This window comes from Sminthopsis crassicaudata, chromosome 5 (genome assembly GCF_048593235.1).
Source record: "Sminthopsis crassicaudata isolate SCR6 chromosome 5, ASM4859323v1, whole genome shotgun sequence".
In the NCBI taxonomy this organism is placed as follows: Eukaryota; Metazoa; Chordata; class Mammalia; order Dasyuromorphia; family Dasyuridae; genus Sminthopsis; species Sminthopsis crassicaudata.
Window position 1 is genome coordinate 298685125 of NC_133621.1, and position 71557 is coordinate 298756681.

The 71557-nt window shown below is 42.9% G+C and overlaps 2 protein-coding genes across 8 annotated transcripts in view; both read right to left on the reverse strand.

Moving 5' to 3' along the window:
• Nucleotides 1-7581: 7581 nt before the first annotated feature.
• On the reverse strand, nucleotides 7582-33533 carry MFNG (MFNG O-fucosylpeptide 3-beta-N-acetylglucosaminyltransferase). Of its 2 annotated transcripts, XM_074271621.1 has the most exons (9): nucleotides 33441-33533; nucleotides 32799-33166; nucleotides 25271-25319; nucleotides 23489-23591; nucleotides 17112-17265; nucleotides 13301-13386; nucleotides 12435-12600; nucleotides 10698-10783; nucleotides 7582-9792 (listed from the first exon to the last, which is right to left on the reverse strand). In XM_074271621.1, the coding sequence occupies exons 2-9, from the start codon at nucleotides 33051-33053 to the stop codon at nucleotides 9741-9743; spliced, it is 951 nt and encodes a 316-aa protein (XP_074127722.1). In that variant the 5' UTR covers nucleotides 33054-33166; nucleotides 33441-33533; the 3' UTR covers nucleotides 7582-9740. The 2 variants fall into 2 exon arrangements, with proteins under 2 accessions (XP_074127722.1, XP_074127723.1); XM_074271622.1 differs by having other exon boundaries at nucleotides 32799-33446.
• Nucleotides 33534-44461: 10928 nt separating this feature from the next.
• CARD10 (caspase recruitment domain family member 10) overlaps nucleotides 44462-71557 on the reverse strand; it is a 46763-nt gene continuing 19667 nt past the window's right edge. For all 6 annotated transcript variants that reach the window (XM_074271626.1, XM_074271627.1, XM_074271624.1 and 3 more), the window contains exons 8-21: nucleotides 68900-69091; nucleotides 66460-66594; nucleotides 65746-65861; nucleotides 65453-65481; nucleotides 64710-64824; nucleotides 57938-58094; nucleotides 56423-56522; nucleotides 50731-50980; nucleotides 50492-50561; nucleotides 49999-50098; nucleotides 49160-49318; nucleotides 48950-49065; nucleotides 47054-47169; nucleotides 44462-46210 (exon numbers count right to left, since the gene is read on the reverse strand). In XM_074271626.1, the coding sequence (XP_074127727.1) occupies nucleotides 46003-46210; nucleotides 47054-47169; nucleotides 48950-49065; nucleotides 49160-49318; nucleotides 49999-50098; nucleotides 50492-50561; nucleotides 50731-50980; nucleotides 56423-56522; nucleotides 57938-58094; nucleotides 64710-64824; nucleotides 65453-65481; nucleotides 65746-65861; nucleotides 66460-66594; nucleotides 68900-69091 (1863 nt within the window). In that variant the 3' untranslated portion in view covers nucleotides 44462-46002. The remainder of the gene's footprint in view (nucleotides 46211-47053; nucleotides 47170-48949; nucleotides 49066-49159; nucleotides 49319-49998; nucleotides 50099-50491; nucleotides 50562-50730; nucleotides 50981-56422; nucleotides 56523-57937; nucleotides 58095-64709; nucleotides 64825-65452; nucleotides 65482-65745; nucleotides 65862-66459; nucleotides 66595-68899; nucleotides 69092-71557) is intronic.

Below are 71557 nucleotides of genomic sequence, written 5' to 3' on the forward strand. Positions count from 1 at the left end.
TGTTCAATTGTTTCTTTGTGACCCCCAACTGGGATTTCCTTGGCAAAGACACTGGAGTAAATTTGCCATTTCCTTCTCCATTCTTTTTACAGATGAAGAAACTGAGACAAACTGTTTTAAGTGAGGCGCCCAGGGTCACATATATAATAGGTATTTGAGGCCAAATTTGAACTCAGGGAAAAGAATCTTCCTGACTCTGGACATGGCTTCTATCCATTTCACCACCTAACTTCCTTGTGATATATTCTATATTATGTATAATGTATGGAATCATCTACATTATACATGGTGTATATTATGGGATATTTATATATTATGTATAATATATGATAGTGTGTGATATTTATATATTATGTATATTCTAGATATATATTTCAACTTTCTCTTTTTATAGAAGAGGAAACTGAAGCTGAATGGGGTTAAGTGGCTTGCCCAATGCAGCATCAATTGAAAGAACTGGAGATTTGGACCCAGGTCCTTTGCCTTCAAACCCAATACACTCGCTTCATGGTACGGTGCAGTGGTTAGGTTCCTAGAGTCAGGAAAACCCAAGTTTAAATCCCATTTCAGCCATCTATTCATTTTATGACATTGACCAAGCTATTTAATATCTCTGATATTAAATAAAGATATTAATATCTTTAATAAAAAAGGTGTTAGATATAGATTAGGACTTAAAGATCTTTTGGGAGGCTAAAGGACTGAATCTCTAATGGTGAAATTTGGGGCCAACATGACACATAATGAGGGAAGATGTTGTTGCAGAGGGGAGGGAACTTTCTTGGCATCTAGTAAATCAGGACCCCTAGGCAGAGGCGCAATCTTCCTATTACAGCAGGCCCTGTGCCCAGGAACAATGCCTTCAAGGTCTCTCTGAGCTCTAAATTGACCCTGATAGGACATGATTCTACACACTGTTGTGTCTCCGGGCATCAATAGGAAGCATTTTTGTAGTTAGGAAGTGCTTTCTAGCACATTTCAAATTACATTCTGAAGGCAACCACTCAATCTGCTTATGGGTGAGTCCAGCCCTGCAGGATAATAACAATAATATCTCGACTTCCTGCGGTTCTTTAGTTTGTCACTCACTCCCCAAAGCAGAGTGGCACAGGATGGGGGGAGAAGGGAAGGCTAGGCTGCAGTATATGTGGCCGAAAGAGATCGCAGATCCCCTGGGATATTAGGAATCCCTTCTGGCAATCCTGGGAAGGAGCTCTGGCAAGTTTTATTACCCCCATGTTACAGGTAAGAAAACTGAGGCTTAGAAAATTAACCTTACTGACATGGCATGCCTGGGGTCATCTAAAATGCAAAGCCAGAATCCATATCTGGCTCTTCTGACTCCAAACTCAGAGCTGTCTCTTTCTGTTGGAGAAAGAAAGAACAGGATGGAAAACAAGAGGCGGGCAGGGAACAGAATCCAAGAGGTAACCAGGGGAGGATGGAGCACAGGGGAGCAGTGGCCAGTTCCAATCACAGCAACCTAATATGCCAAACATAGCCTAAATCAGAGCCAGGGATGGACAGCAGCTGAAGCTTACAGGCCTTCAGTAGGGCCAGCTTGTCCCCGGGCACAGGGCCTGCTGGCCTTAGTAATAAGCACTATGTGCAGCTGCCCAAGGGCCCTGACTTACTAGGTGCCAGGAAAGCCCCCCTCCTCTCTCCAAACATAGCTTCCCTCATTGTCTTGTCATGTTGGCCCCAAATTTCACCATTTGAAATTCATTCTTTGAACCCTACAAAAGACTTGTAAGTCCTAACTAATAATACATGAATACATTGTGTTACTTTGGGTAAGTCCTTCTTTTCTGAACCTGTGTCCTCTTCTATAAAATAAGGCAGCTGGACTAAAGTTCCTTCTAACTCTGAAGTTGACTCTAAGTCTTTACCTGCCTCCAGAGCTAGACAGTTTACAAAACACAACACTCACTTTCATTCTCTCATTTCATCCTCATAGCAGCCCTGAGAGAACAGGGATTATGATCCCAATTTTCCAGCTGAGAAAACAAACTCCGTCCTGAGACTCTCCAGTATTTATCAGGCTTCTTTATGCTCAAATTCCTCCAATCACAGCCCTGAGGTAGCCAAGGTCAAAAGTAGTTCTTGGCTCTGGCTTTTTCACACTGTAAAACATCTAGATATGTTTTCCCTTTCTTTCTCTTTTTTCTTTTCTCTCTTCTCTCTCCTTCTCCTTCTCCTTCTCCTTCTCCTTCTCCTTCTCCTTCTCCTTCTCTCTCTCTCTCTCTCTCTCTCTCTCTCTCTCTCTCTCTCTCTCTCTCTCTCTCTCTCTCTCTCTCTCTCTCTCTCTCACACACACACACACACACACACACACACACACACACACACACACGGAGCTGTAGTTTATACCTATTGGGGCTATGAATTAATTAAATTATGTACACTACCCCAGCCTCTTCTTTGTTTTGTGCTGAAGCAGGTTAGCTGCAGGTTAGAGAGAATGTGTGTATGCCATGTTTCTATCCTAGTACTAATACTCACAGTGGGAAGAGATGGAGAAGGTACCATACAAATAATATCCTGTCAGACACAGTAAATAAATTGGATTTCCATCTTGTTGTATTCTCTTAATTTTCTTAAATACTGAATAAGAAGATAGAGCAATAGGATTTAGAGTGAAGAATGACTTTAGAGATCAAAGATAGATCATATAATAGTAACAATTTATATTTATGTAGCACTTTAGCTATCCTTCAAAACCTTTATCATTCCCATTTTATAGATAAGTAAACTAAGACCCACAGAGATCATTTACTCAAGGTCACAAAGATTATAAATTGAATAAATTGAATTATAAAGGCTACAAAGGATTCAGATCTTGGTATCCTGACTTTAAATCCAGTGTTCGTTATTCCTAGATTTGGGGGTCCAGACCCAATTTCAGATATCCAATACAGATTAATTATTAAAGCCAATAAATCTTGATGGACTTGAATCATTAACCTGTATTCAAGATTTCAAAATTCATGGCTCATGACTGGTTAAACTCATTTTTTAAAAAGTTATAGAGAATATTAATCATACAGCTCCCTCTATGTAGAATCAATTACATGCTCCTCCAGGCTAAGCTCATCCTTCTAAATGCAGACCCCAAAGGCATTGTAGCCATGACATAAAAAGCACGAGGCACATAATCACAGAGTATTCCACCAGAAGGACCTCAGAGGCCATTTAGCCCAAGCCAGACCTGAACAGGTGTCTCCTTCCCACATCCCCAACAAGAGGTCATCCAATCTGAAGAGCTCAGGCAATGGGCAACGTTACCTTCAATCATTATATTTTGAGATGGCTCTCATTATCAAGGAAGGTTTTGATTCTGTTAAGCCAAAATCTGCCTCTCTGAAATTAGAACTCTTAAGTCTGCCCTGTGGGAGCCGACAAAACAAGTGCAATTTCACTTACACATGACAGCCCTTCATTTACTTGTAGACAGCTCTCTTGAATCCTTAAAGGCTTGCTTTCAAATATCCCAGGTCCTCCTGCCAACTGTCACATGCTAGGATTTCCTGCCCTCTAACCGGAGAAAAGGAACTTTGGACTTCAGTAGTATCACTTCTTAACTAGAGAATACAAGACCCCCAACTTACCTATGCAGATGAAGAAATGTCTTTGTCCATGGTGCTGAATATTCATTCACCTTCTGCCCTCAAGTGCTGAGTCTCTGAGCCATACCCTCTATCGTTCAATTTTTCCTAGTATGAGGAGTCATCTTATTATCCCCATTTGGTAGAGATGGAAAGTGAGGCTCCTCAGAAAGGTGATGTTATTTACCAAAGAGATCATACTTAAATATTCTCATTAGAGAACCAGGATGCTTTCCACTATCCCATGGAGAAATCTATGCTTCCAACTATGGAGAAAAGAAGGGGGTAGGGGTAGGGGCAGCTAGGTGGCACAATGGATAGAACAGCAGCTCAGAAGTCAGAGGACCTCAGTTCAAATTAAATCAGATACTTAATACTTTCTAGCTGTGTGATCCTGCCCAAGTCACTTAACCCCAATTGCCTCAGCAAAAAAAAAAAAAAAAAAAAAAGAAGAAGAAAAGAAGAAGAAGAAGAAGAAGAAGAAGAAGAAGAAGAAGAAGAAGAAGAAGAAGAAGAAGAAGAAGAAGAGGAAGAAGAAGAAGAAGAGGAAGAAGAAGAAGAGGAAGAAGAAAAGAAGAAGAAGAAGCAAGAAAATGACTTCCAACACCTGATAATCTCATGAGTGCTGAAGAAATTAATGAGAGAGATAAAGCAGGTGGCCTAAAAGTAGACTAATGTATTTTTTTTTCTTCTTTGCCCTTCCCCCTTCCATTCCACATTTGGGTGAAGAGGCAATCTATCTTTTTGTTGAGGAAGGAGACAGGCAAAGTGTGTTTACTAAATAACTTCTTGAGCCTGGGGATTTATTGGGAAAGGGGAGGGGAAAGGGACTCAGATGAATATGAGGGAGGATGGCTATGTAAATATTTCAAGGCAAATAGTAGTTCTGCACCCTTAATGATTCCTGGGTACTCTTGGGGAAATAATCCTTTCCTTTATTATCACAAAATGTCAAAGCTTAGAGGGAACTCACAAATCATCAAGTCCACCTGATTCAATTTACAGACAAAGAAATTAAGGAGCAGAGGAGGGATCTTGATTTCCCAAGGACACTTGTCAAATTAATAGTAAAGCCAGGCCTCTGATTTGTAAAGTAGATAGATAGATAGATAGATAGATAGATAGATAGATAGATAGATAGATAGATAGATAGATAAAGTGAATAATAGAAACCCACTCTCTCCCCAAGCCTTTCTCTATTGCCTCCTCCTCCTCTTCTTCTTTCTCTTTTTCCTCCTCCCTTTTCCATCCCCTTGCTTTGTCTTCTCTGTCTCCCTTTCCCCCTCTACAATTTCTGGACAATGGAGCCAGATGGCAGGACTCTCAATTTTTCCATCCCCCTGAATACTCAGCAACCCACCATCAGAAGCTACCAAATCTGCCTATGTTTCTAAAAACAGACAAGAGAGTGGCATCTACAGAATCCTAAAATCTCAGCATTCATAGTGTTTTTGAGGTTGGAAGACTCAGGAGCTGGAAGGAGGCTAAAAGATTATCTCATTCAAGCCATGCCTGAATCGGGATCTCCTGCACAGCAGCTCCAACAAGGGATTTTCTAGTCTCCTCCAGAAGACTTTCAGTGGGGGAACCTACAACCTCCTGGGGTAACTTATTCCCTTTTCAGATAACTCTCATTTTCTCACATCAAACCTAAATCTCTCTTTTAGTGATTGTCACCGTTGGTTCCTACTTTTTCCCTCTGGCACCAAACAGAACAAATTGAATCCCCCTTGTACATGGCCATACTTTAAATGCTTCAATATTCCCCACTCCCATCTAAGTCTTCTCTTCTCCAGGCTTGGTTTCTGATACCCATCCATTATGACATAACTTCTAGTCTCTTCACCAGACAGGATGCCCTCTCTGGATTCATTTTAGCTCAAAAGAATCTTTCTTAAAGGGGATAATCAGAGTGGAATAGAAATTTCCGGACGTGCTCTACCTGGGACAGAATATGGCCATATTTCCATCACCCCAGTCCAGTTCACTAAACTTCTTCTAATCCAGCTTTAGATTTCAATAGATTTCTTTGTTACTGCATCATTGTAGCCTCTCATTGAGCTTGAAATCCACTAAGACCTTTAGATCTTTTTCATGTTGTCTATTTACATACTCCCTCTATTTTTTATTGAATACATTATTTTTAATCCAATTATAAACCTGGCATTTATCTGTGTTTAATTTTATCTCATTTGTCTCAGTTTACTAATTTTTTTAATCTGTCCAAGATTTTTTTACCCCTGTCCCCACCATCTACTATGGTAAAGCACTGTGCTTAACAATGAGAGAAATTAAAAGTTTCTCTCCACATGAAGCTTCCAATCTAATAAATGGCAGCCTGAATAATTTTTACAGAATTTCCTAGAATCTCCAAGCTGGGAGTGGCCTCAGATGTTGACCCCTACTCTTAAGTTAACTCCTACCTAAACTGGAATGCTCTATAATTTTATTAGTATATCTGAGAAGCATATAATGGGGCAAAAAATTACAAAGTTTACAAAATGCCTTTTCTTCTCATCCTAAATACTTTCCATCCACCTTCACAACAGACTCATAAGAGAGAGTCACAACTTGGCTCAATCTTTATGATGAGCCCTATTCCTGCCTCCCTACTAAGCATCCATTCAATGGACTTCTTCCAGCACCTTACCATCTTATATTCTCCCCTCTGAACATCAGAGATAACTGAGGATTCAATATTTGAATGGTATTATCTGCTACAGTCAAAAGGTATCTTAGAGAGCATCTAGTCAAACGCTTTCATTTCATTGATGCACAGGATAAATGACTTGATTAAGGTCACACAGAATCTCAGAGCTGGAAGGGACCTCTTTTCTGTTCCAATGACCTACCTAAAAGCGATCATCCAGCTCAAGATCACACATGATAAATGATAAGGAATCATTGATATTGTGCTTTTACACAAAGGTATTAAAAATCTGACTCTTATTCACTATACCTTGCTTACATCCCCATATATCCCAGTCTCAGGCTCAGTAAGACTGTAACAAAGTCATTTCTAGAAGAAGATGATGATGATGGTGATAACTAGTATTTATAAATCACTTTAAAGTTTTCAAAGTACCTTTAGAAGTCTCATATCATTTGATTCTCACAACAATCTTGGGGAAGTAGATAATATTACTATCCTCATTTTACAGATGAGGAAACTGAGGTACAGAGAAGTTATATTACCTACCCAGAGTCACACTAAGTTAGCTGTGAATTCAAGTCTTCAGGATTTCAGTCTCAAACTCTATTTACTGCACCATCTAACTACCAAGATCTCTTCCAGCCTGGATGTTATAGATCTTTAAATAAATGTTGATTGCATTGATTGAATTGTATGAAAAGAAAATCAGTGGTAAGAGGGTAGGTCCCTCTTATTGCTTACAGTCAGTTGGGGGGAACTCAGGAGGGAGGAGATGAGTCCTTCTCTCTTCCTAACATGGGTGTTTACATCATTGGAAATACTACTCACCCTGACAGTAAAATCTATTTCTCTTCTCCTCCGCCTCTCCCCAATCTCCCTTCTCACACTGAAATTTATTTCCCTCTTTTAGAGAGAAGGTATCGACTATGGGTAAGGAATGATACATATGTAGTAAGACACTGCCCATGTAATGGTTTGGCCCAATCTCGGGACTGGAAGATGGGAGAAGGTAGAAACATCCATTGCAGAATGTTTGAACAAGCTGTAGTAGATGGATATTATGAAATTCTATTATGCTGTAAGAGATGTCTTCAAAGAAGATTTATAGGAACTGATGTGGAATGAAGTGATCAGAACCAGGAAAGCAATTTATACAATAATACTGCAAAGATGAACAATTGTGAAAGACTTAGGAGCTCTGATCAACACAATGACCCCACCACCACCATTGCAAAGGACTCTCAATGAATCCAGCTGTCCACCTGCTGCCGGAGAAGTGATAAGCTCAAGATGCACAATGAGACACACATCTTTAGACATGAATAATGTTGGAATTTGTTTACTTATCTGGACAGATTTGTCACAATGATTTTATTTTTCCTTTTTTTTTTCTTTCAAATTACAAGAGGAAAGGAGAGAAAATAAATGTTCGTTAACAGAAAGAAAGAAAAATGTGAGAGTAGACTGCAGCCTAGCAATGACGTACCATCAAGGAATTGGTTTGTTTTGCCTCAGAAGTCGGGAACTAAAAGTGAAAAATGAAACATATGTCATCAAACAAGGACATTGAATTGATTTGTTTCTCAGCTGTTCTTTTTTTTTTTTTTTTTTGGATCGGAGATGATGCTACAGAATTTCATGGTGAGGGAGGAAAAGGTGCATTGGGAAATGTCAGCAAGGTAAGAGAAAACACACCATCAATAAAGTAAAAATGTTTTAATCTCTCCCCGATCCAACCAGCATCTTCCCAGACAGCCATCAATCAATCAATTTACCAAATATCTACTATGTGCCAGGCCCAGGATCATTATCCTCAGGGACCTTCCTTACTATCATCCCATATTTCTGATTACTTAGCTCACCTTTAAGCATACAGTAACCTGTTTCTTTCACATCCCAATTCAAATCCATTTCCATTTTTTGGACCAAAGGGTAAAGCAAAGAGTCCCTGCCTCTTGATACTCCTTTCCTCCCTTACCACCAACCCACATATTTTTTGGCCATCAGCACATCATAGCTAGGAGGGGGTTTGAAGTCCAGTGGTGAAAAGGGCTTTGGATTTGGAATCAGAAAATCTGACTTCTGAGCTGAGCTGACATAATTTACCCGTGTGACCTGAGCAAATTAATTTCCTTCTAAAGCCTCAGTTTTCTCCTCTGCAAAATAGAAGACAAAAGCCATATCATTTCCAAGGTCTCTTGCCTGCTCTAGATCACTGGAGAAGGATGTCTAGGACAAGAAGAAGAGCCAAAATAGGAGGGATGGGACTTTTGTCTGTAGACTTAGCTACTCAATGGACTCTCCTATTCTTTGGCCCTGTAGCAAGGTGCTTTTGGGGGGAGGGGGACTTGTGATTTCTTTGGTGTAAGGAACTCCCAAAGGAAGAAATTCCCTTTATTGATGCAAATTAGCAACTTCTCTGTCACCTAGAGTCTTAGAGGGGATCCATACAAGTGTCCTAAGATGGGTCCTAGCATATATTCATAAGCTTCGGGAAAAGAACCCAATTTTTGACTGATATCACTTTATTCTACTGAGAGACCTGCCGAGGTCACAGGTAATGACAGGCAGCATCAGGAGGACAAAGCTCCAACAAAACTCTGGGTTAATAAAGAGGGAGTTACAGAATGTCAAAAACTAAGAGGAAACATGAAATATCAGTAATGGGAAAAAGTGGGAGTGACCTGAAAATATAGCCAGAGCTAAGGGCCCTTAGAATATGGAATGACAGAACTGAGAGACAACCATCCAATCTGATCCTCTCATTTTTCAGATAAGAAAACTGAGGTTTAAAGAAGGACAACTCGGGGCAGCTAGGTGGCACAGTGGATAGAGCACCAGGCCTGAATTCAGGAGGACCCGAGTTCCAATCAGATCTCAGATACTTAACACTTCCTAGCTGTGTGACCCTGGGCAAGTCACTTAACCCTAGCCTCAGGGAAAAAAAAGTGATAAAGAAGGACAACTCTGCTCCAAGATTCAACTGGGAGTTTTGCTTTGCCCTTTGTAGACAGACAAAGACCTCCCACTCCATGAAGGTAGAGAAACTTCCTGGACCTTTTTCCCCCCAAAAAAAATTGTTCCTAATTCTGATCCCCTGTTTAAATTATCTGACATAGGTTTTCATGGAGCTCAACCTTTTCCATCTTCCAACTCAATCTTCCCAGCTTCCTTAGCCACACTTCAGTAGGTCATCTGCAAGAGATGGCATCCCATGAATGGAGAAAATCAGTAGATGCCTTAGATGATATCCATTGTCCAAACGAAGACCTCATCCTGAAGGAAATCAGGAAACCAAGATGCTCCACCATTGGGAATATCCTTGCTCTTTCCTAAGGACCAGAGGACCCTGGGGAGCTCGCTGCAGAAGGATACTTTGGGCTGGAAGTGACCCTTGGATCTTCTATATGTGACCCAGTAACCAAAAGCCTCTCTTGGCCTTTGTCCCAATAAGGAGATGTCAGGAGTCACTGGATAGCCTGCTATGGGCACCAGGAGGTGTCAGGATAGAGGAGACAGTGAAGAGATCGGAACCTGACAAGAATAACCAACAAAAGAAAAAAATGAGACTCTCTCCTAATCTTCAACTTCCTCCTTAGTTACTGTCCAATTGCCTGAAACCCAAGTCCTCCCTGCTCCTTCTACTAGGTAAGTGTCTGAGGCACTCCTTGGAGGAGTTACACTAGGAGAACCACATTGCCTGGAGGGCAGGTTTGGCAGGGGTGCTATAGGTCAGGGGTGTCAGGCTTGGGGATTGTCATCTTCTATTGAAAATAAGGGGAGGAAGGAGGCAGGAATGATGCTCGAATCTATCCTGGGAATAAATGGAAATATAATTTTATAGACACCCCATGTAAATTTCCTCCACATCACATTCTATAAGGTTCTCTATTACCCCAAGGGGAAGAATCAGGACCATTATGTATAAGGTAGAGGGAGGAAAATTCAAGTTTCAATATAACAAATCTAATCAGAGATGTCCAATAATCAAATGGGCTACCTTGATAGGGATTGAGTTCTCTGTCACTGGAGATATGTTTGAGTGGAAATAAGTTGATCATTTGTATGTAGAGCATGTTAGGGAGGACCTTACTACTCTAAGAGCTGCCCAGGATAATCCTGAAGGTCCCTTGCAACTCTTTGGTTTCGAAATGTCAATTCTCCTAGTCCTGGTTCCTACTCTAGGTTATCTCCATTGCAAACTCTATCGCTCAAGTTGGGGAAATTCTATAGATTAAATCTCTTTTTCTGATCATTTATCCCCTCTTAAAATATAATTCCTTATCCTTTAGCACTTTGGTCTTTCTTGAATCCACTGAAAGTAACAGTCCCAAACCTGCCCATACATTATTCTCTCCTCTCTAACCACATCTATCTACCCTTCTCACTTCCCCCCAACACAATCTCATCCCCTCTGGATCCATCAGAGAAGAACACACCTGGAAGGGTCTTCTTGTGCAGAGAAGGGACCCTCCAGATCAATGGCATTGAGTTTCTTCTCAAAGATTCCATAACTGAGAGTGACCTAAGTGGAAAGAAACCAAGAGAAGGGTTTGAGGGAGGGAAAGGACATGGGAATAGGATCAGAGATAAGTGGAAAGAACAGTGGTCTTGGACTCGAAGGATATTGCCCTCTTAATGATAGTATGTACAACCATGTACAAGTCACTTAATCTCTTCAGGCTTCACTTTCCTCCTCAACAAAGTTGGACTGGATGACTAAGGAGATAAATCTTCCAGTTCTAAATCTTTGATCAATAGCTATTGAAGACCCAGGGCTGTCAAATGATTCAATACTGGAAACCGATAGGATTTTATTTCACAGAAATGACACTAAAGAAGATCCATTTCTCTCTACTTTGTGAATGCACCCTAAGAATTCTGAAGTCTCTCCTCTGACCTGCAGCAAGAATCTACTATCAATGTTCTCCTTCCTCTATAAGAGCGTAAGCTCTTGTAAAGTAGCCACGGTCTTGTCTTTCTGCTTGATCCCAAGCATTTAGCAGAGTGCCCGACACCAAATAAGTGCTTAGTAGATGCTTTTTCACTTACTCATCCCATGATGAGATTCAAGAATGGGACAACTAAGATTTATCATACAACATGGGATCCTGAGACTCGAACATAATATTTGGAAAATCACAAAGAAAAGTGACACAAAGAATACCAAGTTGATGTATAGTGGGAATAGGGCCATATCATAATGTTCATGATAAGTCTTAAGACTTCATGGAAGAAATGTATAATGGGCTTGGAGCGAGCTGGTGAAAATGAAAAGCCAGTGATGGGTAGCTTCAATCGATACACCAACAGTCACATATTATGAGCTCGAATAAAAAGACAAAAATGAGACAATTGCTGCCTAAAAAGAGCTTATATTCTCTTAGGGAGATAACATGTACACATCAACAAAGAAATCCATGAACATTTATTAATTGCCTCCTGTGTACCCAGGAGCTGTGGATGCACAAAGAATGAAACCATCTCTACCCCTGATATGTTTATATTCTGGAGTATTAAAAGAATAAGGAACAGATTTTCTGAATATTTCTCCTCTTTGGGGGATTATGGAGAGATGCAGGCCATGAAATACCCACATAAAAGAGAGACTATCTTAGAATATGGAATATCAGAGCTGGGAAAGATTGATTCATTAGAAAGAGGACATGGTTTCAGGAGGACTTGAATTCAAATCTGGTCTCAGATACTTAACACTTCCTAGCTGTGTGATCCTGGGTAAGTCACTTAACCCCAGCCGCAGGAAGAAAAAAAAAAAAAAGAAAGAGGACATGGGGTCAAGTTTCAATTTTTATAGTTACTACCTTTGTAACTTAGCACCTCAGTCTCCCACTTTGTAAAAGAAGGGTTGAACTATTTGGCCTCTGGGATCCCTTTCAGCTGTACTTCTAAGATTCTAAGACCTCAAAACATAGAATTTTAAAGCTGAGAGGAAGAGCCCTTCTATTCCCAAACTCTCTTTTTATAGAATTGGGAAAATAAGTCTGAGAGAGACGTGACTTGCTCAAAGTTATACAGTGAATTAGTAGAAGAGGCATCCCAATGGGATACAGGAAGAGAAAGAGTTGATACCCCCACCATAGGGATAGTCCTTGATCCATCTGTAATTCTTCCACCTGTGAATTAATTTCTCATTCCTCCCGCCTCTCCCAACTCACCTGATTCGGGAGCTGGGCAACCCTAAGAACCTGAAGGTTCTCCAGATGGGAGTGGAACAGAGGGCTGGGGAGTAGGCGGCGCCCCAGCTTGGACTCAACAATGTAACCCACGGTGCAGTCGTCTGGTAGTCGGATACTAGTAGAAGTGCTCAGGAAATTGGAGCCACTGGAAAAAGAAGAACAAACTCTCTTGTTGAGTCACTTGGGACAAAACCCAAAATAGACTTAGCTGACCTTGGCTTATAATAATCCTTCAAAGCTCACCTTCTTCCTGAGGCATTTCATGATCACCTCTACTCCCTCCCATTAGATGACCCTCATCTCATTTAAACTCCAAAATATCAATAGACTGAGACCCAGGAAGCTTGTTACTCGTCCAAGATCACTCAGCTAGGAAGTAGGGAACTTCCTGTCCCGAGTTCAGAACTCTCCATTGCAGTATCCTATATCATCCAATCTGATAATCCTCAACATTCATTGGCATAAAGTCTTATGATCATCTGTAAGGCAATGAGCATTTGTCAAGTGCTTACTTTGTGCCAGGCCATGTGCTAAACACATTTCAAAAAAAATTGAAAGACATTATTGTCTTGCTCCATTTTGAAATGAGCAAACTGAGGCCCAGAAGAAAAAACACAAGGCTCATAGAAGTAGAGCTAGAAGATAATTTAGAGATCATCTAGTCCAATAACTTTGTTTTATATATGAAAAAGTAATTTTCCCAGGATCGTATAACCACAATATGTTAGGAGTGGATTTGAGATCAAATACTTCCCACTACAGAAGAAACGTCCCCCTAGCCCCAATATCCAAAGATACCATCTAGCTATACATTCTCAGGTCATCCCTTGGGAGTCTCTGCTCACCTGGCCCATGGCACCATTTTCCTGGCCAATTTTCGATTGATACAGAAGCCAGCTCCACCTGTGGCAAACCAAAATCGTACTGGCCTCTGAGGGAGAAAAGAGCAAGCAATGGAATTGGTTAGGAATTTTATGGGCCCTAGAACATGACTATATTCTTCAAATTCCTCCAACCAGAGCACGTGTGTGGTTCAACATGAGAAATACCCCAATGATCCCATCCCCCCATTTCCCTGAAAACAGTAGGATAGTAGAGTGGAAAGAACATTGAATCTGGTATCAAGATACCTTAGATTCACAGTTTATCTCTGATGCTGGTTGTATAACTTTGGGCAAATCACTCTCTGTGTGTGAGCCTCAGTTTCCACATCTGTACATGACTGGATTGGGCAAGATGATCTCAAAGGTTCCTTCTAATTCAGACATTCTATGAGCATATAAAAATCATTTCCATCCCAAGAACTCAGCTTCTATGAAATCCCTTTTTCTCCAAGAAGCCTTTCCTGATACCTCCAGCTTTCTTGCCCAGCCACTGTGAGTAACCCCCTTTTTCACCCTGGAATCTCTTGCCTCTGAGCTTCCTGTGTTTCTCCACCTAGGCAACTCCCATCAATTGGCAACTTCCACTGTCTACAATTCTCCCTTCCTACTCTAGATTAAGCCAAGTGAGGAGGAACACCATAGAATCATGCATTCTCATCTCAACTGGGCCACCACTGATATGTAATCTTCTTTATAGACATTTCTTGGCTATTATCTATCATACTTCCCATATTTTTTCCCAGTCGTCTATCCTTACTCTTACTATCTATTAACCTCATGATAATCCCTCATAATAGATAATCTCACCTATCTTTTTAACTGAGAAATTTGTGGCCATCTGGTGGGGAATTGATTTAACTATCCCCTCAATAACTCTAAAACTCTCAGTATCTCACTCATCCTTTCCTCCTTCCCACAAATTTTAAGAGACAGAATGGCGATCTCTTTTGCCAAGGCTATTGGTATATTCCATTTTATACCCTCCATCTCAAATCCTGGTTCTGACACTTATTCCTGTACGGGTTGGGGAAGACTACTTAACATCTCTGGGTCTCAGTTTCCTATTCTGTAAAATGAAAGAGTTAAACTAGAAAACTCTAATGTCCCTTCCAGCTCTGAATCTAATCATGTTCTAATTCTCCCCCTTGCCTTTGTTTCATCAATCATCCCTTCCTCTCAGGCATCTTTAGTCTCTCCTTCTTCTTGGCTCTTTTCCCCAAAGCCTATAAATATATTCAGGGCTTCCCCAAACTAAAAAAAGGAGGAAAAAATTAAGCTTCCTTGACCTTGACCATCTGCTTAATAAATACTTTGTCATTCCTTCGTTCTCTCCTCCCCTTCCTTGCCAAAATCCTAGAAAGAGCCGTCAACACGAACTGATTCCATTGACTTCCTCACCACCCACTCATTCCTCAAATCTTCACAGTCTGGCTTCCATCCCCCCAATCAACCACAACTGCTCTCTCCAAAATCAGTAATGACTTCCAAATTGACAAATCTAAGGACCCTTTTCATTTGCCTTGACCTCATGTGACTTGCCTAAGACATCTGACACTCTTGATCTTGACCCCACTTCCTCTCTTGGTTTCTCGGCACCACTTGCCAAACTCTTTTCCTTCTGATTCCTTGACTTTTAGGGTTGACACTTTGGCCCTAACTTGCTGTAAGACCTTGGGTTAAAATAATAATAGTAAATACATTCTCTCCCTCTAACTATTCTTGAAAATTCAAGTCATCAGGGGCAAAGTCAAGATGGTGGAGTAATAGCAAAAGTTCATCAAGAACTCAAGTCAAAAACTACCCAACCCTGGACAATCATGACAAACAGAATTGTTACCCAGATATAACACTGATCCATAAAACTTTAAGGACAATGATTTTCCTAGATGGCACATACCAAAAACTCATAATCTCCAGCCTACATGGGATGAAAAGCTTTCAAAATATAGAAATCTAGTGGGGGAAATCTTAAGTAGATGAGAGCAGAATAAAATGACTATATCTTATCTGCTCCTAGAGCTGTGCTATAGGACCAAAGAAAGCCTCCCAAGGAAGAGTTTACATTCAAACACTTTAATCCAATTATAGAAATCAACCACTTTATCCACCATCATCCACAAAACATTCAATAGGAATAGGAACTGCACCCGTGATTTCATTGATATAGAGAATTTCCATACTTCAATCTGTTTGAACATAAAACTCAGTGCTTCATTTTTGTGCACTAAACCTGGAATAACTTGACATTTTCCTATGTAACTGCTGACAATGGCACTCATGGGCAATGGTTTTATTCCATTTTACACTTTGTCTTATGAAAAATCCAAATGAAAACTTTCTCCATATCTCTACCAAAGAATCACCCCTGTTAAAAATGGCACCACTAACAAATCCACAATGACTTTTGTAACATTTTGTCAAATAAAGTTCCCTGAATAAACAAACAAAAAGATATAGGGCTCTCCCAAGTGAGGAAAATCCTTCTACCCATCTAGGTTGGCACTTCCTCTGCCACTTAAAGTCTTAGAGCACTCAGTGGTTAAGTGATTTTCCCAGAGTTACACAATCAGCACGAATCAGAAATGAAACTGGAGCAGTCTTCCTGACTGCTCAGTCAGCCCTTTATCCAGTAGGTTGCATTAAACACTAAACAAAGCAAGGTATCAGCTTATCCCAGGACAATTTCTAACTGAACTGCATTTAAAAAATGAGAATAAGATGATAATAATCACAGTAGCTTGCATGTTTATAATACTTAGATGTTTACAAAGCCTTGTACACAAACATACCTACACACACACACACATACACACACACACACACACACACACACACACACACACACACACAGAATGCCTCATTTAATCCTCACAATAGATCTATTTAGTCCTCACCTTTTACAGGGGAGGAAACTGAGTCTCAGAAAAGGAAGGTTTAATTAAGGCACGGCAAGGGAATACATATTTATATGGCACCTATGAGACAGCTAGATGTTGACCTGGACCTAAGAGGCTTGAGTTCAAATCTGACCCACCAAGTTATTAGTTATATGCCTCTGGGTAAGTCACTTAACCATTTTTGCTTCAATTTCCTCCTCTGTCAAATAATCTGGAGGAGGAAATGGCAAACCACGCCAGTATCTAAAAAAACCCTAAACGGAATCAGGAAGAGATGGACATAGCTGTAGTACCAGGCACTATACTAAGTACTTTACAAATACCTCATTTAATCATCACAACAAATCTTTGAGGTAAGGGCTGCCATTATCCCTATTTTACAGTTGAGGAAACTGAGGCAAACAGATTTTTAAGTGCTGCAGGGTCATAGAGCTAGCAAGTATCTAAAATTGTATGTGAACTCAGGTCTTTCTGATTCCAAGCTCAGCATTCTATTCACTCTGCTACCACCAATTGCCTCAGAAAGGGATTTCTTGAAGGTCGTGAAGCTAGCAAATGTCTAAGATAAGATTTGAATCCAAGTTTCCCTGACTTCAAATTTATCATTCTATTCATTGTTCCATGATGAGCAAGCCATTTCCTCTCTCTGACTGACATCAAGTCAACCTCTTCAGTCTATAGATAAGCCTGTGTGAGTCAAGTGACTACCTGAAAGTCACAAGGCGACACAAACTATATGTAATATTTGAACTCAGAGGCAATGCTCATTCTGCTGTACAATGCTCTGATCGATGAGCTTGTCATCTTGAAAGATTTCCTTCTCTCTCCTCCCCGAGAACTCCCAGCCAATGTAGCCAGTAAGGGACAGCACTAACCGTCTGGTTGTTGGGCATTGGCTCTGAAGCCATGATGGGCCTGTCCAAGCTCGGTTTCCCAACATAGACATCCGAGTCGGGTGAGAAGGAGGACAAGAGTTTCAGCAGGGCCTTTGGGTTTAGGTAGTTGTCATCATCCAAATGGCAGAACCAACTGGGAGAAGAAACAGACACAATAATCTCTTGGGGCAGAATCTGGAATCCCCAATCCCTCTAGTCTCACACCAAAGTAGGGATATAATCTCTTAAATGAAATGGAGGGAAGGATAACTGAGAATTGAGGGAAGGAGGCTAACTGGCTAGACAACAGTTTTCCTGAAAAAGAGCTGAAGGGCTTAATGGACCATAAACAAAAGAGTCACAGAATCGTGGAGGGCCTCATAAAATGAATGAAAAAGCCTTTATTTAGCACTTACTGGTGTAATGAAACAGTCCCAGCTTTCAAGGAAATCACATTCTAATTAGGAGAGATCACACATGGGTTCAGACTCATTGTAGGTTAAAAAAGACATGGATATCCTAAGAGTACTTTGGTGGGACAAAATAGCCTTCTGGAGGCAGTACATTCTGCCTTCAAGAAGAATTTTGATGACATGTTAAAGGGACTTCCTTCTCAGATCTGGCATCTGAGGTTCCCTTTAATTCTGGGTTCTGGGATTTCTGGATGAGTATATTCCCTTTTTTTTCTTTCTGGAGAAACCTCTCCACTTTGCAATTTCAATTCCACCAGGAACAAATTATTCCTCCCAGGCTAAGGGCCTCACTTCAAATGTCATTATCAAGCTGCTAACTCAAGCCTTTCCCCTCTGAGGGCAGAAGGAAAGAGAATCCAATTTCTCCCAATGACTTCCTTTATAGAGGGTAGAAACTCGACTTTGGGACTCCCCACAATATTTGCTGTTCTGCCTGTTTTCACTATTAAATTCTAAGTTCCTTGAGAGCAGACACTGTTCTTTTAACTAATTGTACCCCCCCCCAGTACACTAACCCATAGTAGGAACCTAATAAATGTTTTGACAATGGAATTGGATTTGATTTTGAGATCTATTAGGATGTAATGAGAGAAATGAATATGGAGCTTTTGACCAAGAAGACAGAGAAAGGATGGGAGGGATGGAAGCCTTCTACAAAGTCTGAGTATATAATAAAGCAAAAGCAGATCCCCGACAACATTTTAAAACAGATAAGCTTTGTCCTTCATGTTCCCTCCCACTGAGAATCAATTCCTTTATGGAAAATGTTTATTACATCCAGAGAAAGAACTATGGCGATTAAATGTGGATTAAAGCACAGTACTTCCATCTTTTTTGTTTCTTAAGTGGTTTTTTTTTTTCTTTTTGTTCTGATTTTTCTTACACAATTTAACAAACATGGAAATGTATTTAAAGAATTGCACATATTTAACCTATATCATATTAATTGCTGTCTTGAGAAGAAGGAGAGATAAGAGACAGGGAGAAAAAATTAGAACACAAAATTTTACAGAAATGTATGTTAAAAGCTATCTTTACACATATTTGGAAAAATAAAATACTTTTGGGGGGAAGAATTAATACCCTCTCTCATTCTGCTCTCTGACCACCTAGAAAATAAAGTATAGTACCAATCAATGCTCCAAATTCCCTTTTATCATATCCAAATCCCACATCCTCCATTTTACAGACAAGGAGAAAATTAATCCGAGATTAAAGTATCTTGGCCAGCATGACAGCTAGAATCTGAAGCAGAATAGAAATCAGGTCTTCCTGAGCCCAAGTCCTGTTGTCTTTCTACTGCATCAGCTAGATGTGTGGTGTTGGAAGGAAGGATGAGAAAATCTGGATTTAAATTCAAAGTCTGATACTTAAAGTTTACCAATTTAGAAAAGTCACTGAACTCTCTGGTTCAGTTTCCCCCAGGCAAATGAAAACAAGGGCATTATTAGTACCTCAGAGTTATTAAAAAAAAAAAAGTACTATTTTTAAAAGTGAATGAGCAATGTTCTCTTTCCCAAATTTCCCTTTTCTAAGTGTATCCTGTCTCCTAATTAAAGTGTAAGCTCTCCGAGGGCAGAGGCTGTTTCTCTTTCTTATTTCTAGCCCTGTCACTTAACATAGGACTTTGCACAAAGGAAGGGTTTGAGAAATGCTTTTCCATCCCAATTTATTCCATTCCTTCAGTGTGGAGGCTCCCAGCCAACAGTCAAGAGGAAAGCCATCTAATTAAGTGAATTCACACTGAGCTGTGAACAATCAATAACAGCCAGAAATTAGAAACAGAAGGAGTTTTCCTTCCCCAAGACCATTGTCATTTCTTTAAAAGAAATTCTATTCATCCTTCATGATCCAGCTTAGGAACCCCCTCCCCTGAGAAGCCCTCCCTGACCACTCCGGTACATTTGAGCTCCCCCTCCCTATGGATTACTAATGTGTGTATAATCTATGTTGCTTATCAGGCCAGAAGCACAGAATACAGGAATGTCCCGAACTAAAAGGAAACATCCAGTCAACCTAGTCTAACCCCAACAGGTTATATAAATGAGGGAAGTGGCCAGAGAGGAGGTGATTTGCCTTAGTAACAGCTAGCTTTCATTCATCAAGCACCTACTATGTGCCAGGCACTCTTAAGTGATCATTTTATCATCTCATTTTATCCTCACAACAACCATGGGAGATAGGAACTGTTATTATCCCTCCTGTACAGTTGAGGAAACTGAGGGAAATAAGTGACTTGCTCAGTGTTTTATACCTAGTAACTGTCTGCAGCAGGATTTAAACTCAGTTCTTCCTGACTTTAGGCCCAGAATTCCATCCACTGAATTACTTAACTGTTTCCCCATCAAGCCAGAGCTAAAATACATATCTTCTTTCTTCATATTCCATTGACATACAAAGGATATGAACAGACAATTTTCAGATGAAGAAATTAAAGCCATCTATAGTCATATGAAAAAAAAAAGTTCTAAATCCCTATTAAATAGAGAAATATAAAGTAAGACAACTCTGAGGTACCACTTCACATCTCTTAGATTAGCTAAAATGACAGGAAAAGATGATAAATGTTGGAGGGAATTTGGGAAAACTGGAATATAAATGCATTGTTGGTAGAGTTGTGAACTGATCCAACTATTCTGTAGTCCAATTTGGAACTATGCCCAAAGGGCTATAAAACTACATGTCCTTTGATCCAGCAATATCACTTTATTTTTGTAGTCCAAGGAGATCATAAAAGAGGGGGAAGAGAGCCCACATGTACAAAAATGTTTGTCACAGCTCTTTTTGTGGTGGCAAAGAATTGGAAAATGAATGGATGCCTATCAATTGGGGAATGACTGAACAAGTTGTAATGTATGAAAGTAATGGAATATTATTGTCTATAAAAATGATGAATAAGCTGATTTTAGAAAAGCCTGGGAAAACTTATATGAACTGATACTGAATAAAGTGAGTACAACCAAGAAAGCATTCCACAGCAAGATTGTGTGATGATCAACTGTGATTAGCTTAGCTCTCCTCAGTAATGCAGTGATCCAAGGCAATTCTAATAAATTTTGGGTGGAAAATGCCATCCACATCTAGAGAGAGAAAACTATAAAGATGAAATGTAGATCAAAAAGTACTATTTTCACTTTTCTTTCTTCTGCTTTTTATATTTCTTCCTTGTGGTTTGTCCCTTTTGTTTCTGATTTTTTCTCTCCCAAAATGATTCATATGAAAATGATTTTTTTAATGTTTTTTAAATAATGAATTTGAAAAAAAAATTCAAAATAAATAAGAGAATCCAATGACATAGCTTTCTAATTCTCTCCATCAAACATGTACAGAGCTTGAGAAGCTTCTAATCAGTGGAGCTTAGACCCGAATTCAAATCCTATTTCAAGCAGTTACTAGATGTGTGACCTGAACAAGTCATTTAACCACTCTCAATCTCAATTTACTCATCTGTAAAATGAAGGTGTTAGAATTACATTTTTAAGAATTCAGCTTTGCTTTATTTTCAATTTAAAATTATCTCCTTTTCTCTTTCTCCTTTCCTATCCACTGAGAAGAGAAGAAAAACAATTCTATCACAAAATTGTGGAATCATTCAAAATAAATTTGGGGATGAACCATGGAAAGAAAGAAAAAAGAAATGAAAGAAGGAACAGAAAGAAAAAGAAAGAATAGAAAGAAAGGAACAAGGCAAGGAAGGAGGGAGAGAGGGAAGAGAGGAAGGGAAGGAGAAAGAAAGGAAGAAAGGAAGACAGGAAGGAAGGAAAGAAAGAAGGAAAGAAGAAAGAAAGAAAGAAAGAAAGAAAGAAAGAAGAAAGAAAGAAAGAAAGAAAGAAAGAAAGAAAGAAAGAAAGAAAGAAAGAAAGAAAGAAAGAAAAGAAAGAAAGAAAGAAAGAAAAGAAAGAAAGAAAGAAGAAAAGAAAGAAAGAAAGAAAGAAAGAAGAAGAAAGAAAGAAAGAAAGAAAGAAAAGAAAGAAGAAGAAAGAAAGGAAGGAAGGAAGGAAGGAAGGAAGGAAGGGAAGGAAGGAAGGAAGGAAGGAAGGAAAGAAAGAAGAAGAAAGAAAGAAGAAGAAAGAAAGAAAGAAAGAAGAAGAAAGAAAGAAAGAAAGAAAGAAAGAAAGAAAGAAAGAAAGAAAGAAAGAAAGAAAGAAAGAAAGAAAAGAAAGAAAGAAAGAGAAAGAAAGAAAGAAAGAAAGGAAAGAAAGAAAGAAAGAAAGAAGAAGAAGAAAGAAAGAAAGAAAGAAGAAAGAAAGAGAGGGAGAGAGAGAGAGAAAGAGAGGGAGAGAGAGAGAGAGGGAGAGAGAGAGAGAAAGGGAGGGAGAGAGAGAGAAAGAGAGAGAGAAAGGAAGGGAAGAAAGAAGGAAGGAAAGGAGGAAGGAAGGGAGGAAGGGAGGGAGGGAGGGAAGAAGAAAAAAAATATACTTTAGATTCTAGTTCTATTAGTTTTCCATCTTGAGATGGTTACCATGTTTCATCATGAGTCCTTTGGAATTATGGTTGGCCATTGTGCTGATCAGAGGTGCTAAGGTCTTTCAAAGTTACTTTACAATATTGCTACTGTTGGATAAATTGTGCTCTTGTTTCTGTTCACTTCACTTTCCTTCCATTCCTATAACAGCTCTGAAAGCCTTGAGAACTCTGACACAGTAACCAGCTATGATTCCAGAGGACCAACAATGAAATCTGCAACTTACCTCTTCACACAGAGAGGTGATGGACTCAAGATCTACAATTAGACAACATTTGGGGCACAGCCAATGTGGGGCCAGGTAAATGGCACAATGCATGCAGGCTCTAGAGTTAGGAAGATCCATCTTCCTCAGTTGAAATCTGGCCTCAAACACTTACTAGTGTGTGACCCTGAGCAAGTCACTTTATCCTATTTGCTTGTTTCCTCACCTGTAAAACGGATCCGAAGAGGAAATGGCAAAGCACTGCAGTATCGCTACCGAGAAAACCCCAAATGGAGTTATAAAGAATCAGACACAAATGAAACAATTGAGCAATAATAACAATGTAGGACTTTGTTTCGCTTGACTGGGAATATTTATTACAAGGGTTTGTTTTTTCTTTTTTTCTATTTTTTTTTTCTAGAAAGAGGAGGTGGAGAAACAATAAATCTTTATTCATTGAAAAAAAATTTAACTTAAAAAAAAAAGAGAGGGTTGCATCTGATGACCTGATGTCCCTTCCATCTCTAAATCTACAATCCAATTATCTCAGTGTCCACAAAGAAATATAACACCAAGAAAAAGGTGGCCTGTGTCATAAAGAGAGGGGTGACATAAAGGCAGATGGAGAAGGGCTCACAGACTGAGGAAAGACCAGTTCATAAACATATCTCTGCCCTCTCAGCTCACTTCTACTTCCCAGAAGCCCTTGTGTCCCTCAAAACTGGTCCAGTAGCATCTTCTCCTTTGTGGAGAAACCTTTCTTTATCCCTCCCAACAGCGAGTGCCTTCATTTTCCCTCTCAAATACACCATGTATGCATCTCATCCACACATTGTATATGTTAATTTAGTTACAGATTTTTTCCCCGAATAAAATAGGAGCTTCTTGAGAATAGGATCTAATTCATTTTTGTCTTGATAGCCCCAGCAACCTAGCACATAGTAGGGATATAATAGTAACCTAGCACATAGTAGGGATATAAAAAATGCTTATTGATCAATGGTCAGTAAGCTATCTACTTATTCATCTAGCTATGTGCTCATGCTAGGTAAGAGACAGGAGTGGGGATCCACAGTCCTCAAAAAGCTTGCATTATTTTGATGAAGGTTAAAACCATTCAGTCTCAGCTAAAACTATTCTCTTCTAAGAATCCCTAGGGTCCTTAACTTGAGTCCATAACCATCCCTCCTCACTTGGGGCAGGACCCTACCAGACACGACCCAAACCCACTCACCTCAGCCCACTGGCCAGGAAGGCGTCAAATTCTGCTGCCATTTTGCAGGACAAGGCTGGGTGGCTGTGCTCAGCAGAGCAGTTTGTGACCACAAGGTGAGGCCCTGGAGAAAAGACAGGAAAAATCAATGAAAAGGGGGCTCTCTGTGCCTTCACTCCATTGCCCCTTGCTAGGCTGTGTTTCAACAGTCTAGTCTCCCCCAGAATTTAGGGTTCAGGTGCTGAGTGAATGGGATTCATTTCTCTGCTCAGGGGGTGGAATAATATTCTGACTCACAGAAATGCAGACTGGAAGGGAACTTGTTCTGCACCTGGGATCCATGAATTTATCAATATGGGGAAATTCCCTCCACCTGTGGAGCTCAACAACTTATAATTTACCAATAGGCGAAGTGGCTTGTCTCTCATCAGTTTATGGCAGAACTTGAATCTAGGTCTTCCTCACTCCGAGGCCAGGCCTTTAAGGAAAGGACTTTAGAAAATGGAAGGGTTGAGAGAGACCTTAGAAGAGGAAAAGTCAGAGTTGGCAGGGCCTCAATAGGGCACCTTAGAACAGGGGATGTCAGAGCTGGAAGGGAGCTTAGCACAGGCGGTGTCAGAATTGGGAGGAACCTTAGAACAGGGGATGTCAGAGCTGGGAGGAACCTTAGAACAGGGGATGTCAGAGCTGGGAGGAACCTTAGAACAGAGGATGTCAGGGCTGGGAGGAACCTTAGAACAGGGGATGTCAGAGCTGGGAGGAACCTTAGGACAGAGTGTGTCAGGGCTGGGAGGAATCTTAGAACAGGGGGTGTCAGAGCTGGAAGGGAGCTTAGAACAGGGGATACCAGGGCTGGGAGGTACCTTAAAACAGGGGATGTCAGAGTTGGGAGGGTTCTTAGAACAGGGAATCTCAGAGTTGGGAAGGACATCAGAATTATCTAGTGCAAATCTTCTCCTTTTAAATATCAGCAAGACTGAGGTTTAGAAAGTGACTTTCCCAACATGTTTCATCTTATTAGGTTACACAGCTAGGACTCACTTCCAGATTGTCCAATTGATTGTTTCATCTTTGTCTCCCTCCCCCAATCCTAGCTATGCTGCTTCCCCTCCCCACTCTCCCTCTGCTTCCTAAGGCATTATCCCTCCTCCTCACAACTCACAAGATCAGCCCCATCTTGTGTTGAAGGGAAAATCCGGTACCAAAGGAGTGTCATACCTTTTCCCTCGGAGAATAGTCACTCCTCAAAATGGTCCTAGAGCAGAAGCTAATAACTCTAACTTTGAGAGAGGGGAATCAGATTCCCTAGACCTCTCCTCATTTAGTCATTGATATGACTATTTAAGACACATCCTGGCTCCTTTTCTAGATAAATCTATATCCTGTTTCATAGGGGAAAGAGGAAACGACATTTATAGAGTACCTACTATGTCCCAGGCACTGTGCTCTACAATTATCTCATTTGATCCTCACAGCTCAGGGAAGGAGGTGTTATTATGAACCCCATTTTACAGTTGAGAAAACTGAGGCAATGGAGAAGAGGAGACACTCCCGTCCCATCACCTGCTCTTCCTCAAGTACTGTGTCAAGGATTCCCATGTACCAAGAGGCAGCAGAGAACAAAGGAAAAAGCAATCTGTGCAACTCAAGTCAGAGATCCTGAGTTCTACTTATTACCTACAAAGTCAAAGGCTAAAGCCTTTTATGTCCCCCTCATCACCAGATTAGGAAACTCTACAATCCCATTGCAACTTTTAGTCCCGTAGTAGGGATAGCCGATCTAAAAAGAAAAGGGGGTGTTACCTAGTCTCTCCTGAAGGGCTGGGTCCTCTCCATCAGTGAAGATGTAAGTCTACAGAGGAAAGTCAGAAAGGAACAAGGGGTTACTGGGAGCTGGTCACAAACCCTTCCCTTAGCATCAGGATGACTCTGATAGACACATGTGGCTTCTCTAGCTCAATACATCTATGTCCTTTTACACAGAGACAGAGGAAGGAAAAAGGTGGGGGTTAAGCATTTATAGAGGACCTACTATGTGCCAGGCTCTGAGCTAACTGCTTTAATGACATCTCATGTGATCCTCTCAACAGCTCTGGAAGGTAGGGGCTTTTATGATCTCCTTTTTTAAAGTAATATTTTATTTATTCTGATTACATTTAAAGATCCATTTTTTAAGTTCCAAGTTTCTCCCTCCTTTCCTCATCTCCCCCTCCCTAAGACAGTGAGCAATTTGGTAAAGGATACATATGTGTAATCATATAAAACATTTCCATATTAGTCATGCTGTGAAAGAAGAAACAAACCAAAATAAAACTAACTCAAAATATTAAAGCAAAAAATAGTTTACTTCAATTTGCATTCAGATTTCATCAGTTCTTTCTCTGGAGGGAGAGAACATCTTTCATCACAAGTCCTTTGGAACTGTGTGATCCCCATTTTCAGCTGAGGAAACTGAGGCAGGAAACACATAAATGACTTTGCCCAGTATCACACAACATCCAAGACTAGATTTGAGCTCAGATCATCCCAACTATAGACCCAGCACCCTGCCTCCTATATTATCTAATTGTCTCAGGCAGCTGTTAATAAAATTAATGCACACATACTTTTCAGAAAAATAGGAACTGGATCTGTGATTTCTCTGGTCTAGAGAACTCCCATGTGAGTAAGCTCACACTACCAACTAGGGTTAGCACCTTATTTGCAGTTTGATAAATTTAGAGAGCCATGGGCCCTCTCTCTCTCTCCCTCCCCGCCCCCCCCGTCTGTCTGTCTGTCTGTCTCTCTGTCTCTGTCTCTTTGTCTATCTCTCTCTATCTCTCTCTCTCTCTGTCTCTCTCTCTCTCTCTTTGTCTCTGTCTCTGTCTCTCTCACTCACACACTTTGCGTCCAGTCTCCCCAACACATACACACTTTACAGTAACATCTTTATCAGTATCACACGTATCCCCTGGCACACAGGTACAGACTCCTAAGTCTAGCTCCCTACATCCTTCAGGGCCTCCCAGCTAGGCCTTCCCATTAGGAGGGGGAAAATGGGGAGCTCAGCAGGCAGTTTTCCAGCAGAGTCATTTCCTTTCCCTTTCCTCTCTTTTCCAGCTTTTCATTTGCTCCCCCCACCCCTACCCCATTTCTCATCCTTCCTGCTGATTTCTTGGTTAATTCATTCTAAGTCTGGACCCCTAAGAAATGGATTTGGCTTCAGTTTCACGCACACACACACATACACACACACACACACACACACACACACTGCATATACACACGCTACACACACATGTGTTATACACACTTGCACACACTGCACACTTGCACATACTACATAGATGCATACATACACACAGATACTCTACACAATACATATACATACTACATACAGACATGCATACTCCATGCATACACACATATACACTACATAGATACGTACACATACTTCATACATGCACCCACATACACACACTACATACATGCACATATCCACATATCCACACTACAAACACACATACATACTCTTCTTCAACCCTCCTCCCCACTACCACTCAAAGAGGTACATCGCCTATACCTTAGTCTTGAGAATCTCTGTAACCTCTGGCTTTATAAATCATCCTCACTGTGCCTCATTTTCCCCCAGGGGACAGGATCATAGAATCATAGACTTAACTATAATAGCTCCCATTCACAAAAGACCTTCTGGCTTGCAAAGCACTTTCCACATGTCGTCTCACTCCGAGGAAAGCTACATAGTGGTGTTCAAGTATTTGAAGGTCTATCTTGTGGAAATGGGATTAGCCTTTTTTTTCTCTTCCAGATCCAATTCCCATCATGCTAAGCCGTGGAACCTGCCCGATGCTCAGATGCGGGCTCAGGGGCAGCCCTGCCAGTTCCCATCTCCAAGGGGACTGAATCAGGAAGGGAGGGTTTGCATAAGAACCACTAAGTCTGGATTCCAATCCTATTTCTGGTGCTTATTTTTGGTGCAACCACGGGCAGCAGATTCTTCTAGCTTTCTCTATAGAAAGATTTACAAAAATGAGATGTTGACCTACATGGTCACCAATGCCCCTTCCCATTTTAGATCTATAAACCAATAGAAAGAGGGTTGGATGCAGTAGAACCTGGAATCTTAGTTTGGTGACTTGAGTCACTTCATTTCTCTGGGCCTCAATTTCCCCATTTGTAAAATGAGGCCCATTTTTGATCTAATTCTATACCTAGGAGTGCCTGGGAGAGACCTCAGGGGCTGGAGACAAGGGTTCTAACACTGACCCTGCCACTTGGTGAGTATGATGATGAGCGAGTCATTTCTATTAACAATAGTTAACACTCGGCACTCGCTCACCATCGTTTCTACAGACTTGGCCTCCGAACATCTTAGGATGCTCCATGCCCTCCGTGATCCCTTCTGTAATCTTTGTAAGTTCTCTTGTCTCTAGGTAAGCAGGAGAAAGGGGAGAGGAGGGAGGGGCTGAACCAGACAAGACTTTGTAAAAATGCCCAACGGCTGCCGGAACACAGAAAGGAAAGCTGCCATCCAGGGTTCAATAGATTGAAAAGAGACACATCTGTTCCAAAGAAAAGGGCCGTGAGGCTCCCGCCCACTGGGGCTGCCCCCCCCAACTCCATCCACAGCCACATGGGAGAGGGAGGGCGACAAGATCAGCAGGGCAAATAAACAGGGATGGGAGCCTTCTCCCACCCCCCAAACACAATGGAGAGAGGCCCATGTACCAAACTGTCACACAATGGCCCCACCTGCCGCTCTGCCCACTTAACACACAGAACTAGAGCTGGGGGAGGATCAGCTTGGAGGAGTTAACTTCAGTATCCCCCCTCCTCCTCATTCTCCAACCAACCCTGCCCAGGGAATGGTGCCGGGGCTGGAAGGGGCCAGATGCTCACACGGGCCGGACTCAGCAGGTTGCTGGGGTTCAGGATGCCCTGGGGACCACTTTTCCTAATCCAGGAGACCACAGGATTGATTAATTAATGAAGGAATTAGAACCTTTAATATATTTATTTATTTTATATTATATACAAATATATTAAAATATATATTTAATATATAAATATGATATTTAATAAGAATTAGAACAGTTAATATGTACTTATTATGCCCCAAAGATCACAGAAACTCAGGGTTTAAAGAGAATCATAACAGCTGATTCTTCTATGATATTTTCAAGTTTTCAGAACATTTTACACTATCTCAGTGCTTGTAGTGAAGGAACCTTGGCTCTGGAATCCTGGATTCCCCACCTCTCTCACTATCGCTGTGGCCTCCTCTGTGATCCGGTTCTATGATCCCTGTCACTTGGAAAAACCCTTTAAATATCCTTGAGCCTCAGTTTCCCAATCTGTAAAATGAGTGAGGATTGATGAGTTCTAAAGCCTCCTCTAGGTCAAACTCTCTAATCCTGTTATAAACTCATTATTTTTCTATTTCCTCCCTTAGTAAACTTCCTCCATTGAGACACATACTTAAAATCAAAGGCTTTTTGATCCAGGAGGGACCTCAGGGATCACTTAATCTAATCCCCTTTCTACAGAAGCCCCAGAAATCAAATAACCTTGTCTTCAGGTCATCAGGTTGTATCAGAGTCCAAATCTGAATCCAGCTCCTCTGGATCCCAATCCAGTTTCTTCATTGTCCCTTTGTGCGCTCTCTCTCTCTCTCTCTCTCTCTCTCTCTCTCTCTCTCTCTCTCTCTCTCTCTCTCTTCTCTCTCTCTCTCTCTCTCTCTCTCTCTCTCTCTCTCTCTCTCTCTCTCTCTCTCTCTCTCTCTCTCTCTCTCTCTCTCTCTCTCTCTCTCTCTCTCTCTCTCTCTCTCTCTCTCACACACACACACACACACACACACACACACACACACACACACACCCCTACCACACTCACAAGCCAAGCACCTCCTGATCCCGCCCCTTTCAGTAAGACAGAGTCTACCCAGCAGTCTCCCCGTGAAAACAGCCCCCACAGGAAGCTCACACAGGAGGTGACAGCATGCCTCCCTCCGGTCCACCCTGGGCCACCATCCGGAAATATCAGGAAGGAATGGGGGAAAGGGCTCCTCCCTTCAAGACCTATTCTTCTCCGGAGTTTTCTCTGCTCCCAATGCAGTACTCACAGAAAGGAAGGGAAGGAGGAGAGGAGACTTAATGATAAAGGAGGACTTGGGGTACCAAGGGAGCAGAATGGGAAGAAGCCCTGGATCTTCCCTGTTTTCCCTCCAGTTTGAGCCAGCCTTAGCATCTCCCCTTGGAGCCCAGCCCCCTACCCTGTTTCTACAGGAAGCTGTAAGAGGCCTTGGGCCCAGCTGGATAGTCAAAGGGGGAATGCAGAGGTGAAAGGTCAGGGGAGGGAGTGGAGGGAGCCTGGCCCACTCTGGGCCTCCGGAAAAGCTAGAGCCCTATAGAAGAGGAAGTAAGTCAGACCTTGTCCAGCAAAAGTGATGTGATATGAGCCCCAGCCCCTGAGAGCGGGCACCAGCAGGAAAGGCAAATAACTAAAGGGACAGGGAGACGAACAGAATGGACCAGAGAAAGATGGAGACTGAGTCACCAAGGGCCAGGAGGCAATCAGAACTGCCTGTGAGTGGGGATGATCAGATATGGGGTTGGAGACAAAGACCATCACAGAGCAAGAGATGAAAAGAGAAAGACAGCAAAAAAATGCAGAGAGGGAGACAGCAAGAGGGGCAGAGAAGGAAAGAGCAGAGGCAGAGAGGGAGGGAGGGAGGGAGAGAGACAGAGAGAGAGAGAGAGATAGAGACAGAGAGATTCAGAGAGGGAAAGAGCAAAAGATATAGAGAGACAGCAAGAGAGGCAGAGGAGAGAGCAAGAGATAGAGAGAGAAATGGGGAGGAGAGAGAGACAGAGAGAGAAAGAGACAGAGACAGAGAGAGAGAGACAGAGAGAGAGACAGACAGAGACAGACAGAGAAACAGAGAGAGAGACAGAGAGACAAAGAGAGAGAGACAGACAGAGACAGAGAGACAGAGAGAGAGACAGAGACAGAGAGAGAGTGCAAAAGAAGCAGAGGGAGAGAGCTGTCAAAACAGATCAAATGAAATAAGATGCCCCAAAGTACTATGGGAACCATAGTAACACCAGCATCAGCAAGAGACAACACAGGAATAGTCCTCTTTCTCTCCACCCAAAGCCCTCCTGATCTGAAAAGACAGAAGTTGGTAGGAACAGGACAAGGAGGTTAGAGTTGAGGATTAGAGAGAAGAGAAGAGAGAGACAGACCCCTAGGAAAAAGTAGCTCCAAGCCCATGAGAAGTCAGAAACCAGTCTCTCTCACTCACAGTTGCCTCCAGACTCAAAACAGGGAGACCCTCAAAGAGACTGCATCACTGATGGAGACTCAAAAGCAAGACGGTCCCACACTCCTCATTTTAGTACGTAAGAAGTCAAGAAGATTTCAGATCCTACCTCAGATACTTACTAGCTGTGTGATCCTGGACAAGTCACTTAACTTTCATTCACCTCCATTTCCTCAGTTGTAAAATGAGGGTAATAATAACATCTACCTCAAAGAATTGTTATGAGGCTTAAATGAAAAGAATATTTGCAAAGTACTTTGCAATCCTTAAAGTATTATACAAAGGCTAGCTATAATCATCTCCATATCACTTAAACTATCTCAACCTTAGTTTCCTCAGCTGTTTCTATACATATATACATATATATATATATATTTACATGTGTGTATATATATATATATATGCACATATATATGTGTATACACACATAAATGTTTAATTTTATTGTTTTGAGACCCTCTAGTCAAACAGAGGAGGCAGCCTGGCCCGGAGGTGATGTGATTTGCCCAAGATCATAGAACTGGCAAGTATTAGATCTGAATTTAGGATCTCTAAGGTCAGAGCCAGTGATCTTTGCCTGGCACTGTGCTGCCTCCAGGCTAAGCATTCCATTCTTTCAACCAATTCTCAGAAGCGATGAACTCAACACCCTTCACCATTCTGCTTGTTCTCTTTCCGGGCGTTCTTCAGTGTGTGTAATTTTGAGCAATTCATTTTGCCTCAGTTTCCCTATATGTAAAAATGAGAACAGTAAACTAGATGGCATTTGAGGCCCCTTTCCGCTCAAGAGCTATGGGTCTAATTCTCTTTGTGTGACTTAGGCAAAGCACTTCAGTTCACTGTGCCTCAGTTTCCCCATCTATAAAATGAAGGGGTTAGACTAGCTGGTCTCTGAGGTCCCTTCCAGCTCTAGGCCTGGGATCCTGGGACCTCAGGGTAGGGCAGTCTTCTTTTTCCAGAGGCTTTGCCTCAATTAACACCAACCCAGATTACCCTAATTTGCTGAGCCATTATATCTGAATGTGGATTTGTTGATCCAAGTCTCCCTGGTGACACTGAGTCATTGGTCTCTAATTTTTTTCCCCTGAGGCAATTGCCCAGGGTCACACTTACCTCTTATAGGAAGAGTTAAGAGACTAAGGTCAGATTTGAACTCAGGTCTTCCTGACTTCAGGGTTGGTTCTCTATCCACTGTACTACCTAACTGCCCTCATTGATCTCTAAAGGACAAAGAACAATTGGGTTACAAAAAAAGTAGATTCTTGTCATGGGTCTGAGCAAGACAATTACAGCCATCCCCGAGTGGGCCTGTAGTCTCAGGAGGGCTGTGGGCTCCCCCATGGCTCTCAGGGTCTCCAAACAGAGGCCGAAGGAGCACTTGTCAGGGACAACATGGAGAAGATGCGTTAGGGCCTGGGATGGCCAAGAGGGCTCTTCCAGCTCTGAGATTCTGGGATTCTTACTCTAACTCTATGATAAGTAAGAACCCCCTCAGGGGCCATAGTTTATACACTTCTCTGTCACTCAGTGCTAGGGTCGAGTGGAGCAGAAGCTTAACCTGGGATGGCTCCTGGCAGAGAGAGCATTGCCCAGAAAAACACAGAATCTCGGAGAATTAAAGGGCTCTTGGAGCCACTGAGTCCAACCCTAAAGTCAGCTCTTGGGGAGATGACACGTTCAAGGCACAAAGGTAGAATGGGATGTGGGACCTAAATCCAGGTCCCCTTATTCAAGAGCCAAGGCCGCTCCAAGCTGCTCCAGCCACCTAGTCCATCCCCTAGCCAAGCTGCAATTCCCTCTCCATCCCAGCCTCCCCTGGGAGGCTTCCAGGGAGAGGGCAGCCACTCTCTGGAAGGGCAGAGCCTTTCACTTTGGGATAGCTCTTATTCCTGAGGTGGGGTTTCTGACCCTCTGCCAGCCCCTTGGGCCGCCCCTCAGGGGCAGAGATCTCTCTCCGGCCTGAGGCCCCTGCCACATCTGACCCAGTCCACTCCAGCCCTCTCAAGTCACCTGCTTCCTTGCCCTTGAGATCCAAGTGTCCAGCAGCAGCTGCAGTCGGGACTGGTGGAAGTTCTGGGTGGTCTTGACAGCGATGTAGACCTCTGTGAGTGCCAGAGCCCCGGGCCCACTGAGTCCTGGCGTCCTGTGTCTCCCCGAGAGAAAGGCGATGCAGAAGAGGGTGACAGAGACCCCCGAGAGGCCTTGCAGGAGACGAGCCCGCATCGGGTACGAGATGGACAGGTGAGGGAGCCCCTCTCTGTGCATGTACCTCAAAGTCCCAGTTCAACCCCTTCTTCCCAAAGGAATTAGGGATGAATAACCAGTCTTTGTCCCAAATCCAACAGCCTCGAGGGCCAAGGGCCTGATACAGGAATGGTCTGGAAACAGAAGAGGAAAGAGAAAAACTTGGGGTGAGATGGGAGAAGACAAGGAGGAAGAGATGGGAGAACCCTGAAATCCCCAAACCCAGAGAGTCAAGAGGAGAGGAGAGAATGGGGCAGGAGAGAAGAGGAGAGAGGAGGGGAAGGGAGGGGAAGGGAGGACAGGAGAGGAAAGGGGAGGGGAGGGGAAGGGAGGAGAGGGGAGCACAGGAAAGGAGAGGAGAGCAGAAAGAGCGGAGCAGAGCACTGGGGTCCCCGTTCTGACACCCACCCTGCAGCTCCTGTCCTCCACCTGCTCGATCTGCAGCCGGTGGGCCAGCGGGCAGCCGAGGCTGCCAGAGCCAGCCTGAGCCCCGCCCCCTCCTTTTATATGCCGGGGCGGGGTTCCTTGGCCTTCCAGGGAGCCCTGGCAGCTGCTGCCCTTGGGTAGGGGGAGGGGGAAGCAGAGGGAGGAGGGAGGAAGGGAAACCAGAGACAGCGGGGAGCTCTCCAGGTTTCCTGAGCTGCTGGGGACTCCCAATTCACCTCTATCAAATTGAAAAAGTCTTCATCAAATCCACAACACACGGAGGGAGGCCTGCAACAAAAGGCTGGATTCACAGAATGCCAGCCCAGGAAGGGCGTCCAGTGTTGGAACATGGACTGTCACCGCCGGCAGGGAACTTGAAAACAGAGAAGGTTCCAATGGGAAGAGAACCTAGAACATGAAATGTCAAAGCTGCAAGGGACTTTAGAACATAGAGCTGGAGGTCTCTTAGAAATCACTTAGTCCGAAATATGATTTTATCTCCTTGAAGACTGAGGTCCAGAGATACTGGGAGATGAATTTAAGATCCTCTACAAAAGGTAATTTCAGAACTAGAACAAGAAGCCAGATCTCCTATCTCTTGGTCTAAGAGCCCTGTCCACCACACCCAGATAGGACAGAATTCCCTACCCTAAAGGAGGAAGAAACCCTTAGGGAGCAAGACAAGACAAAGATAGATCAGAATATTAAGATGAATATCCCATGGGGGAAAGTTGGATCCAAAGGATACTGGAGGTGGGTCCTTCAATTGAGTGCAAGTACTTTGCATTGTCTTCTAGCAGAGCAGCTCTCTGAAGAGCTTCCCCCAGACTCCCACATTAGCCCCCACTACCTCCATTTTGAGATCAAATCCCATGAAGCTCTACCACCTTCCCTCCCCAAAGCATACCAGCATCCCGATCCTGCTTCTCCAGAGATTCTCCAGGACCCAACTTACAAGATCTCTAGGACTTTCCCACTCCAAGACAATACAGGCCCCCCCTCATCAGACCACTCTCTAACTTTGCTTTATTCCCCTTTCGGCTAGAAAGATTGGCTTTAGGAGGAAGGGAATGAAATTCAACACCTATATGATGTGCCAAACACCGTGCTAAGTACTTTACAAATATCTCACTTGAGTTCATAATAACAGCCCTTATCCCCATTTTACAAAGGGGGAAACTAAGGCAAAAAAGTTAAGTGAATTACACCACCCTAAGTAGCTAAGGCTGGATTTGAACTCAGATATTTCTGACCCAGTACTCTCGCCACTTCACCACCTAGTTGCCTTAAACGTTTATTCCTTACTTTTAAGATTGAGAAAGTGCCCTCTTCTTCCCTCCACTAAGTTGAAAGCTAGCTGAAGATGGAGGCAATTTGTCTGCTATGAGCATTCAGTCCTGAATGTGATTTTGGAGCAATCATCTTAAAGCCAAATTCATATCATACACTCACAACCTAGCTCAAGATACTTCTGTAGCTCCCTATTGCCGACAAGATGAAAAATTCAGACTCCTCTGCCTGGCATTCAATGCCCTTCATGATTTATTCCAACTCGATTTCCAGTATTACCTCCCACTACAACTCTGCACTCTCACACTCCAAAGTGATCTGGTCACCATTGCCAAGCATTTCCCATATGTGACCTTTGTATCTTTCTGTATACCCTCTCCCCCCTACTCCTTTTACCTTCTGTAAAAATCTTTTCTACTCTCCCAAGATCAGCTGCAACAGCTATTCCTTCAGGAAGCTTTTTCTGACCTTTCAACCAAAAGCTCTGCCCACCCTGCTCTGAACTCTGCTTTTCTGATCTTATCAAGCTCATCCTCAGATGATTATTAGCTGTGTGACTCTGAGCATGTGTATGGCTCTCTCTGGACTCCTCCATGGAGATTTAACTCTTGTACTTCAGACCTCATGGAGTTGTTGTGAGAAAATGCGCTTTGTAAACTTTAATGTACTTTGGAAATGTGAGCTACGACACAAAACTCGACAAATGAAAGATCGAGGGAACCTTAGGGCCTAAGAATGAGCTGAGTTTCCCAAGCATCACCACTTCGTCTCTTGACCCAAGGGATTCTTATGATATCCATACTCTTGGCCATCACCTGCCCACCTGGCTTCCCACTAAAAGCCTGTCCAGAGTCATGGACTCACACAATTAAAGGGAACAGCAGAGGGATGTAGGGCAACCATTCCTAGAACCGATATTACATTCCTTTCAACAAGCTCTTCACAAGGGTCAACCGTGGGCAGACTGTTGTGGTTGTTCATCCTCCAGGGACAGGGAACTCACGACCTCCTCCAGCAGTTCCCTTCTGCTCTTGCACAACTCAGTCTTGGATGGGAAATTAATTTTTATTGCTATCATAAGGTTTAGAGCTGGGAGGGATCTTAGAACATGGAATATCAGAGCAGAGAGAGACCTTCGGACAGAGAATGTCAGAGCTGGGAGGGGCCTTACGGTAGAGACATTATTACCTCTAAATGTCTCAACACGTGTTAACCTGGATAATTGCTACCCCCTGAGGCTTACCACATTCCACCTGCTCCCCATTCCGTGTCCTTCTCCCCTGGAGACAAGGAAGGCTGGAAGTAGGCTGGGTATGGCGCGTGCCAGGGCTCCCTTTCACTGCACCCCAGCCTTCGGGCAAGGAACATTCTTTGGTTAATGTTTACCAGGGGTACCAGGGCAGTACACAGGGGCAAGTGAAGCTTGGACTAAGATCTACCTCATGCCTTGGGCTTCGTCTGCTGCCATTCAGAGGAACAAGCTGTCATCTGGTCTTACTGGTCCTCCTTGATTTTACAGATCAGGGAACTGAGGTCAAGAGATATGAAATACTTAACCCTAGCTCTCACAGGTAGTGGTTAGGCTGAGATTCAAACCCAATCTTCTACCTCCAAAGCCAATCAGTGAAGAAGTTAGCTCTTTCCATGGTACTGAATGCACCCTGGTACAGACTTCTACCTTTTTGTTTAAAATGGAAAGACTCAGGCTCAGAAAAGTCAGAGACAACAAAGCAAGACTCTCATTATCCCCAGGGAGGATTCTTGAAAGAATCCCTGAATTAGAATTCTGATGGCCTGAAGTTGAGAATTAGCTCTGCAACTTGCCATGTGGCCTTGCTGATGACATTTTCCATGCCTCAATTTCCCCAACTGTAAAATAGAGATAATACTACTCCTATAGTGAGGAGAGCACTGGATTTGGATTCAGAAGACCTGACCCTGCTATATATTCTCTGTATGACCTAAGGTAAGTCATTGCCCCGCTCTGAGCCTCAGTTGCTTCATATGAAAAGATGAGGAATGGGCAGAATTAGAGCTAGGGCCCTTGCAACTCCTAGTCTTTTGTTAATTGACAAGGCTGAACTAGATCCCTTGGAAACTCCCTCTAACTGGAGATCTCAGACTTGATGAACTCTGGGGAAGAGGAGATCTCCCACAGCAGACTTTTTTCACTTTCAAAGTTCTCTAAATCTTAATAAGTTTCTCCTTACGTCACACCAAAGTCTGTGTCTTGCACCCATTGTTTGCTTCCAGTCCCATCCTCAAAGATCAAGCCAAACAAATATAATTTCTCTGCTGTGTGACAGCCCTTGAAATACTTGAAGGCAGTCATCAAGTCTATCCCACCCCTACCATCCCACCCCACCCCACAATTTCCTTTTTATGGCTGAACATACCAAGTCCTTCCAATCAATCACCATACAACAAGACCCTGAATCAATGTGTCCATCTGGTTACTCTCAGTCACTATCAACATCCTTCCTAAAATGACCCACCTCAAACTGAAAAAAAAAACAAAAACAACTTCAGATATCAAATGACTGAGGGAGAGCACTTTGGGGTGGTTGCCTCCCTCAGTCTCAACCCTCTACTTTTATTATTAATATAGCCTGAAACCCCATTTGATTTTTTTCCTTTGGCTGTCATATTACACTGTTGAGTCATAATACTGTTGCAGCCCACTAGGACCGGCAGATCATTTTCATTTAATCGAATGTGTTGTACTTATCCTGCCACCATAGATTAAGTGTTATACTTGGAATCACAAAGACCTAGATTCAAATCCTTACTCCAAGAGTTACCTCTTGGGACACTATAAATAAGATAAGGGAACGGAAATGAACATTTATTAAGCATTTACATGCATTAGGGATAGTGCACATGTGAGGTACATGCCATTATTATCACCATTTTCACTATCATAATTAAGAAAACGGAGTCAGGAAGGGCTTATTTAACTTACTTCACACTCACACTCTATCCGCTGCACCACCTAGCTAGCTACCATCCCTAAGTCCCTTAAACTTTCCTCAATCTCATTCCTCTTTTCTATAAAATGGCATAATGATTCTGATACAGCCTATCTCAAAGGATAGTTGTAAGTCTCTAATGAGATAATGTGTACAAAACATTTTGCAGACATTAAAGCTGTGTATAAATAAATAAATGTGCCATAATTCTAATTTAATAATATTAACTTTTCTCCCATTATTCCAGGCTGTCAAGATGTTTTTGCCTAATCTTAGTTGGCTGTCCCTGGCTGCTTCATGTCACGTGGAAATTTAATAAACTTATCCAGACGTTGATAAAATATATTCAGCAGACCAGCCCAAGGACATCTTCCTGGGGCATTACAGTGATGCTTTCCCTCTAAGCAAACCTTCATCCAGTAAGGATTGCTCTGGGTCTCATCATTTACCCAGTTTTGAAGACTCCTAACAGCACTGATGTCTACCTGCTATTAATCTCTTCATCTTGGGCCCAAGAGCAACCCAACAAATTTTGTGAAATGCTTTGCCAAAAGCTAAATCAACTCTACCTTTCCCCATCCCTTGATCTACCCATCTAAAAAATTTGTCAAAAGAAATTAATCTAATTTGTCTAATGTGGGTGTTCCTGAAGAAGTCACAAGGGCTCTGCATCCTCTCCTTCCTTTTTTAGATTTAGTAATAATGTTACTTTAAGTTCTGTAACTTCTAACTGTGCAAATACACTTTAAATACAAATAATCATAAGTAGATGGTAGAATTTTACTTTGAGATAAAAAATTTCATCCCACTATATCTTTTTTCATTGCCTTAAAGGCTAAAAAAAATGCACTGTGTCAATTAAGGTAGCTTGAACCCTTGAGATATTCTTAAATTCCAGTCCTTCTAATAATAGAACATCCTAGAATTTTGCCTGGAAGAAAAATTAAACTTAAACAGCCTAGAGAAATAGCATTAACTCACATATAAATGGAGGTCACTGATACACATAAAAAGATCCTTTCAGCTGCATATTAACTTAGTTTAAAATGTAATTGTCGAATTTTATCATGTTTTTATTTTGTTAAATATTTCCTAATTACATTTTATTTGGAATCAGACTGCACTTGTGGACTACATAAGACCTAAAGGCTGTTATTTGACACTTTAGCCGAAAGTTTCCAATCTCCGGTCTCCTTTTAGAAAAAAAAAAAAAAAGAGGGGGGGAGTAAATATCCCTCACTGAGGTCTGAGGCACTTCTCCTATGTCCTGTGATCTTACAAAACAGCTTGGCAATCACATTGACCAGTTCTTTCAGTATCATGGCATATAGTTTGTCTGAGCCTGGTGACTTAAATGAATTGAAAGCATCTAGGTGTTCTCTCGCTATTTCCTTAATTATCTTGTTTCAACTCCCCATTAGCCATTTGGCCAACCTGTCCAGTCCAACCATTGTCCTCCTTGGCAGAGAAAACAGAAGAGTTTTGTTAAGGAATTGTGTTGTTCTGCCTTCTCTCCAACACTAGTTATCATCATCCCATACAACCAAACTGGGATCTTATTCCTTATTTGAGCATCCTCTTTTCACTGAGATATGGGATTTTTAAAGTCCTTTATACCATTCTTGCCAATTCTCAGAACTCTCAGCACATTCTGAACTCCATAACATTCATAAAAAGGACTGTACTGGGCTCTTGTAATTCATTGATTACATATTTTGACTAGCTGTGTCTATATGTGCCTTTTTAAAACTTAAATTGGTCAATGAGTTCCATAGTATCCCATATTAACTTAATAACATAAGGTTTCCAAAGCACTTTGTGTTTAATATCCCATTTGATCTCTTGTCTCTTCAGAAAAGTCTCCTCTTTCCTGATCAGAATTTTTCTCTTTGCTTTTAGAATTTCATTCCTGAAAGCTTTCTATTCCTGACTTTCTCTATAGAACTTCTGATGATTCTGTAGAATCATCATATCCTACACGCAGAGTTGAAAGACATTATTTAATCCAATTTTACAGATGAGGAAACTAAAACCTCAAAAATGAAAATGACTTGGTAGACAGCTAGGTGACCCAAAGAAAGATTTGAGTTCAAATCTGCTGACTGGATGACCTTGAGCAAGTGATTTAATCCGTTTCTGCCTCATCTGTAAAATGGAAGTAAAAACAGCATTACCTCTCAGAGTTGTTTTGATGGTCTAATGAAATATTTGTAAAATAGAGGGAGGGAGGGAGGGGATAATTTGGAAAAATGAATACAAGGAATAATGTTATAAAAAAAATTATGCATATATAATGTCAAAAAAATTTTATAAATAAAATTTAAAAAAGAAAAAAGAAAAAAAGAAATATTTGTAAAATGCTTTGCAGACCTTAATGTACTGTAGAAATGCGAGGTAGGAAGCAAATTCTTGCTCTCAAGACAGTATTTGAACTAGTTTCTGTGATTTCAAATTCATTGCTCTTTTCACTACACCCTCCTGCCTTGATCTTACAATGATCTCTCCTAGCCTTTCTCAAACTTTATTTATTTAACATAAGCCTCTTAGGCCAGTATTCTGGGGAAGTTCATAGGCCCTTTCTCTTTTTTCCAATTGTTTAGACATTTTTATTTAAAGTTCTGAATTTTAAATTATATGTCTCCCTTCCTTCCCCTCTCCTTGAGAAACTGAGTAGACAAATGGAGGTCATACCTGTTCATTATGTAAAACGTTTCCATGTCAGTCATTTTGTTCAAGAAGACTTAAATAAAAGGGAAAAAAGTTTAAAAATAGCAGTCTGTATGCAATAAAAATCAATTATTTTTCTGGAGACAGATTGTATTTTTCATCATTACTCCTTTCAGATTGTCTTGGATCGTTGTATAACAGAATAACTAAGTCATTCATAGTTCATCAAACAATATTGCTGTTACTATGTACCCTGTTCTCCCACTTCTGCTCACTTTACTATGCATCAGTTCGTGTAAGTCTTTCCAGGTTTTTCCAAAATCGTCCTGCTTGTCATTTCTAGAAGTCTGGACTCTTTTGTAATGTGCCCTCCTGGCAGTTAAAATTACTAGTCTGTCCTAGACCCACCAGAGTACCTTTGACCACTGACCTTTGCAGTGTTAACTCTCCCCGGCTCGCCTCCTCTGAGGCCTTCAAAGGTCTCTGGCCACAATCTCTTGAATCTATAGCTTAATAACCGGTAGCGCACTCAAGAACAGCCACGTGTAATTTTAAAAGCCTTTATTATACCTACTCACATAATGCCCTGACTGATGCCTTGACTTGTTGGTTCTCGAGTGAACACCTGGTCAGAAGACCCACGTGTTCACTATCAAACTCCTTACCTCTTTTAGCTACCCATCTCAGCTTGACCACCCAGGCTAGGGAGCCAGGGTGAAGAGCGCCAGGTTAAAGAGAGCGACTGCTGCCTTCAGTGGGCTTATAAAGGGCCTGTGAGGTCACACATACAGCCAATCAGCGAGTGACCCATTACGAAGCTATCTCATCATGGCCAAGATCCCACCTACAAGGCAGTCCTAATATCCACAGAAATTACTGCTGGGCCTCAATCTCCCGATGCGCTGTGGCACTGCCCATTTAAAGGGCTCTTACACTCCTTCATAGAAACATGCATTTAAACACACAAAATGAAATATGTCAGAAATAAAATTATGAAAATATTCTTTAAAACCAAGGACATAGATCCCCTGAAATCTATCAACACTCTCAGTGGATTCAGCTTAAGAATCCCTACTCTAAACCCTTTGAGATCTTTTTGTCAAAAATCTAGGTTATCTGGTTATCTTTGACTTTCCTCTCCACCTCTTCCACAAATTCTGAAATAGAGACATCACCTCCCTACAAAGAACCTGTTACTTCTACTCCAATAATATTTTCTTCTTTGTTAGAACTAGGTCAAGAAAAAGTTCTCTTTGTTGCCTCTCCTACTTTGGAAGGATGAAGTTATTATCATCAAGGCAAGCCCAAAAATTATGAACCATTCTAAAGGATTGATGATGCAAAATGCTATTCACCTCCAAGGAAAGAATTGGAGGCTAAGCGCAGATCAAAGCATTTTTTTCCTTTTTTTTTTGGGGGGGGAGGGAATGTTTTGTTTTCTTTTTGCAATATGACCTAATATGGAAATACTTCATATGATTGCACCTATATAACATATATCAAATCCCTTGCCTTCTCAAAGAGGGGAGAAAACAGGGAGAGAGAAAATTTACAATGTTTAAAATTGTTTTTCCATGTAATTGAAAAAAATGTTAATTATAAATCATTCTGACTTTAAGAGTTCCAACAAATATCCAAATAACTGAATATCATCATCCCTATTACATTGTTATTTTCTGCCTCTCCTCAATTTCTTCTTTCTGACCAGGTGGTCTGTAGCATACTCTGATGACAGCAATAGTTTCTCCTGCCTATTATCTTCAGTGACGTACTCTCTGCTATTCTTGTCCACTTTGGTTTCTGGATTTCCTCATGTGGGTACATCTTTTTGCATAATTTCTACCCCCAATTCATTTTTCCCTATTCTGTCCCCTTAAATGTGTAGCTGTATTCTACCCTCACCAATTATCACCTCAATGATAATTTTAATATTTGTTTATGTTAGGGTCCCTGAAACCTTGAAAGTTCATTTACAATCTGGATGTTTTTCTATCAGCCTCCAAAATCTTAGGTTCATTACTAGCACCTTCCCACTGCTACTTTTCCTTTATGGAAAAGTATCTACTTTGCATGAGTTCAAAGATATAATTGTCTCGCTGAAAATATAAGTTCCTCCAAAACTATTTCATTTTTGTTATATGACCAGAAGTTTAACCAGTACCTTGTATATAGTGGGTACTAAATAAATGCTTATTGTGATTTAATCTCTTCTAATAATATAAACTTCTTGAGGACAGAGAATGTTTTTTTCCTTGCATATACCTAAAGCCTGACACAGTACCTCCCACATAGTAAAAGCTTAATGCTTATCACTTGATTTTGTCTCCTCCAATAGAATAAGTTCCTTGAGGACAGGAAATATTTCATTTTTGCCTTTCTATACCCAAACCTTGCCCACAATAGATGCTTATTGATTTGATATGTAGCCTCATAAAGCAGTTGTCTCCTTCTCTCTTCTTTTTTCCATCTGAAGATCTTTTAATTACGTTTATAAGGACCAAAGACAAATATAGCTTTACCAGTCCTTGTCAAATACACTCCATCCTGAATTAATATTCAGGATGAATATTATTACAATATTCAGGATATAGAATTAATATTCTATAAAAAATGATGAGCAGGCTTATTTTAGAAAAGCCTGAAAAGACTTACATGAACTGATGCTGAGTGAAGTGAGCAGAACCAAGAGAACATTATACACAGTAACAACAAGATTACATGATGATCAACTGTAATGGACTTGGCTCTTTTCAATGATGAGATGATTTAAGGCAATTCCAATAGATTTGGGATGGAAAATGCCAATCATATCCAGACAGGAAATTATGGAGTCTGAAAGTGGATCCAAGCATAGTACTTTCACCTTTTGTTTGTTTCTATCTTTCTCATGATTTTTTTCCCTTTTTGGTCTGACTCTTTTTTTTTTGTACAACACAACAGATATGGAAATATGTTTAAAAGGATCATACGTGATTGCTTGCTGTAAGGGGAAGGGGAAAGGAAAGGAGAGAGGGAGGAAGAAATGGGAATTCAAAATATTACCAAAATATTGAAAACTGTTATTATATGTAATTAGAAAAAAATTAAATATTACTGAGGAAAAAATACATGCCATCCTTCATCAATAATCCACTGTTACCATGGAGAATATACAAATGAGAGCTTTCATTCATCATCTCTGCTTTTCTCATTTGTTTTTTTTTTTAAATATGTCCCCACACCCTTCGCCCTCTACCCTCACAGCTTAGTAAAGGGAACTAGTTTTATGCCCCAGATAAATCTTAGGTGCCAGATTGGAGGCTTCTCCTTGGCTCAATGTGAGATCAGGGTTTTGTAATGAGTCAGAAGGCCAGGATTTTGATCCTGGATGTGACACACTAGCTGTGTGAGTCCTACACGACAGAAGCTCTGGGCCCGATTTCTCATCTGTGCAATGTATGGAGCAGCTGCTCTCTGGTATCTCTTCCAGCCTAGCATCCTATGGGCTTGTCTGCATGACTTTGAAAAGCTTCTTTCTGGATCTTGGTTTCTTCATCTATAAAGTGAGGAATTAAACTATATAATAAAATCCTTTAGCTTTTAAATCCTAGGATCCTTCTGGGATGTCTCCTTTGCTCCAGGTGACAGAGCACCTTCATATCTCATCTGATCCCACAACAATCTGGGGAAACATATCAGACAGAGATCATTCTTGTCCTCTTTTGGATACATGAGGGAATTAAGACTCAAGGATGGTGGTAACTTGCCCTAAGCCTATTGCAGAAGAAAGGTCAGCTCCCCAGGCGTTATAGGTCCATCTGGTCAGGGGCAAAGAAAACAAGGGTCCCACAGGATCAGGTAAGGTGATCTGAGCTCCAGCCTGGCCCTTTGTTCTCCCAAAGACAGGGACCCAGCTGGCAGACGGCAGCTCCAAGGCCAGGAGAGAAACTCGAGCTGCTGGGAGTAGGGAGGGGCTGGGGCCAACACTGAAAGGCCACAGCAGCAAACATCCCCTGCCATGGGGAGCCAGGCAGGAGGAAGCAAGCCTGGCCAGCCAAGCCCCTCCGAGAGATCTGGGAAGCAACAGCCAGACACTGGTTTCTGTTACAAATGGCATTTAATTTTCTTCTTTGTACACAGATTCCTAATAAAAAGAGGCTCCTAATAACTTATACATATCAAAGTCTCCAGTTTTAGCCACCCAGGAGTTTCCACAGCTTCATTTAGTATCTTTCAGGGAAACCTAGCTATGTGCAGATGCACACGTGTGTGCAAAAGTTGGGCTGAGATTGTACATGAGATTGTGCATGAAGAGGTGGTCACATGAGAGAACAAGGAGATACACGTGAACACGGGCAAACTCTGAAAATACAGGGAGACCACGTATATCTATGTTTGCATACATGGAAGAGACATGGCAACAAGGAGAGTCCATGAGAGGAGGTCTGTATAATTGTAGGCAGGTAAATCAGCAGGACGCTGAACCCCATGTAGATTCACGCCTAAGTGGGCACATGTGCATAAATCATCAGTGGATTGAATTGTGGGCATATATACCATAATGTATAACATGGTAACAATGTGGTACAGGAGAAAGAAATCTGGATTTGGACCCAGAGGGCCTGGATTCAAATCCTGCTTTTGGCATTTACCACTTCAGAAAGTTACTGCCCTTCCCTGGGCTTGTGTCCCCACCTGTAAAATGAGGGGATCCCAGATCCACAGCCCTGATGCTGTCTTTGCCCATGTGGGTGAGATTGTATATAAGTAACAATGCATTGTGGGTGAGTGTCCAAGTATGTCTGTGAACGTGGCCAGGGTCCCCACAGTGTGACTGCTACGTTTCTGTATGTACTTGTGTGTACACGTAAGCAGAGGTAAGAAAACTGAATTAAGGAAAAAGAACACATATGCATGAGAGGGAAGCACACATACATGTGCACAAGAGCATCCCAGGACAAATCAAAGGGCAGACAGAAGGAGCAGCAGCCAGACTCGCGCCCTTTAGGTCAAGGGCTCTCAACTCTGTTTACATCCTGCAGCCCACGGGTAGGATGCCGATGGATCCTTTCTCAGTATCTTGGCTTATTCACTACATTCATAATTGAAGGCAATACTAGGATTAGGTCAGAGGTCGACCAGGTTCACAGACCCCCTGAAATCTCTCCATAGATTCTGTGCATGTGTTCTCACTTGCGGCTGGGGAGCTGTGGACCCCAAGTTAGGAATCCCTGCTTTCAAGAGTTTGCTTAATAGTCCAAGCCAGGTTTTCCTCTGGATAGGAGCCTGGGGCTGAAAGGCTGTTCAGGAGAAAGGGCGTGGAAATGAAGGACCCGCATCCCAACCACTCTGATCCCAGCCAGGGGGCCGAATGCCCCAAGAGGAGCAGAACAGGCGATCCATCCATCCCACCCACCTCCCAACAGCCAGAGGTCAGTAAGTCTTCCAAGATGGGCAGCTAGGGATCACCTCTCAGAGCGAGGGAGGTCTGCACCACCTTCAAAGTGCTTGGAGAAGGAAGGAGTCGAGGGAAAGGAAAGGCTGGTCTGCCCCAAAGCAGGAGGCCCCAGACCAGCTGGGAAACGAGTCCTTTGGGTCACGTGTTCTGCTTTTGGGGACAACCCACCAGCTTCCAGCTGTCAGATGTCGCCACATTCCACCCACACGGTCCGGGCCTGCTCCTGCAGAATCCGACCTCGAACCACCTTGGCCAGTTCCTCTGCGTGGGCCCAGGCGTGCGTGTCTACCCGGGCCCAGGAGCACGGCAGGTCCCACAGCAAATGCTCCCCACCTCGGCACTGCCTCAGGAGCTCCGAGTCTCGCCAGCCCGGGCGGCCCAGCAAACTCCTACCAAAGGGAACATGGGGACGTGAGCTGCTGGCGGAGGCCAGACTGCAGCAGATGCAGCAATGCCTCCCAAGCTTAGCCTCCAGAGCCACTGTGCTCAGACTTCCCAGCTCAAATAGTTCCTCCTCAGGAAGCCAGGGCTGATTCCTGCCTCCGGAAGCTTAGTTTCCCCATTTGTAATACAGCAGTCATAAAGACCTGAGTGTGAATTTCCCGTCAGACCCAGTTAGCTCTATAATTCTAGGCAAGATCCGTGATCTCTCTGTGCTTCCGGGTCTCCCTCCCTCAGAGGAGATGAGGTCCCTCTCAGCTCCAAATCTGGCACTAACCCGTATCTAATCTAGAAAATATTTACCTGCACATATCTCTACCCAACTAATAATTATTAAACACATCAAGACCAAAGCTGAGCTCTAAGGAAATACAAAATTTAGAGAGGACACAATCCTTTTCCCTAAAATAGGGAATAACTAATAATCCATTTCTATTTCTTTTATGCTTCAGCCTTACAAAAAACTGCCTTCACAATAACATGAGGAGGAAGGGAGTATCATTTTAAGTAACCCATTTGACAAATGAGGAAACTAAGGACCAAAGAAGGAAGGAAAGTGATAGTCTTAGGATTATACTACAAATAAGGGTCCATGCAATTTGAACTCCAAATGCAGCTTGCTCTCTACTTACTGCCTCTAGTTCTCTGTCATTCGGAGCCTCCCCTGCCACCACCCTTGTTTTTCCCAGCTCCTTTGCTCCACTCACTCCCAGAACCCCTCAGAGCTGCTCTTGAGCACTATTGGCTGTTTCCCCAACACACACATCCATAGTCCCAGTGCTCAACCTCACCTGATTTCCCGAACATTCTTATCTGTCACATCCACATGGATGACAATCGGGTAGATCTCACTTCGCACCAGCTCCCTCACACTCTGGGGGCTCAACTCCAGCAAGCAGTGTTTGTTCTAGATTTGGGAGCAGGGAAAAGAGGTCTTTGAGTCACTTATTCTGCCTTTGGGGCAAAGACCCAAGCCGCCAGCCTCCAGGGCCCTAGCACTGCCTCCCCACTCAGGTCATGGCCCCAGCTAAGGTCACGAGAAAATTACAGGTTCTCCACTTCACCTCCATCCAGGCAAGATTATTCATCTGGACAAAATGAGGCAATTCAGCAGGAAAAATAACCTGATCTGAATGTCCTGGGTCCTTGAAAATATGAGGTAGAACTAGAAATTACTTCAGAGGTCATGTAGCCCAACTATTTCATGTTGTAGAGGAAGTAACTAGGAGCCAAAGAGACCTGAAGGCTTTCTTATGTACTGCTGGTCAAGTCATTTCTCAATCTCAGTTTCCTCATCTGATAAATGGACACATATCAGCCTTGCCCTGCCCACGAATGGAGGAAATCTGGTCTAAAACCCAAGTTTCATGGAGGAGAAAACTGAGACCTAGTATAGGCACACAGCATGATAGAATGGAAAGAATTCAGATGTTAAGAGAACAAAATTCTAGATGGGCACCCGTGGCCACTTATTTACCTTTCTAGGTAAATGTTTCCTCATCTGTCATAATCATAAAGGTAATGACAGCTAACATGTCATCCTCACAAGAGCCCTATGTAGTATGTACTATTATTATCTCCATTTTATGGATGAAGAAACTGAGGCTGAGAGAAAGTAACTTGCCCAGGAAAAGCTAGTAAATGTCTAGTAGGACTTGGGTCTTTCCTATACTCTAACTCCAAGACTTTACTCCATTCCTGTTCTAGTTTCAAGATGTTCGGATTCAATTATGTTCAAATGCTAAGAAACTGACCTTTTGGAAAACTACTCTTCCTAAAATGCAAAAAAAAAAAATGACAATAACAATAATAATAATAACAATAATTACCAACATTTATATAGCACCTGCACCTACAATATACCAGATGATATGCTAAGGGCTTTACAATTATTATCTCATTTGATCCTTACAACCACCCTGAGAGGTGGATAGTCTTATTATCCCCATTTTATAGATGAGGAAATGGAGAGACAGTTTAAAAAAAAAAAAACCCTATGTATAACTATGATAATAACAATAATCGCTAACATTTATATGGCACCTACTATGTACCAGACAACATAGTAAGTGCTTTACGATTGTTATCACAACCACCCTGAGAGGTGGATAGTCTTGTTATCCCCATTTTACAGATGAGGACATTGAGAGACAGTTAAAAAAAAAAATCCTATGTATAACTATGACAATAATAATAACAATAATCGCTAACATTTATATAGCCCCTACTAAATGTTAGCGATTATTGTTATTATTATGTACCAGACAATATGCTAAGTGCTTTACAATTATTATCTCATTTGATCCTCACAACACCCTGAGAGGTGGATAGTCTTATCATCCCCATTTTACAGATGAGGAAATTGAGAGAGAGCTAGTAAGCCTCTGAGGCTGGATTTGAATTCAGGTCCTCCTGTTTCCAAGCCCAGAGCTTACCTAGGTGGGTCAGTTGAAAGAGAAGCCCTAGAGGAAGAGGAAATCAGGAAAGGTTTCATGTAGGAAGTGCTGTTGGAGCTCAGCTTTTATGAGACCTTGAGATTCTAATGGAAAACTATATGAAGGCCCTAGAGAGATGCCCACACTGGACCCAAGCTAAGGAGAGTCTTGGCTCCCAACCCACCCATCCCAGCTCTGGGCCTCCAGGGATCACTAGGCCCATCCCAACTCTCCCTCCTCATCCCTCCACACCTTTCCAATAGATTCCTGGATGGTCCGGACCCTCACGCCGAGACCCTGAGGGACAGGATGGGCCGAGGGGGCGCCTGGTGGTGTGGAGACCAGCAATTCATCTCCAGTGAGGCTCTCTGCAGGGGCAGATGTGATTCGTTAAGCTATCTGCCCTTCCCACCATTGACTGTCCCCTCTTCCTCCCTTCTCCCTTCCCAGGCCCATCCTTACCCGCTGGACACACGTGGAAATCCAGACGCGACGTAGGCAGGTCCAACAGGTTTCTGATTAAGCGGGGGGCCAGGCATTCCGGAGACAGCACCACAGGACGGAGCGAGTTCACCAGCAGAGGTCGGACCAAGCTATAGGGCTTAGTGCTCCGGTCAGGCTCTGAGACAGACAGACAGGACAGCCTTAGCTAAGAATGGAAAGACTAGACTGGCCCTCCTCAGGAACCACCATCAAAACCTTCTCATATCCACAAGCTAATAGGGTGCACTCTTATCCTAAACTCCTTCCTGTGTGATCGATGGTTCCTTCTCTGGTCCTTCTCACAAGACCACGGATCTACCACAGGTACAAAGGACTCTTGGGGGACATGTAGCCCAACGGCTTCATTTTACAAATGAAGAAACTGAGGCTCAGAGAGATGATCAATCTTAGCAGGACCATAGGAGTCTAGAACTGGATTGAAAGGAACCTTAGAGATCACTTGACCCCACTCCCATCTCTAAGAAGGAGAAAAATTAGATCCAAAGAGTAAGTGAATTGCCAAAGGTTCCACAGCCTATAAATGCCAACCAGAACTGGAACTCAGATCTTGGGATCATCAGATCTAGAGCTGAAAGGAACCTGGAAAATCTGGTTCCCTCATGATACAGAAGCGGGAGTCAAGTTTCAGAGAGAGAGGAAAACTCACATTCCACCTAATTATCAGGGATGGGATTAAATTTAGGCTCTCCAACCCAAATCCAGGGTGATTCCCATTACATTATAGCTACCTCCATGGTACTGAGGACCCAAGTTCAGGACACCCCAGGTGTGGAGCGGCCGCGGCGTGGGGGGCTCACCTTGGCAAGGGTCTAACAACAGCTGCTCCTGAGGATCACCCGGCCCCACTGAGAGTCTGGGTTTCACCAGACGGAGCTGGTCTAAGGCACGTTTCTTTAGCTGGGTGGGCAGAGAGAGGAAAAGACAGTAAGGGAATTGACTGTAGCCCTGTCCTTGCCATTCATCAAGACAAGTGGACAAGATATGGCAGTCAGATTAAAAAAAGAGAAAGACAGATCCACAGCTAAAGCATTTATTAAGTGCCTATTATATACCAGACCTTATGCTAAGAAATGGGATAACAGTACAAGCACATCCTGTTTAAGTTCTAATAGGAAGTCAGGGGTACAGAATGAGGGAGATAGCTAGGATCCCCAAGGAGGGCAAGAAGAGCCTAGAATGTTATACCAGGACTTTCCTGGCCTTTTCTGTAGCTCCACCACATCCAAAGGGAAAGTTGAGGGAAAGAGAGGAGCCTCCTGGCCACCCCTCCTAGCTCCAGCCTCTACTCACATTACTTCGGTGACTCCTGGAACGACCGTAGTGCGGGCACTTGTCCTGGGCCTCCAGGAGCTGCTGGGCTCTACAGGGGAGGAGGGTCTCATCAGGGGGTGGGTGCGTTGTCAATGGTGCTGCTCAGTTAGGGGAGCAAGAGCATGGAACCCCCCGCCTTTTCATACCCAGGGCCTTCTTCCCATACTTTGCCAGGGTAAGCCACCCCTCCCCCTACATGCCCATCAGCCCTCAGTCACCTCCGGAAGTTGGGCACCGTGCCCTTGTCCAGGTCTCGAAGGGTGAGGGGATCGACTCGGGCACAGTACCACTCAGGCCGGCCTTTGTAGGCTGGGTCCACCACACGTAGGATCTCCTGGCCTTTCACACACAGAGCCCTGGGGTCAGCCTGCTCAGGCAAGGGATGGTTGGCTCGGACGTAGACGGAATCAGCCCCTGATGATCCCTTCTTGCTGGTGGTATCAGATTCTTCCCTAAAGGATAGGCAGACTGGGCCCCAAAAAGCAGACATGTCTATTCTAGGATCTCTTGTACATCTTCCCCGGGGTACTACCCAGTCATGACCCCCTTTGTGAGATAGGAAGGACAAGAAATCACAGAATCTCAGGCCAGGAAGGGATGTAGGAGCCATCCAACATCCACAGCAAGAAGTCAACTCTATAATTATTATCCCCAGTCTACAAATAAGAAAACTGAGCCCCAGAGAGATAATAGGACTCGCCAACAGTCACAGAATTGGCAAATAACAGAACTCAATAATAATACTCAATAATATAACAAAACACAATAATTTGAACTTGTCTTGAATTCCAGTTCAATAGTCCTTCCCAACTCCAAATGCAGTACTCTATCCCGGTATATGAGGAGGTCTGGTCCCAGGTTATGCAAACTACAAGGAAGATGAGGTTTATATAACCACAGAGAGTCATGGCATAGGAAGGATCAGGGACTTCAGCTGAAGGGCAGAAACAGCATGAAGAAGTGCTTGGACAATCCATTTCACAGTCAGGTGTTTAAACAGGTATTTACCACCAAATGCCAGCCACTGAGCTAAGTGCGAGGAATAGGAAGAAAGGCCAAAAGAGGGTCCCTGCCTTCAAGAAGCTTCCATTCTAATGGAGAAGAGAAAATCTATTGAGGGGATAGACAGCTTGAGGGGGACTTGGAAATGCCTTGCTCAGAAGAGAAGACTGGGGCCGAGTCTGGAGGACTGTGGGAAAGCCAGGAGTGGAGGTGAGAGAACACACAATTCCAGTCATGGAGACAGCCAATGCAAATCCATGGGAGTCAGGAAATGGAATGACGCCTTTGATGAATTGTAGGAAGGCCAGGGGGGCTGAATCATACAGTATGTGGAGGGAAATAACTAGGAAAGACAGGAATATTTGGGGTGAAAGACAAGGAGTTCTGTTTTGGACATGTGGAATTGGAAACAGTTCTAGGACAACCAAATAGAGATCTCCAGGAGGCAGCTGGAGACACATGACTGTAATTCAGATAAATGGCTAGGAATATAAGGCTCTGGGAATCAGATCAGCAAAGGAAATAGTAGAAAGAGGGTCTGGGTAGTTAGGAGACATGATAGGGATTAAAAAAAAATCAGAAAAGGAGACTGGGGAGCAGTGGTCAGAGAAAAATCGAGAGAGCTGTATCATAAAAACCTAGAAAGGAAAAGAAAATCTGGGAAATTATGACACAGTGTCCAAAATAGCAAAGAAATCAAAAAGAATAAGAATAGTGAAAGGTCACTGGGTTTGGCCACAAGGAAATCACTAGAGAGAGCTATTTCAGTTGAATCATGACATCAGCAGCCATAAAGCGAGGATTTGCAAAAGAGTAAGGGAAGCACAAACCTTTACTTTCTCACTTATTTTAGATTTCACTCATTTTAGTAGTTAATAAGTATTTCTCAAGTTTAGCTGAGAAAGGGAGGAGAAAATATAGGATAACAGACATCAATAATACTTGAATCGAGTGAGCATTTTTTAAAGGCTGAAGTAGAAAGAGCTGTATTTGTAGGCAGTAGAAAATAGCTAGTAGAGAAGAAAAGAGATTGAAGAGAAGTCATTGAAGGAGGGTGACAGAGGGGGCAATCTGGTGGCAGAGAGAGGATGGGACAGGATCACTTGTGCAAGTAGAGGGGTTTGCCTGGGCAAGGAGAAGACTCACCTCTCCCTCTCAGACTGGAGCAAAGGAAAAGAGAATGGAAGATGTCTGAATGATGAGAGAGAAGGCAAAGGAGAAAAGAGGGAGCTCTTGGAAAATGGTTTCAATTTTTTCTCTTCAGCTGAGAGGGTATAAAGGGAAGTAGTGCTATTTTAGAAAGAATGAGGAAAGATAAGAGGCTTGAAGAAAGTCGAGATTTGAGACTGCCACTGTGGAGAACAAATCAATTAGGAAACAAGAGAATGTTGACCCGATGCAGTGTGTAGTAGACCCAGTCACTGGTTTCATGATTTCCATCAGCACCATTCAGTAGCATGTGAACAGGAACAAAGGAGGTAAATGGTGGGAATAATCAAGGGGTGCAGTTTGGCAAGGTATGATTGGTGACATGACAAGAAGGCAAGAGACCTGAAGAGGAGATGGTATAGGGTTAAACAAGTTCACCGAGGGATCAAGATTGGGAAAGAAGGAAAGTAGAGATCATGAAAGGATGATGGCCTGAGAAAGGACTGAAGAAATTGGGGGTCATTATGAAAGGACGATGGCCAGGGGAAAAGCTGAAGGGTGAAGGAATTGGGGGATAGAAATTGTAAAACACAGGAAAAGATGGAACAGTAAAAGTTTATGATCAGATAAAGGAATTTCAGAGTTGTTTGGGAACATAGAAACTCTGGGTGATGGCAAATTCAAATGCAGGAACAGCTAGGTGGCTCAGTAGATAAAGCACCAGTCCTGAAGTCAGGAGGACCTGAGTTCAAATCTGACCTCAGACACTTAATACTTCCTAGTTGTGTGACCCTGGGCAAGTCACTTAATTCCAATTGTCTCAGGGGGAAAAAATTCAAATTTGAGGCATGATGGAAAAGAAAGTCATGGGAACTGAGTAGATTAAGGAACTAGAGGCTAGAGTGTTTGAAGGAGGATCAGTATCTATGTTGAAATCCCCTAGTGGGATAAGAATTGGAGAATTCAGAAAGACCATGAGCCATGAAGTGAATTTATTTAAAGAAGGAAGGAACACATCCTTGTAATCAGTAGATAACAGTCACCAAGATCCCAACAGGGTAAGAGATACAGAGAGAATGAACTTCAAAGGTAGAAAAGTTTCTGAGTGATGGTGGTAGAGACAGAACCTGAAGTTAGCCTTGCAAAAAAAGGGAGCACTCTAACTTCCCCACTACCATCTGTGAATTGGGTCTATGAATAAGAAAAGACTAAAATGAGATTAAGTTTAGCAGGGACTGAAGCCAGCAATAACCCAAGAATGCTGATGCTGGGAAATCTGCATCCTGAAGAGGAATTTGTGGGGGTCACATAGAGAGAGCTTTGACTCACTCCACAGTAACTATAACTTTAGAAGATTTTCTTTTGTTTGGTTTATTTTAAAACACCCATTTCCCAACAATGATTAACACTGAGGTCCATCAATCAGGATGAAAGATGCTATCCAGAGAAAGAACTGATGGACTCCATGTGTAAATAAAAAGCCAAAAGTGGGAACATGAGCTGATTTCAGTAAACAGGAATGGGAAGAAAAATCCGTATCTCTTTCTTTTTTTTCCTGAGGCTGGGGCTAAGTGACTTGCCCAGGGTCCCACAGCTGGGAAGTGTTAAATGTCTGAGACAAGATTAGAACTGGGGTTCTCCTGAATTCAGGCCTGGTGCTCTATCCACTGCGCCACCTAGCTGCCCCCCCCCCCCCGGTATCTCTTTCTGAGCAGTATAAAAAAAAAGGATAAGGTTAAAAACCACTGGAGATAACACTTCCTAGTTGTGTGACCCTGGGCAAGTCACTTAACCCTAACCTCAGAAAAAAAAAATTTAAAAAAAAAACAAAAAAACACTGGAGAGAAGCAAAAAGCCAAACCCAAGAGCTGCCCTCTCGGGGGGGGAAAGAATATCAATTGATTCATGATGGGGGGAAAAAGAAAGAAAAAAAAAGAAAGCAAAGAACATCAAAATGAAGCATTTTTATTAGTGCACAAAAAAAGAAGAGAATTAAGTTCAGAGGAACACAGAGAAGGAGAGAGTTTTAGAACTAATATGGGCAATTTATTGCATTTTTTTTTAAAGCTATGTCTTTTTATGGTGGTAAAGAATAAAACATTGAAGGAATGCTTATCAATTGCGGAATGGCTGAATAAGTTGTGGTACATGATTGTGATGGAAGACCATTGTGTTATAAGAAACGAGGAAGGTTGCCTGTCATCAAGGGGAGGGAGTAGAGGGAGGGAGGGGATAATTTGGAAAAATGAATACAAGGGATAATGTTATTAAAAAAAATTACTCATGCATATATACTGTCAAAAAAATTATAAATAAAATTTAAAAAAAAAAAAAGAAAGAAACGAGGAAGGGGCAGTTAAAAAAAAAAAATTGAGAAGTCTCTTGTGAACCAATGAAAGTGAATTGAGTAGCACCAGAACATTGTACAAAGTAATAGCAACATTGTAATAACGACAAACTGTGAATGACTTAGCTACTCTGATCAAAACTATGATCCAAGACAATTCCTAAGGACCTACAATGAAACAAGTTATCCACCTACAGACAAAGAATTGAGGAACTCTGAATGGATATTGAAACAACTCTTTTCACTTTCATTATTTTTCTTGCTTTTTTGTGGTAACATGGCTAAAATAGAAATATATTTTGCATGATTTCACATGTATAATTAATATCATATTTCTTGTTTTCTCAATGGTGGAGTGGGCAGGAGAGAATTCAAAACTCAATTTAAATATATATATATATGTATAATATATATAAACATATATATATATATATCATATAAATATAAATACTTATATACATATTTGCTGAGGCAATTGGAGTTAAGTGACTTACCCAGGGTCATACAGCCAGGAAGTGTTGTATCTGAGGTCAAATTTGAACTCAGATCCTCCTGACTTCAGGGCTGGTGCTCTATCGACTGCACCAACTAGCCCCATAAATAATTTTTTAATTAAAAAAAAAGCTATAAGGTAATAGAGATTCATAGTTATATAAGTCTCTTTTTTGGTCTTTTGCAAGGAAATGTTCCTGTTTGGTGGTACTGATCAAGGTCAAAATAATAATAGCAAATATTTATATAGCACTTACTATGTGTCAGATAAATGCTAACTGTTTAATAATAATTGTCTCATTTGATCCTCGTAATAACCCTGAGGGAGAGATGCTATTATTCCCCTTATTTTATAAATAAGCAAACTGAGGTAAATAGGATTAAGTGACTTGCCCAGGATCACACAGCTAGGAAGCTTATAAGATTACACTTGAACTCAGGTTTTTCTGACTCCAGACCAAGTGCTCTACTTACTGCACCACTAGCAGCTAGGTAAGGAAGACAGGCACCCAGCAGCAGAGAAGTCAGAACGGGGAGCAGACTCAGCCCAGGAGGCAGCACTCCCCCCTCCGCCCCATAGCTCATTCTCTCAGGCTGAGTATAAGAGCATCCACCCTCTGCTGTGAAATGAGCATGTTTGCATATGTGATCTCTAACATCTCATGAGACTGATTCCCATGATCAAAAGTCTCCAGATACCCAAGTTCTCTCCTAATCCAAGAAAGAGTAAACCAGAGAAAGGGGTTAAGAAGAGCAGACTAGTGGGAGAAAGGCAGAGAAATGATCCTGCCCTCCCATTTGGTTAAAGGCTACAGTGCCAGGGAGACTCTGGCTGGCAGGCCCCTCTTCTTCTACCTTTCTCATCATGGGGCTCCCTCTGCAGACCAGGGCTGAGTTCCAGGAACAGTGGCAGTTCTCACCTTTCATATCCTGGAAGAAGGAGAAGGTGGCAGCCTCGTTCCAGCGTGGGGTGCTCAGCTGGCCTTGGGCATCCTCCCGGCTGGTATTATCTCTTCTCAGCTGGCAAAACACAGAAAAGGAAGAAGTAAAGCTGTTGGCCAGGATTTTAGCATAGTTTGGGTTTTTTGAGAGAGAAGGACAAGCTTTCAGGAACAATCGGGGATGAACTTTAGGGATTGATGGAACATCCTCCCACTACCTGATATACTACCCTGTGCCTCTCTCCCTGGGCTGGATCCATTCCCAATCACAGACATCCTACTTCTTTCCTGGTCTCTGGGGCTTGAGTGAAAGGCCTTTATCCTTAATATGTCAACATAGAGACTGGGTCCAACCATGATCCTCTAGGTTCTTAAATTGAGGCCTAAGACTGTGTTTTTTTTAAAAAAACAAACATCTTTTATTTGTATTGCCATATGTCTAAATTAGTCATGATTCTGGGAAGGAATCCTTAAGACTACAAAAAAGAACCTTTGCTCTGTTTCCTCCCCTTCTAATCCTACTGGAATTTAAACCAGAGACATCCACCTCAGTTACCAGGAAGTTCCCTGTTTGATGTCAACAAATTTGCATTCTCTAAGTCAACTTCCTTCAACACATTTTTTGCCCCCATAAGGCCAGTCTGTAAAGTCTCCTTATGAAGCTGGTAAGTGCCCTGTAAAATTGGATGGGCAGCTAAGTAGTGCAGTACTCCAGGGCTGGGCCTAGAGTCACAAGATTCATCCTTTAAGTCCAATCCTGGCCTCCAGATAACTTACTACCTGTGTGACCCTGGGCAAGACACTTAACCCCATTTGTCTCAGTTTCCTCATCTGTAAACTGGAGAAGAAAATGGCGAACCACTCCAGTATTTCTGCCAAGAAAATCCCAAATGGAGTTACATTGACTGAATGTGATGACTGAAAAAATGACTAAAAAACCAACAAAATTAGACACCCTCAAAAGACATAGAATGTTTGCCCAGTTACCTCTAGGACATGTATTTTTTTATGTTAAGATTGTGTTTTAATATTAGCTCTGACATTCCATGAACAAGGCCCCTTCCAGCTGAAACATTCCATGTTCTAAGGGTTTTCTCAACTCTAACATTCCATGTTCTAAGGGCCTTCCCAACTTGAACATTCCATGTTCTAAGGCTCTCCCAGATCAAACATTCCATGTTCTAAGGCCCTCCCAACTCGAACATTCCATGTTCTAAGAGTCTTCCTGACAACGACATTCCATGTTGTAAGAGCACTCCATTTTCTCAGGTCTATCCAGTTCCAACATTTGGATCTAAAGTCCCTTTCCTGAAATCAAGATAGAGTTGGTAAAGTCGTCACACATTTAGGTCCACTTCTGTGCTGGCCATTACCCAGAAGCCTTGCCCAATGGTTAGCTCCTAGTTGTTCAATCCATGGTTGTCTCACCCAATCCAGATCCAGGGCTCAATCAACCACAGATCTCACCTCTAAAAATAGGTGGCCATCCCTCACCTCCACTGTGGATTCTGTTCCTGGGCCTGACAGTGCTCGACGTAGAACCACTCCAGAGTGGTTGCTCCCAAGGAAAGATGTGCTGTCTGCTCCCTTCTCTTGGGACTCTGGACCACCTGGAGGACTCTGCCTAGATGACACCCGTATAGCTAATGACCTGAGGAAAAGAAACAAAGAGGAACATTAGGGGATGGGAATCTGAGTCCAAACAATCAATTTCTGAGACTCTCCTAAGTTATGGCATTCTTAACCTGGGATCCACAGGCCATGATCAGATTTCCTGAGTCCACAGATTTGAATAAGAATAAAAAAAAAAAAATCACATTTTAATTTCTGCTAACATCTAACCGAAATTTAGCATTTCATTTAATTATGAATGTGAACAACAACAACAAAAAATTGGTTCTGAAAAGGGGCCTATGAACTTCAGCAGTGTGACTGCCCAAGCGGTCCAGACTAAAACAAGGATAAAATCTTCTACATATATACCCGGCCCTCTGCAGGCTATGAAACATCCTCCCTGTCTTACAGGAGGAGACAATACAAGAAAATAGAAAGACTTTGGACAGAAAATGTCATTTGCATTCAGAGAAAGAACTATGGAGATTGAATGTAAATCAACATGTGCTATGTTCACTTCTTTTTTTCTGTCTTTTTTTCTTCTCTCCCATGGTTTTTCCCTTTTGCTCTGATTTTTCTCTCCCAACATGATTCATAAAGCAATGTATATTAAAAATATAACTAAAAATACAATAACAACAAAAATAGAAATTAAAGTATCTCTACTGTCTCCTACATGAGGTAGGTATAGGATTCAAAGGAAATAATGGAGGAAGAGGGCTTGGAAACCTTCCAGCTACAGAGATGTCAAATGCTATAATGAGGAGGAGGAGGAAGAGAATTTAGCATTCATATATAGCATTTTAAGGGTTACTCATTGCTCTCATTTGACAATATATAAGCTTTGCAAACCTTAATTTTAAAGTTATTCTATATTTATATACTTGGCAAATCTTGAATTCATATGTATATGAGAAGTGTTGTTATTAATGTGTAAGCCAGAAGTTTGAATATCAAAGATGACAAAGCAAGAGCATGCTGGGAGGATGGGAAAATCTGCCTGCAGTCTCTGGTACAGAGGAGGCTGCAGCTGGTGGATCGCTTGGACACAGAAGTTCTGATATGAAATAGAATGTCCCTCCCAAAAAGGTAATCCCCCAGACTGCCTATGGGGGGAGGATCAAACTGTTAGAGAAACAGGGATTGGATCCAGGATGGGTTACTGTATTTCCAACTTGGAGGAGACAGGGAAACAAGAAATGGTGAGCCCATCATAGGGTTCAGTGTTTGTCAACATAATTTAGAATGGTTAGGAGATATGTCGCAGAAAAAGAGAATAGAAATGAGTTTTGGATGATGTAGGCTATCTAGAGAAGAAAAGGTATAGTTGGTGTGGAGTACAGAATGAACAAAGGAAAAGAGGCAGGTGACAAGTTGTCAAGGTGAGAACTGGGCCAGACCAAGCTGGTCCTCAGACAACATTGCTCTAAAAGTCTAACTAATAAAGATCTAGTGATTGTCCCCTGTTGAACACCATCTCCTACCTCTTTTAGCTTCCTGACCCTTGTTAAAAGCCAGCCCAACATCTGGACCCCCTTTCTCACTTCTAAATGCCAAGAGGGTGAAGATGGTAGATCCCAGTAGGGCTGCTACTGCCCTCTCCATCTTGTAACATCTTACAAACACTCAATGCCTTGGGAAAAATGAACCACTCTGTCCACCAACCCTTCACCCAACATCCTCTACTTTGCCCCAGTTTCTTGCATTTGCCCTTACTGTTTCCTTAGGAATGAATGCCCCAGCTTCCTTCTATTTTGCCCATTGAATTCCTTCCCACATTTTAAAATCCTACCATCCCCAGCTCGGAGGATATCTCTCTGCATCCCTCAAAAGGTAATAAATTACCTTCCTTCAGACCTCACATGATACAATTATGTACTAACTAGCACATATTCCAGGCTACAAATGGACCAGATCATATTTAAATTTTGTAGCCCCTCGGGGCAGCTAGGTGGCGCAGTGGATAGAGCACCAGCCCTGAATTCAGGAGGACCCGAGTTCAAATCTGGTCTCAGACACTTCACACTTCCTAGCTGTGTGACCCTGGGAAAGTCACTTAACCCCAGCCTCAGGGAAAAAAAAAAAAAAAAAGAAATTAAAAAAAAAGAAAATTAGGAAGCAGGAGGATCTTGACCTGGGATTTCACTGGTACAGGAAATCCCAATGAGGAATCTCCCTCACCAAGGCAGAGTAGCTGCTCTGCCATCTCTAGTCTCAGAGGGATGTTTAGAGTGCTGAGAGGCTGACTTGTCTAAGGTCACACAGGTGGCCCCTGAACCCACGGATTCCAGTCCATTGCACCGTGCTGCCTTTCCAGCCTATAAGTATCATCTGGAGTATAATAACGGTGATAATTACTGTCATAATAACCATAATCATCATCATCATCATTATTATACCTCCAGTAAAGTTCTCCTCCCACTATCTCAGCCAAGCCTGAGGGGGCTCCCCAAGGCTATGACAGCTCTGGTAACGCCCACCTGACAGGTGAGGATTCCAGGCAAGGGACTATCTGGCTAAACTCAGAAGGATGTAGTAACAGCAGTTGGCCACCAGGGGGAGGAAGCCTTAGCTAATCCCCTGAATTCTGCGCTTGCCCTATGCTGACCAGCTTCAATTTATGTATCATTGTACAGTTATCTGCATCTCTAAGCCCCCCTCATTAGACACTAGGCTCCCTGGGTCCAAGAACTTTCTGGGTTTTTGAGCTTAGCATTTTAAAAACGACAAAAATTAACATGTTATACACCCTCCTTTTATGGCAAATAGCTGTTTTACACAGTTTAAGTTTGCAAGATTTGCCCAAACATTCTTTATCATAAAACTAAACTTTTAACATATTGGATATTAAGAAATCTGAGTGAACAGCCCTTTTTTCCAAAGCAGGGACCGTCTTTTGTCTTTCTTTGTGTCCCCAGTGTGGACAGTTCCTGGCACATAGTAAGAGCTTAACAAATGTTTATTGAGTGATGGAAGGAGAAAGAAGGAATGAAGGAAGAAACAGAGAGAAAGAGAAGAAGGGAAGAAAGAGAGGAAAGAAAGAAAGAGATAGGGAAAAAAGAGAGGAAGGAAGGAAGGAAGGAAGGAAGGAAGGAAGGAAGGAAGGAAGGAAGGAAGGAAGGAAGGAAGGAAGGAAGGAAGGAAGGAAGGAAGGAAGGAAGGAAGGAAGGAAGGAAGGGAAGGGAAGGGAAGGAAGGAAGGAAGGAAGGAAGGAAAGGATAAAAGGGAGGGAGGGAGGAAGGGAAGGAGGGAAGGAAGGAGGGAGGGAGGGAAGGAGGGAAGGAAGGAAGGAAGGAAGGAAGGAAGGAAGGAAGGAAGGAAGGAAGGAAGGAAGGAAGGAAGGAAGGAAGGAAGGAAGGAAGGAAGGAAGGAAGGAAGGAAGGAAGGGAGGGAGGGAGGGAGGGAGGGAGGGAGGGAGGGAGGGAGGGAGGGAGGGAGGGAAGGAAGGAAGGGAGGAAGGAAGGGAGGGAGGAAGGGAGGGAGGGAGGGAGGGAGGGAGGGAAGGGAAGAAAGGAAGGAAGGAAGGAAGGGAAGGGAAGAAAGGAAGGAAGGAAGGGAAGGGAAGAAAGGAAGGAAGGAAGGGAAGGAAGGGAAGGAAGGAAGGAAGGAAGGGAAGGAAGGGAAGGAAAGGAAGGAAAGAAGGGAAGGAAGGAACGGAGGAAGAAAATCAGCCATTTATTTGTTAGGTGATCCATCTAAGCCTAGAACCTACTTCCACTCTGGCCTGGACAGAAGCCAAGTAAGTCACAACTGGGCCCTTCTTTGTCACCCACAAAGAAGGCAGCTTCTACATTTTCAGAGCTCTATGCAATCACAAAAGCCATAGCCCAGACCCGAGACATTCTTCACTTCACCTTGCAGAATCTGCCTTTGAAATTCCAAAGCTATTCTGATGCTAGCTCTTCTTGAAGCATTTACTGATCCCCACTCCCCATTACAACTAGAGTGTGTTTGAGAGAGACAGAGAAAAAAAGAGAGACAAAGAGAGACAGAGAGACAGAGAGACAGAAATCCTTCAGTACAATGCAAAACTTCTTGCTAAAGAACTATAGCTAAAGAGCCTAACATATATTACAGATATCTAACAAATGCTTGTTGAAGTTTCTAATTATTACGGGATCAAAAAGCCAATGAAGCAACCAGCCAGCTTGTATCAAGCACCCAAAATGTGAAAAGCCCTAGGCTCTGAAGAGACAAAGAAGAAGCTGCCCCTGCCCTCAGAGAGATTATATTCTAATGGGGGATAGATAGAACATGTCTATTACTAGGTACGTCCAAGATTCATAGGGAAAAGCAATCCAGAGGGGAAGGCTTAGCAGTTGTTGGAAGGATTTAAGGAATGTCTTAAAGGATACCAGGGAAGCCAGGAAGGAGAACCTTCCAGTTATGGAGAACATCCAGTGCAAAAATGTGGAGATGAGAAATGGAGCACCATGTGTAAGGAATAGCAAATAGGCCAGTAGAGCTCAACAGTGAAGTTCAGAGAGAGAATAAAGTGTAAGAAAACTTGAAAGATAGAAAAGCTGTCATTTATATGTCATCCTACCACTGAAAGAGCCTTAGACTCTGCTCCATATTACAGATAAGGAAACTGAGGCTCAGCAATATTAAGTGACTCTTCTAAGCCTCAGGGGCAGGATATGGACAGTTTCTAATGTCAGAGCCCAGATTTCCAGTCCTGGAATCTATTGCTTTTCTCTACTTCTTACCTCTCTCCATCTCCACCCCATTCACTGCCTTCCCTCTGCCAATCCCCCCTTTTTAATCTATCTTATTGTGTGCCATTCTACAAAACTTTCTATAAGGTTAATTATCCTCCTCCCTCTGGATCTATCCCTCCAATTACATTTATTCCCCCTCCCTCAACTACCTGACTGTCTATCCCCCTCCCAAAATTTCCTTTCTATCCCCCTTCCCACAATTCCCTATCTGTCTGAATATCCCCCTCCCACAATTCTGTCTATCCCCCTCCCATAATTCCCTATCTGTCTGCCCATCTCCCTCCCACAATTCCCTACCAATCCCCCTCCCACAATCCCATCTATTTGTCCATCCATCTCCCACAATTCCCTGTCTGCCCGCCTGTCCAGTGTCCCCCCTCAGCACCAAGAGCCTGGCTGCTGAGGCCTCTCCCCCTCCTCTGGCCTCCAGGCGGGGGCAGGAAAAGCCTGTGAATGAAGGGCCCAGGCTAGGCCCACATTCCTGAGTCAGGGGCTGGACAGCAGCCACAGCCCCCGCTGCCGTGCTGAGCTCCGGCTCCCAAAGGAAGGGGCCGCTGGGGGGCCCAGGAGGGGGGCAGGAAAGAAGCAGGAAAGAAAGGGAAGGGTGGTTCCTTCTATACCTTCCCCAGAAAGGCTCTGCAAGAACAAAACAATACAGGGGCTTCGGAGCCTCTGTGTGTGTGTGTGTGCGTGTGTGTGTGTGTGTGTGTGTGCAGGTGGGGGAAGGGATCCGTGCTCAAATATTCCCACCAGCCTTGGCATGGAGACCAGAGTCTGACACGGACAGAGAAAGTATTCTGCAGCAGGCAGAGGGCCCTCTGTCTCCCTAGGGAGCTCAAACAAGTGAAAAGATGGATGGAAAGTTTCTCTGAACGTACAAGTTAAAGAGTCCTAGATCTGGAGCCAGAAGTCTAGAGTTCGAATTTTGGCCAGGGATTTGTGTGACTAACCCCTTTACTTTGAGTTTAGAAAATGATGAGGGCCAAAGGAGACTGCAGCTCTGGGTCTAAATCCCACAGCCCACTGCCAGCTTCCTGAGAGGAGAGAGAGAAGCGGGTCCAGCCTGAGTTTCCAGGATTACCCAGAGCTACGGGTCACCATAAACTAACTTGTGGATCAGCCAAACAGCCTGAGAGGGAGCCAAGAGACAGGAAGAGAGCCCCGCGTCCAGAAAATCCAGAGAAGGGACAGTCACCAGGAGCAGGTGATGAGGTAACAGAGTGACGGGCAAAGGACCTGAGTGCGAATTCCAGGCTGGGCCCAGGAGTTCCTGTTCTCAGCTCCAAAACAATGGAGTGGAACCAGATGGACTCTAAGGTCCCTGCCCCAGGCCTCCTCTGAGGACCCAGTGGTCAAGGGCAAAACAGCACATAAAGGGGCTTAACGACTGAGCTGAAGGAAGGTGTGTGAGGTCAGGATGCTCCCCTCTGCCTCTCTTATACACAGGCCTTTGGGGAAATCCCTTTCCCCCCCCCTGCCCCCTTCTCTCTCTCTCTGGCTCTGGTTCTGGCTCTCTGTGTCTCATCTCTTTGTCTCTATCTCTGTCTCTGTGTCTTTTTTCTGTCTCTCTCACCTGTCTTTTTCTCATCTCTCTCCTTCCTCCTCTCTGTATCTCCTCTCTCTATCTCTGGCTCTCTCATCTGTCTCTCTCTCCCTCCCTCTCTCTTCCTCTCTCTCTTTCTCACATACATCCCCACACTCCAAGGGTGAACCCTTCAAAGAAACAAAAAGCCTCAGTTTCTCCTCTGTAAAGTAAGGGACGACAATCTTTGCTCCGCCCGGTTCCTAAAGAACACCAAAGACTCAATCAGCATAAAGCTGTAGGTGAAGGGCAGCCATCACTCTCCCTCACCTCTCAGCCCAATCACCACCCTCAGATAGCGCTCGCACCCCTCTAAGAAAGGAGGAAGCAGAGCTTGGCTACACAGTACCTGTTCAGCATCTCTGAGCTACAGCCTCGAGCATCTGACTTCCCTGTGGGCCACAGGACATCAGAGGATGAGGATGAGGAAAGCCCAGGAGACCACGGCTTGTGGGTGACGCTCCCTTGAGGGGGGGAAGAACAGACATCTGGGTCAGTGCTGGCTCTGAGAGCAGGAGGCCAGAAAGAGTAGCCCTCTGGGACCTGGCCCCTCACCTCCCCCACACCAGAGGCCAGAGGCCCACAGTCCTGGTCCAAGCCCCTACTGGGGGCTCCAGAGCTTGGGTCCCACTCTTGTTCCTTCCAGATGTCCTCAGAGGCCCCTGAATCCATCAATGCTGATCTGGTCTCCCTGAGCACCTTTGCAATCAAACCTGATACTAACAAGATCCCAAAGGCTTGAGCTGAGGGGACGATTTATAAACCAAGGCTAGATTAAACACCACTCAGCTACTCCCCTGGATTTTGGGTCCCTGGGAACTTCACTCCTGCTCCACAGGAGGATCCAACTCAGGGTTTCCCAGGCAAGGGATCTAAGCTAAGCAGAAGAGGGTTAAAACATAAGCCAGAAAAAGGACTGGGGGAAGGTTCCCATCCTCTTGCACCCCTGGGAGCACAGGAAACTCCCTTGGAAAGAGGTATTTGGGTCCTGCTTCCTCTTCACCCTCCTCCTCCTCCAAGGAAGCCACTGAGTCCCTGGCTAGGTTGATCCATGTCCGCCCCTGCCCTCCTCCAGACCATGGGCTTGACTACCTGGTATGTCGGATGTGCTGCTGAAGGACCTGTGAGGAGAGAAAGAGAGAGGAAGAGGAGGATGGGGATAAAGTAAGCAGAGAATCCAGACCCCGAGACCAAAGGACTATCCATTCCCTTCTCTCCCCCCATAACATCTCCAATGTTACTCCATCATGGGGCAGACAGAGCACTGGGGCTCCCAGGGCCTCAGGACCTCAGACTGGCTATGGGCCTGAAGTAAAAGGGGTCCCGGGGTCATCCCCTGGGCTTGTCACAGCCTCCCCATGGTTTGAGCCCATCATGCATTCTACCTCTTTGGGGGTGCGGGGTCTTCCTCTCGCTGCCGCCGGAGGATGGAGCCGGCGCTGGGGGGGAAGGGCAGAATGGAGAGGCGGTTGATCTCCTTCTCACTGTCCACCATCTCCTCCTGGGGAAAAAAAGATTCAACAAGGATGTGGGGACTATTCCCTCCAAAGAGCTCCTGCTTTCACTCTGTCCTAGCTATGTGATATTCAGAGGTCACATCACCTCCGATCCTCAACATGCTCATCTGTAAAACGAAGATCTTTGGACAACCTCACTCAGGCCCAAATCCTGCGTCCCCTTAGCTCCTCTCCCATTCGCGGTTTGTCAGGAGAGCAAGCTTCAGACAACGTAGGAGCAACACTGGTGAGCCCAAACCGGTCAGCCTCAGCCATGGCCTCCCATGCCTTTCAGATATACCTCATTCAGGGACAAGGGACCCAAGAATCCCAGACCTTCCAAAACAACTCCCTTTTCTAAAGGACGGTAAAGTTTACAAAGGGATTCCCTCTCAACAATCCTCTGCGAACTAGGGAGTGAAAGAACCACTTTTGTTTTCTCTGATGGAGAAACTGAGGCCCCAAAAAGGGATGTCAGGTATCTAGGTGACACAGATGGGAAGCAGCAATGGCAAAATAAAATTCCCGACCCCCAAATCCAGGGCAGTCCCTGTTTCCTTTCCCACACAAGTAGCCCTAATTCCTTGGGGTTTGGCCTCTTACCAATGTACGGGGCTCAGATCCTCCAGAAGGGGTGGTCTCCCCAGCCACGTCTAGACTCCCAAACAGAGAGGGGCACTCACTGAGACTCCAGGTGCTGCTGAGGTTGGAGCACAGGGAGTGTGAAGAGTTGCAGGCCTGAGGAGAAAAGAAGGAAGGTCAACGATGGATCCACCAAGCCAAAGCTTCCTTAGCACCAAGAACGTGGTAGCAAGGAGACAAGAGCAGTCAGCTCTGCCTTCATGGAACCTCCACTCTATAGAGACTCCACAGTCACAGATAAGCTCAGCATCTAACAAAGTACAGGAAGCAAAAGTCCCAGGGAATGGACGCCCATCCCCAGCCCACCCTTCCAGGAAGACTCCCGCCTCACTTTGGGCAAAGTCCAATTCAAGGTCACATTCTAGAAAAGACAATGACAGTTCCAGCCTTTCCAAAAGGGCGCAAGATGGCTGGAGACCCAGAGACGGCATCCCAAGGGGATCAGCTGACAGAGCTGAGGATGCTACATCCAGAAGAGACTCAATAGGAGCATCTTTAAATATATGAAGGGCCATTTGTATGTGGAAGAGCACTAGATTTGATTTGCCTGACCCTCGAGTGGGAAAAGAGGCTGGAAAAAGGGGAATTACCAATGGTTAAATTTCATCTTTTTTGATTATAGATTCAGGGCTACAAAGAAATGTAGAGGTCAGTGAATTCAGGTCCTCACTTTGACCAATGAAGAAACAGAGCAAGAAATAAAGAGATTTGTGTAAGTTCATTCCGTACGTAGCAGAATTATAATTAGCAACATTCATTTATTTCCACTGATACAAGTCTGCAAGGTTTAGTCTTAGACTCACCTGAGAGTCTAAGACTAAATAAAAATGAATTCATAAATAAACTAATAATAGTATTAATAATAAAACTAATAATAATAAAATAATTAATAAAATAAGCTAAATAAAGAACTAAGACTAATAAAGTGAGTTCCCTAGCTAATGGGCATGTAAGAAGTGAGATTTGAACCTGGTCTTCCTTATCCTAAGGCCTGCCTCCCTTCCACAAAAGAGGCTGTTTCTTCCTTCCTTCAAGGCTATCCAAAACTAAGCCAGGTCTTTCTGTTAAGTAGTGAACTTCCCATCACGGAAGGTCTTTAATCAGAAGCTTTTTAGAGATGTTCTATTAGTAGTGATCTCCCCATTGCAGAAGATCTTCAATCAAAAGCTTTTGAGAAGTATCCCTGTTAAGTAGTGACCTTTCCAAGATGGAAAGTCTTCCATCAGAAGCTTTTTAGAGGCATCCTGTTAAGTAGTGAGCTTCCCATCTTGGAAGATCTTCAATTTGAAACTTTTTAAAAGTATCCTGCCAAGAAGCAATTTCCCCATCATGAAAGATCTTCAATCAGAAGCTTTTTAGAAGTATCCTGTTAGAAGTGAATGTAAAATATTAACACTACTGTCTATCTACCCAGGTTACTTATAACTTCGGAATCCAATACTTAACGTGCAACAAGAAAATGGGATTTACACACATATATTGTATCTAGGTTTTACTGTAACACATGTAAAATGTATGGGATTGCCTGTCATCGGGGGAGGGAGTAGAGGGAGGGAGGGGATAATTTGGAAAAATGAATAAAAAAAAATTACTCATGCATATATACTGTCAAAAAAATGTATAATTATAAAATTAATTAAAAAAAAGAAAAAAGAAAAAAAAATAGAAGTATCCTGTTAAATAGTAATCTCCCCATCACAGAAGGTCTTCAATCAGGAGCTTCTTAGAGGTGTTCAAATAGGGATTGGACCAGAATGATTCTGAGTCACTTTAATCCGATAATTCTAGGCATGTAATAATCCAGCTCCATGTAAAAGAGAGCCAAAGGGAATAGTGAATCAAAGCTCTTTGGAGTTCCCCACAGCCTCTCTCTCAAGGCCTTCTTCCAGTCTTCTCTCTCTTGGCTGGACATTGACCCTAAACTACTCTATTTCAAGGAAGTCTGATGTCATCTCTATTCTGGCTTTCTTACCCCTTTTGCCTTTCCCAGAAATCAAGGTCCTAGGTCCCTCTACCCACTCTGGCTTCAGAGTGGACAAGATCACTCATATTGTTCTGATGAGCAAGGAGTGATCCATTATAATTTTTCTAATAATATAGGAAACCACTAGACCTTACCATGTGCCCTGCTTCTGTGCCTCCATACCTATGGCCCTTGCCATCTGCCCCGCAGCTGAACCTTCCCAGATCCTTGAGAGTATGGACTGTCTGGATTTTCCATCATATACCCAACCCTTGGCTTAGTAAATGGTTTTCATTCATTCATTCCTTTAAGCAGCTTGCTCCCTACGTGTATAAAGCGAGCCTGATTTAAACCCAGCACCTTAGGAGCACATGTCCTGGTTTGGCGCCCCAACCCATTCCCCGGTCCCACACATGCCACTGGGGTCATTCCTCTCACCTTCATACCAGCACTGCCCTGGACCCGCTGGAGCTGGGCTTCCAGCAAGCCCTTAGCCCCTTCCAGTCGGGTGACTGTGGTCAGCAGCTCATCCCTCTCGGCCTCCAGACCTCGAACCTGCTTCCGGTACTGGTCCTTCTCAATCAGACTCTTAGAATACTGGAGCTGAACATGGTCCCGGCTCTGGATGGCCTGTGGGGAGGATCGAAACATATCAAGAAGAGCGGCATTCTGGGCTGAAATTTAAGGAGTCGTCAGGGGATCACAGCTCTAGAAGGAGACTCAGAGGCCACTTGACCAGAAGGAGACTGACCCACAGAAGAGACATGAACCTGCCCCGCCCCCCCAAGCAGCTGAGCTGCACTGGAAAGGGGAATCCTCCATATCTAGTCCCCATCTCTATCCGTTTTTGTGAAGTAAGAACAGAGGATTATGGGATTTACAGAGGGCCTGAACCATTTCCAATGGATCTTGTGATGATGAGAGTCATCTGCACCCAGAGAACTGAGTGTGGTTCACAATATAACATTTTCACTCTTTTTGTTATTTGCTTGCATTTTATTTTCTTTCTCATTTTTTCCTTTTTGATTTGATTTCTCTTGTGCAGCAAGATAATCGTATAAATATATATGTCTATATTGTATTTACATATATATATATTTACCATGTTTATCATGTATTGGATTACTTGCTATCTAGGGGAAGGGGTAGGGGGAATGGAGGGAAATTAGAATACAAGGTTTTGCAAGGATCAATGATGAAAAATTATCCTTGCATATGTTTTGAAAATAAAAAAGCTTCAATTAAAAAAAAGAAAGGCAAAAAAAAAGGCCTGAAGGTCAAAAAAAATCTATACCTCCATTTTCCAGATGAGGAAGGGTTAAATATCTTGCCCAAACACACAGCAGCAAGTCTTATGACTTCAAATGTGCTCCAAATGCTTTTGACTGTACCACCCTTCCTACCACCTTGTGGGTTTTTTAATTTTTATTTCATTTCTATTTCTAGTTGCATATATTTCTCTTTCCCTACTCATTGAGAAACCAAGAAATACAATACCCATTCATATATATAGTCATGCAAAATATATTTCCCTCATTGGTCATGTTCTGGGGGAGAGGGGGAAACAAGAAAAATATAGAAAGGGAAAAAAAATTGCTTTAATCTGCACTCTGAGGACAGAGCCTTTATATCACGAGTCCTTTGGGACTGTCCTGCCTCCCACTTTTAGCAGGCAGAACTCCCAACTGTTCCCTCAAATCAAAGAATGCTCGGGGAGATCCCTCCTCCCGGGGCGATCTGGCAGTGACCACATGGCACAGCCAGGCCCCCAAGGAAGGGAGATGGGAGCTGGGCCAGTGGCTTGGGCCTGACTGTGCCCGCACCCTTACAACACTGCTGGATCAGCAGGTTTTTCCTCTCGGCCTCTTTTACTCAGTCCCTGGAAACAGTTTTATTCTTACTGAGTGAGCTCAAGGAAAGAAAGGGAACATCCCCACATCCCCTCCCTAAGCAGGTCCTCAGATACTGGGGGAGGAGAGAGCCAGAAAAGGCCACACCCCCTAACAGCTGGGGGATGGCCAGGAAAGAACCAGCAAGACTGAGATAAGAAGAAAAAAACAGGGCTGGGCTGGAGTGTGGAAGGCTGGCCCCTTTCCTGCCTCAAGTCCTATTTCCTCAATCAATTACATTTATTTAAGAGCCCACTAAGTACCAAGCCTGGGGATTACAAAAAAAAAAAAAGCAAAAATCAGTATTTGCTAGAAGAATTTTGATTCTGTGTTTTCCCAATGAGAAAAAGAAAGAGAAAAAAAATTGAAAAATCATTGAAATAATATTCTGAGAAGATGTATAGAGAGTAGTACATTCAAGAGGCATCCAGAGCAAAAGCAGGTAATTAGAAGAGGGAGATTCTTCCTTTAGAGGGGGAATCTTGAAGGAAGCTGAAATTTTGAGAGTTGAGAGTGAGGAAAAAGAGATTTCCAGGCATGGGGGGGAGGTTCAAAGGCCTGGTATTTCTGAAGGTGGCTCAGTAAAATTCCCCAACAAGTGCTCAGTCAGTGAAAGAAGCCCTTGCCATCTCCCGGGTAACCCACCCAATTTAAAAGACTGTTGGGAAGTCGAGTTCCGAGACAATCTAGTCTGAACTTCCCCTCATTTCCCTACACACAGGGCCTGGGGGAGAAGTAAACAAAAGCTCCTCCATTAGTGTCTTAGCTGGTGGAGGGTCAACTTACAGGTACAACAAGGTATCAACTTGTAGAACTATACAAGTAAACTAGAGAATCTTAATTCCACTGAGTTAACACTTTGTTGTAAGATTATTTGTTTCAAGTACACTTGGTCAAGTACACAATGGGCTAAGTGCAAAAGCAAAAAGACAGGAAGAGAAAATTATCATGAGAATAGTAGGACTTTTAATCTGCATTTTCTTTTGCAACATGACTAATGTTTTTATGGCTTCACGTATATAATTGACATCACACTGCTTGCCTTCCAAAAGAAGGAAGAGAGGAAGAAGAGAGAATTTGAAATTCAAAAATTTTAAAAAATGTATATTTCAGTATTTTACATGTAATTGAGAAATGTTTAATGAGATAAATAAAAATATATTGGGAAAATTAGCAAGAAAACTACTCAGATCACCAAGAGTATGAT

What these genes read in the sequence shown, in the direction of transcription:
- MFNG (XM_074271621.1), bottom strand. Translation starts at nt 33,053, where the DNA reads ATGCACAGAGAGGGGCTCCCTCACCTGTCCATCTCGTACCCGATGCGG. An exon ending in CAATGCCCAACAACCAGACG is followed by an intron (nt 13,387 to 17,111) that starts GTTAGTGCTGTC and finishes TTTCTCCCTCAG; the next exon opens with AGGCCAGTACGATTTTGGTT. An exon ending in GCACAAGAAGACCCTTCCAG is followed by an intron (nt 9,793 to 10,697) that starts GTGTGTTCTTCT and finishes TATTCTTGTCAG; the next exon opens with GTTCCGATCTCTTCACTGTC.